Below are 65424 nucleotides of genomic sequence, written 5' to 3'. Positions count from 1 at the left end.
TTTGAAGCTTACGAGCCATAGGGCCTAAATTCACCACTTGGCTTATAAAATCTGCAAATTGGAACTTTTAATGTGAAGTTGGAACATCTTTATATTCCAGACTGCCTACAATGCTTTTCAGTCACAAAAGTAGAGGAATTTATTTGTTGAAATATACATAACTTCATTGGCGAATTTAGGCAGTATGGTTCTTATATGTAAATATAGACTAAATTTTTACGGAATTAGGTACGTTATGATGTCCGCCGGGCGTTATTCGACAATGAAGCTGGCAATTAACTGCGCAGATTTACTTCATGCACACAATTTGTTTCATAATTGCTATAATCGCAGACATGTTTAGTCAATTATATAGTTTTCTCAGGAACTTCTCACCCCCTTCGAAACTCACGTGTTGGTTTTGTGTTGTTGATATTGTTCGCAGCCATTTTGAAGCCCCATTACGTCACAGTCTGTGATTGGTCAATGTACGAGAGCGTTCTCTCTCATTGTTTATAATGCAATGATATCAACAGGAAGTAGCGCCACTCTAAAAGATGTTAAAACGACAAATAAATAGATGAATATTAAACTGTGTGATTTTATATAACCTTCTTAATTTTAACCGAAAAATATTTTTGTCCTTAAAATTGTTAACATAAATCATAATACATTCAGCCCATGAGTACTTTTCATTACAGTAATTGCATGAAGTTTTAAAATCGTTGTTAAAAACAAACAAACTCAAGTTAGTTTTAAAATCCTCATGTAATTCAGTGGCAAGGCCCGGCATGGCCAGGTGGGTTAAGGCGTAATCTGATGGTCGCGGGTTCGCATCCCCGTGGCGCCAAACATTCTCGCTCTTTTAGTCGTGGAGGGGTTATAATGTTACGGTCAATCCCACTATTCGTTGGTAAAAGAGTAGCCCAAGACGGTGGGTGGCAATGACAAGCTGCCTTCCCTTTAGTCTTACACTGCTAAATTAAGGACGGCTAGCGCAGACAGCCCTCAAATAGCTTTGCGCGAAATTAAAAAAACAAAAAAAAAACAATTCATTGGCACGAAACGAAGAAGTTTCGTAGTACAGCACACTGAACATATTTTTGTGCATAAGAGTTGTAGCTCTGATTTTCGTGTAGTGTTTTATAGTGACATATACGTAAAAAATAATGTCTGGGCGTCTTTCCAAAATTTTATTTTTAAAAAGGAGTTAAGCAATGTATTTCTGAGAATAATTTTGCAATCATAGTTAATAATAGGTAGATAAACAACGATTTATAAGTAAGTATAAAGAAGAATTTTATTGATCATGTAACATACTACATGAATCGAAAGATCATTGGTCAGTCTTTTTCGGGTATTAAACAATACACGGTTTATATTCAGTTACTAAGGCAAAAGTTAAAGAATTAAATGTGACGGAATTGACGTCAGGAGAGCCATTATCTCGGCTTTTAGTGAGAGATCATTTGCTTTAATGATTTCTATAGTTTTTTGGTTTTTTTTTGGAATTTCGCACAAAGCTACTCGAGGGCTATCTGTGCTAGCCGTTCCTAATGTAGCAGTGTAAGACTAGAGGGAAGGCAGCTAGTCATCACCACCCATCGCCAACTCTTGGGCTACTCTTTTACCAACGAATAGTGGGATTGACCGTCACATTATAACGCCCCCACGGCTGGGAGGGCGAGCATGTTTGGCGCGACTCAGGCGCGAACCCGCGACCCTCAGATTACGAAGCGCACGCCTTAACGCGATAGGCCATGCCGGGCCCGAACTATAGTTTTTAAAAACAATATCTTTCTTTTTAGTTTTGTGTTAGTATAGTAGAAGAATTCCATTCAAAAATATTTTGTGACCTGTTTGCAAATGACGATATGCCAAAACAACTATTTGAAATTCACCGATACATATGTGACCTTGATGCTCTTTGCACCTTAATTCGAATTTCACATGGTATGCTATGCATGTCATGGTTTTATTCCTTTATAGGAATATTCTCAGGTTAGATAGTAAAGTGTTAATCTTATGTGAAGGTTAAATTATTAAATTAAATTATTAGAGAGGCTAGTAATTTCATTAACAATTTCTAATTTAAAAAGAAATGAAACGAATTTGCTATATTTTATATTGTTAGAGATAAACAAATATATTTTTACGGTTTTGAACTTTAATAAAAAAACTCTCTGTGATGTTGGGTTAAAACTTATAAATAGTTGTATATTCTTTGTTTATTTGTAACTCAACACAAAGCGACACATTAGGCTATCTGTACTCTGCCCACCATGGGTTATGAAAACTGGTTTCTGGCGCTGTAAGTCTGTAGACATGTGGCTGTGCCACTGTGAGACTCTATATTTTTAAGTAGTTCAATTTAATTAGTAAGTCTTCTTTGTGGATGCAAAGTTGTATATTGCACGATTTACGTAGATGAAGTAGGAGGATATATATTTTCTGTGACAGAAGATGATTAAATCTTGTGTGGTGGAATAGGGTTTCTTATATACACTGGTGGCCATTTCACTAGTTTGCCTTTTAACATTAACATTTAAATATGGAAGACAACTGTTCCTTTGCACACTATGTGTGTGTGTGTTTAAAACGTGCACATTTTACAATTATACTGTGTATTTGGATTGTAGGCATTTCTCAAATGACTCATTATATAATTAGATAATATATAACGAAGGATTTTTTTATTTTTCATGTTGGCAGCAAAATCAAAGTTGTAACGCTATTTAAAGACCATTGTTTTCTCCTTGCTTCTTAATTTGAAAAAAAAAGTTGAATTGCACGTTTTCTGTCGATAATATTATGTGTATATAATTTATTACTAATATAAGTAGTCTCAAATAACTAGTGCTGCTTACATTATTCTTAAATAAAATGGACTCACCAAAGTGTAAATTGGTTTTACAATATGAAATCTTTACCCTGACGTCACGCGACTAATAAAATTTGGCAGGGTTCCGGCAGTACAGGGTTTAGTACTAAACTGATTGCTCCGCCAAACTACGTTATGGTATTTTATAAGAAGTTAAATACTTACACAATTCTGTCCAAACTTAGTATAAAATTTTAATGTAAACTTAAAGCCAACACACTGTGATGGCGGAACACTAATAAATTTTAAAAAGCTAGACCTGACAGTCTTTCTTGGCACGTTGTACTTCTTGCACGTATTTTAATTAATTAACTTAAGTCTAGGAAACGATCTCTTAGCAGCGACAACGGTAATAGAAGTGATTATATCAAAAGCAACAAAAAAGTTGTGCAAATGTTAGGGTAAGAAGACGCCAAGGTAATGTTTTCAGCAACGAGGAGGTGGGCTATTCTCTCTTCGACTGAACTAAATTTTTGAACGTCATTCCTAAGAAATGCTCGGAAACTAAGCATTTGATTTTTAAACGATGTGTATGCCATTGCGATATGCTTTCTGAAACTCTTCTGTTTGGATAAAAACCTCATCTGTGGCAGACACTAGAATCTCTGGCTGCAGTACTCCAAATCTTTGTATAATTGAGTCCATGTTATAGAACCGGTCTTACGAGCTGTTGCATTAAAATGCCAAAACATGAATAAAATGCTGTAATTTTTAAATTTTACCCGGCATCTGTTAGTCTGTGATTCTTTTTTAATCATCAAATTGCTGTGTAATTTTTTCAGGCCCTCTTTTTTTTTTTAATTTGCAATTACTGCCTCACGTTAATACAAGAGAAAGCGCAGTCTTCCTTGCATTTTCAAATTTATTTCGCTAGGCACATCCAGCGGCACGTTGAATTTGTTTTGGGGCTTTCATGAGATCAAACGATTTTTGCTGTAACATTTCAGACACATTATTCACAATTTCTAAACTTTTGCACAGAAGGACTACAAAAAACCCCTTAAAATTCAATCATTTTTGTCCATTTTTTTAATATAATCTAATGGTACGGCAGGTATTTAGGCATATTTCGTTAAATTTAATGAAACAGAAGCCAGGGGTGTTAGAGGATAAAGCAATCCTCTTTTACTCCACTCGTGAGATTGATTAACAGCAGTTTGAGGATAAAAGACTACCTATACTTGCATATGTGTATGTAACTGTGAGAAAAGGCAAAATAGGCCAGAAGTGAGACCAAGGCTATGGGTGTGATTTCAACAAATATTTCAACAAACGGCACATTTATAGAGCGGGGTGGGATCTATGGACCTAAAGCTCTAGATGGAATATCGATCCAATGCACACAATTTTGACGCGACAGGGATGGGATAAGCTGGGATTTGGTCATCCTATCTTGTACAGTGGGTAGAGATGATATTTGATTGATGTTATCAGGGAAGATGTGTGAGGGAAGTCGCAGGACCATATGTATTATTCGATTTTGCAGCACTTGTAACTTGTAGTATAAATGTTGTCCACATTGTGAGCGATTATAGCACTATAGTCTATTGTGTGTGATATAAGCTTGCAGATGCTGTACCAAGTATTGTGTGCGAGATGTATCCGAATCCGCGAATCTTATGTCTGATCTTGCTGAAATAACTCATTCCAGTTATTTTTCTAGGTATTATTTCACTGAAGTAGGGGAGTGGTGAGGTTATTTGAATTTATTGTTGAAGGTTATGCTGAAAAATTTCAATGGATATTTCTGCTAGTTTTAGAGTTATTTCCTTTAGCCAGGGTTATTTTGCTTACATTATTTGTGGAAAAGTATTGTTTGTTTGAAGTTGAGCACAAAGCAACACAATGGACGACCTGTGCACTTCCCATCTTGGGTATCGAAACCCGGATTCTACCGTTTTAAGCCTTCAGAAATATCGATGTGCCACTAGGGAATAGAAAATTATTAATTATTAATTCGATCTTTCACTTAGTTGTTTTGTTTAGCAGTCTTTGTACGTTATGAGCTGCATATGTTGGATATAATGGACGCAGTGTAATGTTCGAGATAGAGAGCCGAGTGGTTTTTGGTAGGTTATTTACATACATGATATAAAGTGAGGGACCAAACACGAAGCCTTACGGCACTCCACCGATGAATGTAAGTGGGTTAGAAGTGGTGCTGTTCAGCCGAACTTTGAACGGTTTCAGAGGAATCTAGATATCAGATTTAATAACGTGTTTGGGAGTTTATATTTTGCCAGTTTGTATTTTAGGTCGTTGTGCCACACTATGTCATAAGCTTTTTTTATATCTAAAAATAGTCCTATTGTTGGGTGATCTCTGTTGAAGCCTCTGAACACTGTGATTAACCTTACTAAGTGAAATGCAGTTTGTTAGTTCTTCCTACTTGTCTCGGCATGGCCAGGTGGTTAAGGCGCTCGACTTGTAATCTGACGATCGCGGGTTCAAATTTCTGTCACATCAACCATGCTCTTTCAGTCGTGGAAACGTTGTAATATGAGGTCAATTCCACTATTCGTTGGTAAAAGAGTAGCCCAAGAGTTGGCGGTGGGTGGTGATGACTAGCTGCTTTCCCTCTAATCTTACACTGCTAAATTGGGGATGGCTAGCGCAGATATCTCTCGTGAAGCTTTGCGCGAAATTCAAAACAAACCAAAACCAACCAATCGAGATTTAGTAGTTAAATAGTTTGAATGAGTGTAGATAATAAATTGAAGTTGCTAAAATTATTATTTATAATCGACATAAATTGTTCTGAAGACGAAATAATATTGCTAGAAGTTAACAGCGTCATAAATTTGTAGATTAAATTGTGAAACACAAATCGCTTTTAAAATAAAATGTAACAAAACTTTAACCAATTTTCTTTTCTAGCTAGACGCACTTAATGCCAACAGAAATGTTGCATTTTTATAGCAAATTCGTATCTGGTTATCTGCTGTGTCAACGGTGGGGAATAGGATCTCTGATTTTAGCGTTGTAAATCCGAAGACTTATTGCTGTTCTAATTAACCTTTATAAACTGAGATGTGTATGATGTATAACTACATATATCAAAATCATCAAACATTTGGGTGTATCGTGGAGACTCGTCAAAATACAAATAATTACGAAAGTCAACTTTTAATCGGTTAATGAAACTGATAAAATTGTCGTAAGTGTCGTTTAAATTTATTTGATTGTTGATTTTTAGAATTACAATTGAAAAGTCGTTCAAAATCCACAAACAAATCCTCTAATATATGTAACTTATTGAGTAGTTTCTCTCTTAAACACATCTTTAATATACAAAAATAGCTTAACATCCGAAAACTTGAGTCACTGAGCCTAACTATATGAATAATTTATCCATTAACCCAAGCCTTAAAGATTGCGAACATCACCAACCTAGACAATGTGTTCAATAACTCAGACTGTTAAATCCTTTGAGGTTCACTAATATAAACGCTTTCCTTATCCAAGGTTAGAAACTCTCAAAAGAACCTGTTCCCTCACTGGTACAGCGGTATGTCTCCGCATTTACAATGTTAAAAGCAGGGGTTCGATTCCCCTTGGTGGGCTCAGCAGATAGCCCTATGTGGCTTTGCTATAAGAAAACACACACATCAAAAGAACCTCCGTAGAATAAATAATTTATTCGAAAGTCTGTACCTTGGATTCCTTAGAGATCATCATAATAAATAATTTGTTCACTAACACAAGCCTAGAAGCCCGTGAAGCTTAGAAATCTTGGACTACCTAAGATTCATAGCAAAAAATTGCAGAGCAAGTAAACTGAGCATTTTTTTTAGACGATGCACGGCTCGTCACAGAAACTTCTATGGTATTAATAAATGATGACAAGACAGCTACTACATACATCACAAATGTATTAAGGTAGATTTCTTAAGTTGTTGTTGTTTTGAATTAAGCACAAGGCTATACAATGGGCTTTCTGTGCTCTGTCCACCACGGGTATAGAAACGTGGTTTTTAGCGTTGTAAGTCCGCAGACATACCGCTGAGCCACTTGAGGGCAGATTTCTTAAGATAAATATGTCGAAGATTAAAACTTCACTTAAAAATAAAGAGTTAAAGGATATCAATATTTATTTGTGTATTATTTACTCGCAATGATATTCTATACTCATTGATCCACGTGTCTTACTAAGGAATATTGTTAATTTATTTTCAAAGCAGGTCAGCGGTAGGTTTACAGATTTACGTCGCCAGAATTTGGGGTTCGATTCTCCATTGTAAAGAAACGCTGATAACCTATTCTGCAGTTTTGTGCTAAAATAAAACAAATTATTAATTTACATTTAGTAATGTGTAGGGATTTGTTTTCTATGTGTTATCCTTTATCCGTATCTCGACTGGTCTTCCTGTGGTAAGAAGTCAAAGACCATATCATCACCTTTGTAGAATTGCATTCAAAATTTTATTGAAGTACTATTTAAGGAAAGTATGTGAATAAGTTGGTATCAAATTGTAGATTATAATTCAAATTTAACATTACATATTAATTATTTTCTTAATTTCAAAGCAAGAACTTGAAATCCATAAATATAAATTTTTATGTGTCATGTGTTATGTTTAATGCAGCTTTGGTTCAAATTAGATGTTTGTAATGCCCAAATACAAAGTCTACAGTATCTCGCGAATTACAAACTCAAGATACCGAAATTGAAATCTAGAATATAAAATAAGATTCTGGTATCCTTTTTTTCCTCTGTGATAGTATTACATTCAGTGGCCTTCCATAGCTTCCATTTTTCTAAATACATGCTTACGTATGCCTACTTTACCCAATGACGTATTCATATCCAATCGAAAGCTCAGAATGTAATCCATATAGTTTTCTTCAGCCTCTACGACGTGTTAATGGAGAAAACTCTTTTGATCTCAGAATCAAAGCAGTATGGAAAGATATTATAGAGCTAGAAAAATCATATTTTTAGACCCAAATACAATTTAGTTAGTTACTAAGTCCGAAAAATCATTGTGGAATTATGTGGTAATTTGTTACTTTTTGTTATTTCAAAATGCATATATAAAAAACTTTAAAAATTATTTTGTTTTATATCCTCCATGTGGGAAATATGACAAGACTTAGTAAATTATGGCATGCAGCAAACGAAAACAAACTACAAAGCTCATAAGTGAAAGATATCTTTGTTTTCTATATTTCTTTGTTTACTGTTCCATGTTTTAAAAACAATAACTGGAAATTATTTGTAAACAGTAATAATAAATAAAAAATGTATATGTAATTATATGCAATGCCTGAGGGCATTTTACACAAAATACTGGTCCACTATAACAAAGCCAAGACAGGTAATTTAGAAAAGGCTAGTTTTATACCCAATATAATATACAAATAATATATAAGTGGCATTAGTGAAACTCTAGAAATGTACGTTTTATCCGCATAGTTGTTACAAGACTAGAATTTAGAAAGGTACATTTTGCTTATCTTGGCATAAAACACAAATAATGTTTGTCATCTGACATCCTCACAAATATACCTGCATCAAACTATAGTGATACTTTGAGAGGTTCGTATCACATTATTTAAAAGAACAAAAAAAAAACATATCTAGTTACTACCAAAACAGGAAACACGGGTAAAAGAAGTAAAAATACAGTTATGTTCGTAAGATTGATTTCCTATTTATAACGTTTTTCTTGGGGGGGGGGGGGTAGGAAAGGGAACTAAATTTTAAATTTTGCATATGTTTTGACATTCTTTTAAAACGTGAAAGCGGATAAACCAAGCTTGTGTTATGAGAACAACATTCATTCGTCCGTTAGAATTGTGTGTCTCCAGTATTACAGAAAAATAAAACAAGCAACTAGTATTTTTCGAAGAAACCAACAGCTAATAATATCCAAAAGTTGATTCCATTTCGTGCGTAGATTCAATAAAAATTGAAGTCAATTTTCAAACACACGGATAAAACTTTATTAAATTAAAACACGTTGAAAATGAAACCCAAAGAGTTAAAGTCCCAGAACGACCATCATAAGATTGTAAATTCAATATTTTTCTAATCTGCATTAGTATTTACAGTTCCAGAAGTTACATCATACAATTACACAAAACAAAATAAAATTATTTCCAACATTCATTTAATTCAAAACCCATAAATTTAAGTTGACTTCATGGTATTTCCTTCTTCGAAATAGTTTGGCTCCAGAGTAATTTTTTTTATTCTTCACAATTTATAGTGTGGCTTTATTTCAAGAATATGCAATAAACAACAAATTTTTCCTCCCTCATTTAAGAAAAAGGATAAAGTTATGAACATTGTTGCATTATTATTTGCAGGTGGATTTGATTATTCAATAATTTTAATGTAAATCCAGTCAGAAATTTCAGAACTTAAAGCCTCTAAAAATAACAGGCCGGGTATGACAAGGTGGTTAAGACACTCGACTCATAATCTGAAAGTAGCGGGCTCGAATCCCCATCGCACTAAACACGCTCGCCCTTTCAGCCGTGGAGGCGTTATGTTGTGACGTTCAATCCCACTATTCGTTGGTAAAAGAGTACCCGTAAAGTTGGCGGTGGGTGGTGGTGACTAGCTGCTTTCTCTCTAGTCTTACACTGCTTAATTAGGGACGGCTAGCGCAGATAGCCCTCATGTAGCTTTGTGCGAAATTTAAAACAAAGAAAAATAGAAATAACAAAATGTTTTAGGTAATTTTATTTTATTCAAATTTTTCTTTAGAAAAAAAAACCTATAAGTGTTTCTCCAGTATTTTTGACGTAATATCTGGTAAAGCACTGCCACTTTTTCGTTTTGGTAAACTTCAATACGAACAGTATTTCCAGGTATGCTTTGAATTAGAAAAAAAAAAGTGTAGGCTATTATCATTTTGAAATTCAAAAATAAACTGAGTGGTTCGAGGTTTGTTATTTTATTTAACACTAAACATTTCAGTAAAAAATTTTAATATCGATAAGAACAAAAAGCATCACCAATATTTTGCAAAATCTCTTCTTCAAAATAACTCAGGGAAATGTCATAAAGTTAAGGGAAAAGCAAACGACTATACTTTAACTATCATATTGTTTATAAAATTCTTCATAAAATGGAACAGGAACTTAGAAGCATAATTCATCTAATTCGGTAAACTCAGGTTGTTGCATAGGTGTTGTTATATATTTTCCTAACGTGGCGGGCCAGGTGGGTTAAGGCGTTCGACTCGTAATCTGAGGGTCGCGAGTTCGAATCCCCGTCGCACCAAACAAGCTCTCCCTTTCAGCCCTTTCGTTGGTAAAAGAGTAGCCCAAGAGTTGGCGGTGGGTAGTGATGACTAGCTGCCTTCCCTCTAGTCTTACACTGTTAAATTAGGGACGGCTAGTGCAGATAGCCCTCGTGTAGCTTTGCGCGAAATTAAAACAAATAAACAAACAAAACAAACTTAACGCGTCTAACTCTTCATTTAGAAAAGCGTTTGTGAAAATACTTTTTACATCGAAAAATTGGAGTTTTTTATATTACACACTTGGATTTTTTTAAACAAATGTTTTATAGCATTTGTATTGTAATCGCCCAAATTACTCATCCTATTGGCTAATTATTTAACTAGTGAAAAAAGTAGGACCATCAGTATATGTTACTACACACAACGATGTGTGTTTATGTATGTTTGTGTTTTCTTATGGCAAAGTCACATTGGGCTATTTGTTGAGCCTACCGCGGGGAATTGAACCACTGATTTTAGCGTACACTTACTGCTGTACTAGCGGGGGCACACACAACGATAAGTTATATCTTTATCATTGATGGCACGAACTTTGTTTAATTTAATTTAAACAGATTTGGAGATATTGTCTACTTATTTTTTTTAGTACCAAGTTTGCCCCCGCTAGTACAGCGGTATGTCTCTGGATTTATAACGCTAAAATCAGGGGTTCGATTCCCCTCGGTGGGCTGAGCAGATAGCCCTTTGTGGCTTTGCTATAAGAAAAAAAACACAGTAACAAGTAGTTTTATATTAAATTTTAGTTCTTTGAATTATTATTTTCGTATTGTTATAAGTTTAATTTAAATCTAAACTCTAACTCTAATTTTATTCTTTTCTGTATAATATAATTCAAACCTTGAAGATTTAATTCAACAGCATTTATATCATTATCAAACGGAAAATTACATGCACTGTAATAAAGTCCACATCAGTCAAACGAAACACTTACTTCCATTAAGTTAAAAGAATATTAAGACTACTGTTAGAGGAGGAGAGGTTATTCATATTTTTTAATGTTAGAACAAAACTTCTGTGTCTATCTTCTGCTGTTCCTAATTCTGAACTACTGACCAGAGGGAAGGGATTACAGTTAGCAGCACACTACACTCCCTGTTCTCAATCCGAGCTAAAGGAATGGCTTTCGTTCTTAATCCCTTCGGAAACCCAGAGCTCCTTCACAGGGTCCATTTCTATTAAATGGGAGGAATAAAAAGTATTGTAGGGACAAACTGGTTCAAAGAAAGAATAACGTTGAAATGTACAGAAAGAGACGTACTTTAGATAAAGAACCAGGTTTTGAATTGAATTAAAGTTGAAAGATTTCTTCTATCCTTTGCTCAAGTATATGACATCACTTAATTGTGTGCTGTAAATCTTAGAGCTATAATATCAACACACAATAATGAATTTTCACTTATTATAATGGCTCACTGGGCAGTCGAAACAAATAAGGTTTTACTTTGTTACCTGTTTTATCTAAATATAATTTTATCTTAATATTTGAATTTTCTGTAGCATTTCTATTGGAATGATTAATATATAGCACAAAACAGAGAAAAATAGTTTTATATAACTTTGTTGATAAGTACATAACATTTATAATTTTGGTTAGCTATTTATAAAAAGGCATAAGAAAGCTCAATTCGAGCTATTATATTTGAATAATAATTACATTTCGTTATCCAATACAATATAAACAAGGGCCTGCAAAGAAGGCTGGATATGCTAGAATGTTACGTGCTTTTATTAACACAACAAGAAGCTATGTTCAAGCACATATGTACAGTTGTCATGAAGAAGAAACTTAATTAAACATAAGAAAATGAAACTTTAAAAGTAATCTTTTCTAAATCATTCTCTAATTATATCTATTTTTCCTTTATTATAGTATATGAAACAAAACTTGTGAAGTAAAAGGGTTTGTATTTAAGATACAAGAAGAAAGCTCAATAAATTGTAGTTGTGAAAGATCGATACATCGTCTGCATTATTCCATACTTATATATTTTGTCTTTTTAAAGTGCAATGTTAGAAGCTGGTATACTAAGTGAACTATTTGCTGCAGTGTGCAGGCGCTTAAAGTACAAAGAGACCATAGGAAAAACACAATTTCAAGAGAGTAACGTGTTAAGTCAGTGGTTCTTAACCAGGGGTGCGAGATAACGTTCCAGGGGGTGCGAGATAACATTTGTTTAGGCCGCCATCACCTTTATTCTTAAATAACTAATTACTGTAAGGGGTGCGAGAACATATTAAATTTTTTTAGGGGTGTGGGGCATAAAAAAGGTTGGGAACCACAGTGTTAAGTTATGCCGTAATTATGCGTAATTTTCTGTTATATAATTTATTGCTACTATTGTTTGTAGGAGGCAGCACCGTCTGAGTAGGGTGGCTTGGATTGTTTGTTTTTGAATTTCGCGCAAAGCTACACGAGTGCTATTTGCGGCAGCCGTCTCTAATGTAGCCGTGGAAGACTAGAGGGAAGGCAGCTAGTCATTACCACACACCGCCAGCTCTTGGGCTACTCTTTTATCAACGAAGAGAAGGGTTGACTGTAAAATTATAACGCCCCCGCGGCTGAAAGGGCGAGCACGTTTGGGGTGATGGGGATTCGAACCCGCGATCCTTGAATTACAAGTCGAGTGCCTTAACCACGTGACCATAGTGGGCGACGCTTGTGGTGCTTATTGAAACTGTTTTTTGAATATATCCGCAATAAGTTATCGTAGCTTTACGATACTATACAGTATTTCCTTTTATAACAATATCTATTTAATGACTGAGTCACAAACTCTGGAAATGTCTGGAAAAAAAATGTCTGTAAATCGAGGGTCGCGGGTTCGCGCTAAACATGCTCGCCTCCAGCCGTGGGGCGTTATAATGTTACAATCAAACTTTGAATTTCTTGTTTTCTAAATTTAGCACAGATAGCCCTCGAGTAGCTTTTCTTCTTCTTTATTTATTACATGATAATTCATAAACCAAAACAATTACGTCAATACGTTTCACTAAAACGACAAAGTTTCAAACGGAATATCCGCTTTTATAAGTATTATTAATGACTATTAGTAATTTAAAAAATCATAATTTTAACGTAAACAATGGAATCATTATCATTGATGTCGAGAAAACCCACTTGTAGAGAAATATATATGTAAAAACGGCTCGTTTGGGTTCAGAAAATATTTTACGTAAAATATACGTTTTTACATATACAGTGGAATCATTACACGTTGAAGTTATTGTTATTATTACAGAAAGTTAGTGTTCCTTTCCATATCAATACAGACAAGAATCAACACATGACAATATACACAAATATTTAATCACAATTAAATCAGACTTTTCCTATTTTTGTTTGCTAACATTCTAATAGACTGTGCATCTGTTCTATTGTATAAGAATGATACAAAAGCCATTCTTAAAATTATGTTTGCTTTGTTTTTAAACGACTGATATCAGCTGTCCCTGCATTTACCTTATTTCTGAAAAGGGTTTCTTTATTTGCGTATTTAAAATACAAAATGAAAAAAAAACAAAAGCAGTTTTTAAACAAATAAAATGATATCTCTTACTTAATGGATATAGAGGTGACATGAAGTATACAGTTTCTAAATAAAAGTTTTGTATACTATTCCTTGATTATATAATCTTGTTGTAGTGAAATTGATGGATTAGACCAAATAAAATAAAAAAAGTATTGATTTCTATAGCTTTCACAGCTACAAGCGTAATAACACTACATAACAAAATTTTTACTTTTCTTGTTCCTGGGCAGAAAGTGTTATTTCCCAATTGCTTATGACTAAAGTAAATGGAAAAGATCTATTTTTCTCTTCAATTCAAACTTTGCTTTTGCGACTTGGGAGCGTATAACGAAAACATGATGGGAGACTATATTTGGAGGCTGATACATGAAGATGATTTACATTACAGTCGCAAATCTCAAAAAACTATTCACTTCTAAACATTTTTCATATGTTGTTTATTTTCAAACCTTATGTAAATGAAAATACGCAAATTGGCCCCTTTTTATATAGAAAATCGGTTATTTTCTAAATTAACCGGGTCACAAAAGGAAAGTTTGAAGAGAATAATGACCATTTTCTGTACTTTTATAACATAAACAATTAAGAAATAACATATATTATCCAGAAACAAATTTTGCGTGGCATATGTAATTGAAATAAAGAGTACGACTGGTAAATGTTGTTTGCATTAGGTAAAGTGAAGACTTATGCTGTGTGTTTAGTCGAAGATAACAGTATGTAGAACAAACTGAAGAATGCACATTTTGTCAAGACTTATGCTGTGTGTTTAGTCGAAGATAACAGTATGTAGAACAAACTGAAGAATGCACATTTTGTCAAGACTTATGCTGTGTGTTTAGTCGAAGATAACAGTATGTAGAACAAACTGAAGAATGCACATTTTGTCAAGACTTATGCTGTGTGTTTAGTCGAAGATAACAGTATGTAGAACAAACTGAAGAATGCACATTTTGTCAAGACTTATGCTGTGTGTTTAGTCGAAGATAACAGTATGTAGAACAAACTGAAGAATGCACATTTTGTCAAGACTTATGCTGTGTGTTTAGTCGAAGATAACAGTATGTAGAACAAACTGAAGAATGCACATTTTGTCAAGACTTATGCTGTGTGTTTAGTCGAAGATAACAGTATGTAGAACAAACTGAAGAATGCACATTTTGTCAAGACTTATGCTGTGTGTTTAGTCGAAGATAACAGTATGTAGAACAAACTGAAGAATGCACATTTTGTCAAGACTTATGCTGTGTGTTTAGTCGAAGATAACAGTATGTAGAACAAACTGAAGAATGCACATTTTGTCAAGACTTATGCTGTGTGTTTAGTTGAAGATAACAGTATGTAGAACAAACTGAAGAATGCACATTTTGTCAAGACTTATGCTGTGTGTTTAGTCGAAGATAACAGTGTGTAGAACAAACTGAAGAATGCACATTTTGTCAAGACTTATGCTGTGTGTTTAGTCGAAGATAACAGTATGTAGAACAAACTGAAGAATGCACATTTTGTCAAGACTTATGCTGTGTGTTTAGTTGAAGATAACAGTATGTAGAACAAACTGAAGAATGCACATTTTGTCAAGACTTATGCTGTGTGTTTAGTCGAAGATAACAGTATGTAGAACAAACTGAAAAATGCACATTTTGTCAAGACTTATGCTGTATGTTTAGTCGAAGATAACAGTATGTATAACAAACTGAAGAATGCACATTTTGTCAAGACTTATGCTGTGTGTTTAGTCGAAGATAACAGGATGTAGAACAAACTGAAGAATGCACATTTTGTCAAGACTTATGCCGTGTGTTTAGTCGAAGATAACAGTATGTAGAACAAACTGAAGAATGCACATTTTGTCAAGACTTATGCTGTGTGTTTAGTCGAAGATAACAGTATGTAGAACAAACTGAAGAATGCACATTTTGTCAAGACTTATGCTGTGTGTTTAGTCGAAGATAACAGTATGTAGAACAAACTGAAGAATGCACATTTTGTCTAAAGTCTATAATGGCACAACGAAGTTTTTTTGTGCAAAAGGTAAAGACGTACATATGTGAAAACAACACACAGATGATTTAAAACGTCTTTAAAACAAGACAACAAAGGAAAAGAGAAAAAATGAAGGAAATACTTTATTAAAATTAAATAAAATACACAGCAAAACTAAAGCAGAATATGAAAATCTGTTTACCGTGATTTTTAATAAATGTTTTAAAGAAGAGATTGTACGTGTCAAAGTTAAAGAAAGCTGAAAGAAAACAAATTTGATGGTAAAAAAATACATGTTGAGTATTAATGTGACAAGACGAAAGAAGAAATGGATGAAGTCCTTGATAGAAAGTGTAAGGAGTAGAAAGAAATAATAACACATATTGGGAATTGTTAAGTAAGGAAGGGAAAACCGCAAGTTAAATAGTTAAATAATTGAATTTTGACAGTGCCAAAGAAAAATATTTTTAAAGAAAATTATTAAAGATATGTAATTTCTTTTAATAAATATCTGAAAAAGAATTGAATAATATAAAGAAATTATAATAGTATATTTTACTGTAATTTGGAAAAAAAAAACTTCTTCAAAGGAAATGTAGAACACCTTATGGAACAAATAATTATATTTTTACCATAAAAGTTGCTACATAAAAGCATTATGTTCATCTGGTGTGTTATAAAATTATACATATAGATAACAATGTTACAATCCATTAGAATTATTATTATTTAAGTAAGATGCAGTGAGTTTGTTGTTGTTGTTACTTTTCAGGAAATAAATTAAAACCAACGTATTTAACACCTTCCTTTGTTGGTTTTTGCTTTTTTCTTTGAGAAATATAAAGCTCGTAGCGCGAATATGGGAATACAGAAAATCCATATGAAAGTTGCTAAGATGAATGGAGTACATTGACGTAAGGTTCTTTTGTTTTGTTTTTCAGTACATTTTACTTTAGTACTATTACAAGCATGAATACTTTAGTTTGTCCGATACTATACGATGCAAAGTGTCTCGTAGTTTATATAAAATAATATCAGATTACTTTGTTGGCACTTTCATAAAGTTAACATTTTATTAGGTAATATGCAGTGATGAAACAACTACTTATCTTTGAATAATAATTGTAAATTATGCAATAGTCTTAAGTCATACACCTCCAGAGTAAAATACAAGTAAATGCTGAGAAATTTTATCTAAATATTCTCTAAAATGTAGTCCCAAATTGGTATATAAACATATTTTAGTTTTACCATAAAATATAAAAAGCTTTTTAAAATAACATTTTTTACAAAACATTTTTAGAACAAATAGATCAAGTAATGTAGTTTCAAAGTTACATCTGTCACTAAACACGTTTTCTTTCCAACAGTCTAAAATGAAAAAAAACAATAAAGAAAGAACAAACAATTCATGTTTATTCAATAGAAATTGTTCTCCGCTGGTATAGCGGTAAGTCTACTGATTTACAACGCTAAAATCAGTGGTTCGATTCCATTTCTCCGTGGACTCAGCAGATAGCCTGATGTGGCTTTGCTATAAGGAAAAACACACACACTGAATATAAATTACTCAACGAACTATAAATTATTCCATTGTTTACTTGTTTTTAGGCGCTAATATATTTGAATTACCTATTTACACACGTATATAAAAAAATCTAGAAATTCTAGTCACAAACCTGCAATTTTACAAAACACGAAGTTTTTTCACACTAATACTGCACGCTTTCAACAACTACTCTATATTCTGTTATTAGGAAACAGATTCTATTCATCAATTTACAGGCAACAAGCTTTTATTAGTTTGATTCATCAATCCAAAGTACATTACCGGACAAAACACTTTACTTACCGGTCCTCACTCTTTTGTCAGGCAATCCACAAGCGAGTCATTAGTAAGATAATAGACGTACAACGTTAAAATTCGTCATGGGCAGAGCGTAGATAACCTACTGTGTGGAATTGCACCGATAAAAACAAAAATAAATTTATCACGCGACATGTTTTTCTCACTAATCCACATGTTCTTTATGAATCAACATATTATATTCACCAATCACCACAAAATCAATGTTTCTCTTTAATGAACCATTCTATAATATTATTTAAAAAGTTATAGTAATCAATCTCTACTCCAGTTTATCGGTCTATGCTTTCTGCTCTCTTTGCTATGGTCCGACAGGGCCAGGTGGTGAAGGCACTTGACTCGTAATTTGAGGGTTGAATCCCCGCCACACCAAACATGTTCGCCCTTTCAGCCGTGGGGGCGATATAATGTGACGGTCAATTCCACTATTCGTTGGTAAAAAAGTAGCCCAAAGTTGGTGGTGGGTGGTGATGAATAGCTGCCTTCCATCTTGTCTTGCACTGCAAAGTTAGGGATGGCTAGCGCAGTTAGCCCTCGTGTAGCTTTACGGGAAATTCAAAATAAACATCGCCCTTCACAAATGCATTTGCTATAATCGAAATCACAGAGAAATATTGTGGAAGGTACTATACAAGAGTGTTTCATTTCTTTCAGTTTAACAGACAATAGGAACTATAAAGAATGAACAAACTATGCTAATTAATTCCACTATTTATAATAATAATAATATAACAGAATAAAACGAGATGGGGTGATTTAGTTACTAAATAAAGAGGTATGTCGAGGACGTATATCGCTAGAAGCCGGGTTTTGATATTCGTGACGGGCAAATCACAGATCGCCCATTGTGTAGCTTTGTGTTTAATTACGAGCAAATACTGAGTAAATAGTTACAACGTTATTGCAGAAACCAACGTGGTTAAAATATATAAATTCTTCTCATTTATGTCAACCACTAAAAAACAAAAGTTTGGAGTAAAAACCCTTATAGTTAAAAAAATCTCACATTTTAATATTCAACTTTGTTACTAATTCTAGCACCCCATATCTTTCTTTCATAATAATGTCGCTTAAATCGATTTAGAAAGATTGTCCATTTTGTAAGCTAAAAGCCCCCTGGTGATTCAGCTGTAAGTTTACAGACTTACTAAGGAAAATTAGGAATTCGAGATCCTGTGATAGACAGAGCGTTGATTATATATATGTTTGTGCTGAAGAACCGTCAGAAAAACAGCAAGAAAGCTGAGGTTGCTTCTAGGAACATTTAAAGAGGTTCGTATTTCTCAGACAGCTCTCGTCAACATCATACTGGTGTCTATAGGAAATGGAAAGCTCATTCAAACTTACGTTCGTATTTAGTATGACTACAATCACTAATATCTAAACAAAACACCTATTGCTTTTATTTTCACAGAAATATTAGTGAAATCAGTTATCAGTTTGCGTTTGCTGCTATTTTCAATGAAATTGAGCTTGTACTTGCATGAAAGGTGTTCCCTTATAAAAAGGCTAGTTAAGTTACTACTATATACATAATGGTATATCAACTTAATTTTTGTGTGATAAAACCGAGAAACAACCCGATTTATTTATCAGGGAGTCTGTACACTGATCCAAAATTACACAGCTTGAATAAATTGGGACAACGTAGCTAATTATACAATCTAGTACATTATCATTAAGTAGCACAAAGCTGTTCGAAACCACCATGGAATCGACCCTTGGACTTAAGCTTTGTAAGTCATTAAACTTGCCGCTTACCCACTGAGGCACTAAAACCTGTTGAGCAAAAAACGATAAAGGTATCAGGTTTCAAAAAACGACACTTTGATATTTAACTTCATTCAGCATGATAGGCATAATCTGCCTATTAATATAATGAATTTCTATATAAGAATATTCTGCTATTACTGAACAAGATATGTGATCTAACCTCAGGGTTCTTTTCCATATAATATTTTATCGTGTTTAACTAATATGAGCAATCTGGTACAGCGGTTAGTCTACGGATTTACAACACTATAATCAGGGGGTTCAGTTCCCCTTTGTGGACTCAGCACATAGCCCGATGTGGCTTTGCTACCAGAAAAGCACAAACACATACCATCCGCTTCGAATATCGAAATCCGGTTTCTAGCATTGTAGGTCCGCAGACATACCGCTGTGTTACTGAGGGGCATTTCTTTAGGAAGTTTATCCTAAAGCTGACACACAACATTTCTAAAAGTAGAAACAAATATATGGACAACTTGAAAGTTAGTTTCACGAAAAACTGGCTCTGAAACTGCCTTTAGAATGCGGAGCTTCAACCTATATTGTCCTGTTTATAATCAGGATCTTATTTTATAGCGGAGAAACTGTGCATACATTTACTTACGTTGGCTTAGAATTTTCATTGTTTATTAATAGTGTTGATAACGTAATTACTTGACAACCTTTCATATAGAATAGAAATTGAACTCACATTATTTAAGAATATTAACAACTGACGATTTACGAGTTCCCTGATAACGTGTGTTTGTGTGTGTTTTTCGTATAGCAAAGCCACAAAGGGATATCTGCTCAGCCCACCGAGGGGAATCGAACCCCTGATTTTAGCGTTGTAAATCCGAAGACATACTGCTGTACTAGCGGGGGCCGCTGATAACGATGCTGAAACCAAAAATATCTATCTTGAAGACTTAGATTTGTAGTATCTGTTAGTTTTGAAACAACATATATTAATTCGAAAGACTTGAATACAACAGTAAAAAAATACACATACAACAGACTATTTAAAGTCTTTCTCTTCCTTGAAATTAAATATAAGAATTATGCTATTAATGTGAAAATATGACTAAGGTAACTCAACAAACGTATAATCAACTTATTTTTTCTTCTATTAATTGATCTATTTCAAAAGATATGATCTTTTTGTGTTTAGGAAAACTATTTTCATTGACGCCCCCAGTGCCACGGTATGTCTGTGGACTTGCAACACTGAAATCTGGGTTTTTATATTCGTGGTGGGCAAAGCACTGATAGCTCATCGTGTTCATTTGTGCTTAACTTCAAACAAACTATTTTTATTGACATAATGCACCACCTAATGACCTTTAAAGGCATAATTATTTTAAGAATTGTTTCATTTCAAGCACACTTAGATTAAGTATTGTTTCATTTCAAGTACACTTAGATTAAGAAATGTTTCATTTCAAGCACACTTAGATTAAGGATTGTTTTATTTCAAGCACACTTAGATTAAGGATTGTTTCATTTCAAGCACACTTTGATTAAGAAATGTTTCATTTCAAGCACACACATTTAGATTAAGGATTGTTTTTTCAAGCACACTTTGATTAAGAAATGTTTCATTTCAAACACATTTAGATTAAGGATTGTTTCACTTCAAATGTACTTGGGTTAAGGATTGTTTCACTTCAAGTGCACTTCTATTATGGAGTATTTTGTTTCATTCTCGCTGATTAAAACGTTTCAAGTTCCATTGGACTAAAATATTTCGTTTCAAGTTAACTTGGATTAAAAAGTGTTTCTTTAAAGTTAGCTTGAACTAAACTGTATTTCAGTTTTGACTGCGAGATCTATATCTTATCTAAGTACATATATTTTGTACTTTTTTTTCAGAACTTCACCCACAGTCGACCTAGCTATGACCAGGTCGGCAGAAACTTCTCGGTCATTTATACCATCAACACTACATTCAATAATCATTCCTCTTTAAAAGACTGAGCCCCTCACCTCGATGCCCTTTGACTTTAAGCCGCTAGCTTATGGCTGAAAGCATTTGAAAACGCATCCAAGGCATTTAAAATGTCGACACTAAAAAAATGTGATGGAAGTAGTGTAAACACAAATTTAATAAAAGCTAGATGCATATATAGTCTTCTGATCTACTGTTGATGGAATTGTAGACCTAAAAATAAGTCACATTTAATCTTGGAAAAAGCAATTCTGAGTCACATACCATCTTTGAAAGCTGCTTAATTTGATGAGCTCTACGCATCAGTGCACTGTTGAATTCACATGCAAAATCACTGGGGACAAACCCATTACTAGCTAGAAGTTTACTGTTGGAGTGCTTTTGCTAGTGATTATTTCTCCATCAAAAGCACTTTTTTCATGCACAAAACGTGCTGAAACTTTTTAATGCAGTATTTAACTCACCAATTCTAGTCAGAATGTTAAAACACTATGTTTGTTTCTTACATAAGCCCAGAGAAATGAATGCTATGAAAAAAAAAATACATTGAACTTTCTTCTGTGTAGAAAGCAAACGTTTCATTTGGAATATTTTAAAGCAAGCGTTCTGTAAAGAAAAAAAGGTTAAAACCCTGTATTGTGCACTGTTGTTCCCCAGATTAAATCAAGAATTCGATTCCCCTCGGTGGACACAACAGACAGCCGATGTGGCTGTGCTATACGAAAGTACACACACGCATACTGTTGTCTTGAGGCAACAAAGTGTAATTTTGTCAATATATCTCTTCTGAATGCTGTCATATAAAGAAAAATGCATTTTTTTAGGCTGAATAAAATGTAATCCAATTATATCTATGCCTGAAAATCGTGTAATAATCGATGGCGAAACATCTCTCAGGGTGAGTTACCACACGGCATGCCCAGGAGGTGATAAACTTCTTTCTTTTTTTTTTTCTATTAACTTTTATGATAGTTTGATGGTAAAAAAAGTTTTAATGCTTATTTGTGTTTTAAAAATAAAACATTTGAACTGGTAGTTTTTGTCGCTTTTTTTACTACCACAACTGAACGGTATTGTCTCAAAGTAACAAAATATAAAAACATGAGGGAATCCTCAATAGCCGCAGCATTTGAAATTTATTTTAAGCAGGATTAGATTAAATTAACCTATAAGATATTTCTTTTCCCTCTTTATAAGCGACATTTTTGTGCATCAGTTATACCAAGGGTGGGGTGCGCGTGTATCCGATTCGATTTTATTACTCATCAAGGCCCAGCATGGCCAGGTGGTTAGAGCACTCGGCCCGTAATTTTAGGGTCGCGGGTTCGAATCCTCACCCCACCACACATGCCCACCCTTTTATCTGTGAATACATTATAATTTTACAGTCAATCCCACTATTAGTTGATAAAAGAGTAGCCCAAGAGTTGGTGGTGAATGGTGATGACTAGCTGCCTTCCCTCTAGTCTTACACTGTTAAATTACGGACGGCTAGTGCAAGTAGCCCTCGTGTAGCTTTGCGCGAAAATTAAAACAAATGAACAAACAAATTACTCATTACGATTTCTCCCAGCTACCCTTAACCCGAAATTAGTTTAGGCGGGTTTAGAGTAAATTAATCTACAAGACCTTTGGCGTGGTCAAATACACCAGTCGAAAAGGTTTGACTTCCTGAATCCACAACTACAAGTAAGAAGTAGTGACAGCCGTCTTTTTGTTTACTCAAAACAACCCAAACCTTTTTGGAATGACTTTTATCGTTTAATACCTAGGAATATGCAAGGCTGGTTCAAAGATAAGTTTGCAAGGTTATGGCGGTAAAAATCTCGTTTCGATAACTGTGGTGGGCAGATTACAGATATCCCATTGTGTAGCTTTGCGATTAACAACAAACAAATTAAACTTTTTTTTAAACAACGTCGACTAAACAGATACATTGTATCCATTTCAGAATTCCATTAGGTACTTTGTTATATTTTCGGAACACTGTAAGAACTTCTAATACTCTAAAACTTGTTTGGTAAATTGTTTTCCTGTTTGAACGTGCATAAAGCTTTGTGTATTTAATGTCAGATATATGATTAATCTTACAATTTCTTTGTAGTAGTATCAAATTTCGTTCGACAGTGTTTTTCATGAAAACCATTTCAAAGACCAAAATCTTATGTTTGTTTAAAAACCTAATTTAAAGTATATACGGACACTGAGAAAATATCATGAAGCAGCGAAGTCACTTAAACAATTTAAAATGATATTTTAAAATAAATCGATCGCCGGGTAAACCATTCTATTTCAATAGCTCTATAGTTTCAAAAGCAGCTGCAAAAAGAAATAAAAAAATCGTTTCTTTTTTAAACATTCACTGGTGAACAAATCACTGTAACAGTTTGAAATAGTTAAGGAAAACTAAAGACTACTCTTCCAGAAATATTTATCCTCAGCTCAACCATATTATTACAATAGTCTAACATAATCAACCAAAGGAGTCGTTTAACCACAGCCAGATTTATTGATCAATAGTAGTGAAAAAAGCTACAACAACTAATTTGTTTTAAATAAGATGTTGAAAATTAGTTTTTAAATAAATAATTAACCAGTGTATTTACCTTAAGACTACTACCATACTGATAGTGTGTACTTTTTATTTATTCAGGCCTTTATATGACAGTGAATATAATGAAACACGTGATTTGTTTTAAAAAGTAGGTTAAGTTAAATGATTTTAGCGATGTAAATGATTTGGACAACAAATGACGTTTGGTGATAATTTTGGTAGCACTAACAGAAATTTGTACTCAAGTAGATTATTCCAAAGTACTCTAAGTTATATTGGCGGTGATTATTGTAATTTACAGGTAGATACTAAGTACATGTTTGTGCTATTAATAGTTTGCTCCTGAAAGGATTTTAAATATGGGTGACAATAAATCTAGCGGTAACACAAATGTAAGGTCGAATGGACGGAAAATCGTTTTGAATTAGATATAGAGGTTGTACACATTTCGACTCGCAGCTCTGACAACAGCAACTTTATTATCATAAGCAACGCGTTCTTACACGGTGTAATAAACTCTATTCAACAGTTTGCACGATTGTAAAATATACTAATAACTTCCGGTTTCATACGCTTCATCGAGTGTGTGTGTGTTTTCATTTAGCAAAATCACCTCGGCCTATCTGCTAAGTCCACTAAGGGAAATCGAACCCCCTGATTTTAGGGTTGTAAATCTGTAGACTTACCGCTGTACTAGCAGAGCAACGCTTTATTAAAATGAAGGTGACAAGTTAATTACGATTGTTTGTAAATGAAGTCCTTCAAAAAACGACACTTAAAAGTTGACATCGTCCTTGTTAACATTAGAACCAAGTCCGTTTTATTATTCAGTTGTTGGGAGAGTTGGCTGTTACCTGTGAAAATGTCGTTAACACTCAGACTGAATCCCACCCATTAAACGGAAATTTAAAACTTTGTAGTTAAGATAAAATAGTTAGCTAGTTCTATTCTGACTTGTGTAATAAAGTTTCCAATTTAACCAGTGTAATTTAATTCCTCCAGAACGTAATAAGAAAAATGTTCTGATAAAACACCAAAAGAACGTAATTTAATAACCCGTGCCAACAGCTACATCGAAAGATGGTCGTTCCAGGTATTAAAATTAGCTGAGGAAATCTTCAGCAAATATTCTAAAACTATTTGAAAATAAATTATGTTAATTTTTACAGTATGGTCAGTAATCTAGAGTTATTAACACACTAGCGAATCCGTTGGCATATGACTCACACTTAACAGGACCAATATAATGATTTTTTATCATCATAATAATAATCACCACTATAATCATTTTTAAACGAAATTACTAACGGTAATAAGTAGGCCTGTTTATTTGCTTACTCTAATGTAAATCAATGCCAAATTTGAAGGCTGCTTTCGGGGACGCCTCGTAAAAGTGTTTTCGTTAAATTCTCGGTTTCCCTAAGGTTGTTGGGTGAAAACCTTGAGAACGAGACTATTTGTTTGATGCCATTTAAAAGTTGGTGCGACAAGCGGTTTAAGAGGAGTTATGTGGCAGATACAAACATTCAATGTTATTATATAGATATAAAACACTTGATATTATCACGTATAAAAATGACATTGTTTTCTTTTAAGTGCGTCTCCCTGTGGCACAGCAAAAGGTCTGCGAACTCACACCACTAAAAACTGGGTTTTGATACCCGTGATGAGCAGAGCTAGTCCGTTGTGCTTAACAAACAAAACTCTCTTTAGAAAATGTTTATTAAGGGCTTGCGTTTCATTTAACATTAGTCCCAATTGAAGAAAAATAAAGTTTTCTATCAGAAGTATAGAAATTCCTGGAACTTACAGTTTTAACCTATAGTTTGCTAATTTATTTTAATTTGAACTTGAACTTGGATAACAAATCTCATCAAGAAAGACTACAAGTACCTTTATCCAAACCTGATGTGTATACCTTTAAAGTATAATCAAAGTATTGATATCTTTAATTATTTAGGTTTCTCTAGCGCTTGATTATCTGTTTAATATAAAAATATAAACTTTTGCCTTTCAAAGTATATTATTCTTCTGTTCTTCTATTGAATACTGTTTGAAAAGCTATGCTGGAAAGTGTATACTAAAATATTCATCAGATACGTTCGGTTTTTCCAACGTCGTTTGTTTGTTTGTTTAGTTTTTGAATTTCGCACAAAACTACACGAGGGCTATCTGCGCTAACCGTCCCTAATTTACCAGTGTAAGACTAGAGGGAAGGCAGCTAGTTCTCACCACCCACCGTCAACTCTTGGGCTACATTTTACTAACGAATAATGGAATTGACCGTAATATTATAACGCCCTCACAGCTGAAAGGGCGACCATATTTGGTGCGACGGGAATTCGAACCTGCGACCCTCAGAATACGAGTTGAACGCCTTAACCCACCAGACCATGCCGGTCCAACTCCAACATCGATACACATCATAGAACCCCAAACACATTACCATATAATTAATCAGTTAAATAAGTCAATAGCAATGTTGGAAGATACTTTACCTATTAACATTTATCAGTTTTTGTTTTAAAGCGGGAAGTATGACATGGATTCTCGTGGCTTTGATATACGTGCCAGTAATTATAACTTTTGTAATCAAGAAAAAAATATTTTTGGTGAATCAAAATTTCATGTTATTTATTTTCAAACGGAAATTAGTAAAGGATTACAGGATATCACTGATATGTATTGTTAAGCACTTCTGGTAAGGTGTTAAAACACAAACTATGATATTACTAGAAAACTCTATTTAAAAAAAAACTTTGTTTTGTACGCTTCGTTAGAAAATGTTCAATTTATTTCACTTTTACTGTCATTGAATACGCAATAGCTAAATTATTGAAACATGTTTCTTTGTTTGGTACCACTGAGGAGAAATATGTTTGTTTTATCAACTGCTTCGACGATTTGATTTATAATTTTAATTAACCAGATGGGCATGGAGACATTGCTTTGTACTAAACCTAATGAACTTTTGTTTCTATATTGAGTCACAAATGCGAAAGTTTATTAAGACCCTCGGTTGCGAAAAAGCGATCAAAATTTAGCGAAAAAACAGTTAAAGCCGAGAAGCGGATTGGAGACGCTACTTACCGCAATCCAATAATTCAGTCTAAAATATATACACTCATAAGTGAAAATGAAGTTGAATAATATTATACTAGAAGTTTACCCTGTAATTTACGATCTCTTTTGTGAACATACGTGGAAGGAATATGTAAAGGAACTAGAAAGCAAATGCATTTCAAATGGTATTTCATCTGTAGAAAACATTTTCTAAATACATCACAATGTTTAATATAAAACATTTTAAAACATATGTTCGAACATACGAAGTACAAAACTGTCAAAAATACCGACTTTGTTTTTATCAGGGCACAGGTTATATAGAGCGTCTAATAATCAAGGGTCTGGCCTGGCCAGATGGTTAAGGCACTTGACTCGCAATCAGAGGGTCGCGAGTTCGAATCCCCGTCGCAACAAACATGCTCGTCCTTTCAGCCGTGGGGCGTTATAATTTGTCGGTCAATCCCACTATTCATTGGTAAAAGAGTAACCCAAGAGTTGGCGGTTGGTGGTGATGACCAGCTGCCTTCTCTCTAGTCTTACATTGCTAAATTAGGGACAGTTAGCTCGGATAGCCCTCGTGTATCTTCGCACAAAATTCAAAACAAAACAAACTAAATTAATAATGAACAACCAAAATTTAAAACTATTAGCCAATACGCCCTTTATGTTGGTCAAAAGCGAATGGTAAGTTGGTTAAACGCATAGAATTTAAATTAACAGCATTCCGTACAACAACAGATTTTTCTTATTATTGTGGAAAATACAGACAACAAATAGGATTTAAATGTATTTATAACAGACTTGTAATTGATAGAAAATGACCTATAGTTCAGTTGGAGGAATAATAGAATGTAATTTACTTGTAGATGCTTTAAACTGCGTAACTGAATTTCATACATAGCGTGAGGTAAAGTTAGTGGTGCTTTGCTGTAAAGCAAACATTCTTAATCGCTACTGTTTGAGCAACCAATATAATCTTTTTTACATATCATACAAATATATACCTTCATATATATATATATATATTTATTCTATAATAAAGTCCATATTTTCATAGATCGTAGAGAGAAGAGTTACACTATTTATCCACTCAAATTAACATTATCAAATTATTTTAGTATCAGCAAAAATCTACAAAGGGATTAAACTTCTAATTCCAACGATTTTCTTACATAGATTCAATTTGCTCGTGTTAGAAAAATAAATGCTCATATGGACAGATATAATATCTAAATTTAAATATGAAGTTCACACGTATGTACACATCTTCACCGAAGTTTGACACTTTTTACACCAGCGTCACTGAAATGTTTCGCGTTAGGAACAGAGAAAAGACAAGAAAGTGTATTAACTCTTCTAAGTTTTTCATTCACTACTAAAACTATATATCTATAGTAGGCAGTTTAGTTTAATGAGAGGGTTCAGACGCCCTTCTTTTTGTTTCGACGTGTGAACAGTATGTGTGTTCTGCAGGTTATCAAACTGAATCGTCTTGTTAACTACAAGAAAGTAAGAAGTTCCATGAAACTAACCCATTATTTGTATTATAAGTTACTTACAATACCAAGAACTTTCTGTTAATATTACAGCTGAGCATAGGAACAACACATCGATATATTTTTACATCAAAACACAAATGAAACGCATTTACTTAATGTGTTAAACAGTATACAAAAAATAAGAAATACGCTATATCAAAGATTTTTCCTATTTTTCTTAAAGTAAGATGTTACTGAATTTTACTTTTTTATATCATGTGGTTAAACTGTAAATATTCAGCGAACTGTATTCAGACAAATAAAACACCAGTACAGTACAGTTTGGTCCGGCATGGCCAGGTGTGTTAAGGCGTTCGATTCGTAATCTGAGGGTCGCAGGTTCGAATCTCGAGCGCACCAAACATGCTCGCCCTTTCAGCCGTGGGGCGTTGTAATGTTACGATCAATCCCACTATTCCTTGGTAAAAGAGTAGTCCAAGAGTTGGCGATGGGTGGTGATGACTAGCTGCCTTTCTTCTAATCTTACACTGCTAAATTAGGAACGGCTAGCGCAGATAGCCCTCTGTAGCTTTGCGCGAAATTCAAAAACAAACAAACAATACAGTAGAGTTGTATCATGATGTACTCTACTTTTTTACAGTTAAATTCTAAAAACAAATAAATAAACCTTAAACTATTTATTCTTGATACAGCGTGAGTGCATTCACCTGAAAACAAATAGAAGAGCACTCACAATTTGTTATTAAAACTTTTTTCACAAATTTTAAAATATTTATATAGATTTTGTATTTTTACAATTATTGTATTTTTTGTATTATCATAATTTTAACCCTTATATTTTTAGGCTTATTGCTAAATGTTATTAAATATGTTAATCACTGAACCCAAAAAATCAAAACAGTAAATTTTAGGGCCAATTATTTTGTTTTCTTTCAGGTAAAACTTAACATGAAATCAACACTCTCGGTCATATTGCGTGAGCATCACGTGACGAATGACGTTAACTGGGTTGTCAAGGGCTCGTGTCACTCATGCCAGGACTGTTATTCTTCTCCTAGTTTGCAGTAGTGTTATTTCGAACTTCTCAACACTGTTGAAAGTATATGAGAAAAAATAACATTTAATTAATTTTCCATAAGTTGGGTCTTTATTCAGTTTTCATCTGAACGGATTTATTTTTTTAAATCGTACTCAGAAGCAGTCTCGGAAGCAAATGAAATTCTCAATTCGAGTTGTAAGAAATATTTTTTAAAACTATATTATACATATATATATATATATTTAAATTTTCTACAATTCTATAAAATTACTCTCAAGAGATGGAGGGGTATACTCTTTACGTATTTCAGGATGAAAACTTTACATTATCGATGGAAGAAGTCACTGAAACTATGATGCCATTTCTGGAAAACAACAGCACAAATGGTAAATCTGTAGATTACAATACTTATATGGGGCCTAAAAGAAAGACTCTGTTTTTCGTGGTACCCATGACCCTGGTCTACGTTTTGATTTTGGTTACTGGAACAGTAGGTAACATCTGCACTTGTGGTGTAATCGCTAAGAACAAACATATGCATACAGCCACAAATTACTACCTCTTTAGTTTGGCTATTTCGGATCTTTTACTACTGGTATTGGGACTTCCTCAGGAAATGTATCAACTTTGGGAGAACTATCCTTATATCTTTGGGGAGTTTTTTTGCTTCATCCGTGGCATAACATCAGAGACTTCAACAAACGCTTCCATATTAACCATCACCGCCTTCACGGTAGAGCGATATCTAGCCATCTGCCATCCTCTTCGAGCTCATACAATGTCCAAACTGTCACGGGCAGTTAAATTCATTATTGTCATCTGGATTCTTGGAGCATTGGCTGCAGTACCCATCGCTTTTCAGTTTGGTATTGTGAATGTATACAATATCTCCGAATATGCAGTCTGCACAGTAAAGAAACCTTTAAAACACGCGTTTGGATTTTCATCTTTGCTGTTTTTTATCCTCCCTATGAGTGTGATTTTGATCCTTTATGTGCTAATTGCTCTACAACTGCGAAGGTCCTTAGAACTATCTCGTAGGAAAACAATTCTCGGATCAAACAACGGACTGAACCAGCAAAGTGTTCATGGTCATTCTTTTAGACGATCTGCGAAGTCGTCCACCAGCCACTCGTCTCGAAGGGCAGTCATCAAAATGTTGCGTAAGTAAATAATTATTTTTCATGCACTACTTTTTCAAGACCAGTCTTTAAATATCAACTTAGAAGTGTCTTCAACTTCTTAGCCCATCAACGTAATAATTAGCATACAGAGTATTTCATAAACTATTCTTTGTTTAAGAGAGAATAAAATGCTAAGTGATGTAAGTTTTCTATCAGCTACTCCTTGTGAAAAGCTGTCAATAAAATGTTAGGGTAGTTAATTCTTCTATTAAATATTCCCAGTTTAAGGAAGTTGACAAAGTGTCAGGTGAGCTAAGCTTTTCCTTAGTTACCACTCAAGTAAGGCAGACAATAAAATGTCGAGCGATTTAAGATTTCCATTAGTTATTCCTCTTTTCAGAAAACAAGTAAGATTCCAGGTAAGTTAAGTCTTCAACTAGTTGCTCTTCGTGTAAGCCAGTTAATGATATGTCAAATGAATTAGTATTTCATAAGTTACTCCTCTTTTATAATGTCAAGCAAGTTGAGTCTTTCATGCCTACTACATTTTTAAGGCAGTCAGTACAATGCAAGCTGAGCTAAGCCTTTCATTATTTACCTTTCGTATAAGGCAGTCGATAAAATATCAAGCGAGTTGTCTTTTTATTAGTTACACTTTTCCTTAAGACAGTAATAAAATATTAAGCCTTCCATTAATAACCCTTTAGTTATGACAGTTGAAAACAAACAAGCGAGTTGAGTCTTTCATTAGCTACTCTTCTTTCAAGGCAGCCAATAAAATTTCGTAGGAGTTACGCCTTTCATGAATAATATCTCAACCGGTAAAAAAGTAAAGAACAAAATTTATAAACGTTCATGGTTATCAAGTGAGTTGCATTGTTACAAACTGTTTATAGTTCGAAAGATATTGAACATTAAGATGTCGTATATACCTATTTGAAATTTTGTTTGTTTTGGTTTTCGCGCAAAGCTATACGAGGGCTATCTGCGCTAACTGTGCCTAATTTAGCAGTGTAGGACTAGAGGGAAGGCAGCTATTCATCACCACCCACCGCTAACTGTTGGACTACTCTTTTACCAACGAATAGTGGAATTGACCGTAACATTATAATCTCCCACGGCTGAAAGAGCGAGCATGTTTGGAGTGACTGGGACTATTTAAAACACGTTTGTGTTTATTATTCTCAAAAACAACGTTTAATTTTTATAAATTCACATTTACAATCATAAAATCTATTATCAAAAACATTACCCGAAATTCAAGCAAAAGGAATGCAGTATAATTTATGTCACGGAACAGTGAGTGTGCTGAAGTTTTATTTTATTATTATTTTACATCTAGTGTCTTAACGTCACAATAACTAAATTGTTTAGAGCTTTAACGTGAGCTACATAAATGTTATTAAAAACGAAAAAAGTGAACTTAAAGTACTAATGTTAATCCGAGGGGTATGAATAAAATATGGCTATATCTATCACCTTTCTAATTTCCAGATTAAAGATAAATACACCAATTGAGAAAAGAAAGTTTTACGCTAGAAGCAAACTTTGGAAATCGTTCAAGGAGCTGATTTACACCAGGTCCGTTTTTACGAGGCCCGTCATGGCCAGGTGGTTAAGGCACTCAACTTATAATTTGAGGGTCGCCGATTTGAATCCGCGTCACACCAAACATGCACGCCCTTTCAGCTGTGAGGGTGTTATAAGTGATGGCCAATCCCACTATTCGTTGGCAAAAGAGTAGCCCAAGAGTTGGCGGTGGGTGGTGATGACTAGCTGCCTTCTCCCTAGTCTTACACTGCTAAATTAGGGACGGCTAGCGCAGATAGCCCTCGTGTAGTTTTACTTGAAATTCAAAACAAACCAAACCAAAACGTTTTTACGACGGCGCTTTTGTTTGTTGAGTCATTTGTTGTACGAAACAATATCCTTTAATTGTTTTAAAATTTCACGACTTTCCAGAACAAGTGGTGATAAAATAATTTAAGAATCGTTATTGATCTGCACCTTTATCATGGTTAATCATAACACGTGATTGATATTCTATTAGAGGATTTTATCACGTGGAATCTGATTTGCGAGAAATTAGTAATTTATGTCACTCATTGCCATATATGATAGTTAACTGATTCAAGAAGCTAATTCCGTTATAAAGTACTTACTTAGAAACAGTATTTTGAAATGTGACAAAACAGTTTCATGAAGAAAGATTTAGCTAGAATGAACTTTCCATTGTACTTTATACCCTGTTGATAACTCCGTTTAAATGAAATTGTATAACGTGGCTCTTATTGTTGACGTAATATAACGAGTTAACAGAAAACAAACGATAAGTTTAAATCAACAGTAATGTTTTTATTAAGTTTATCCTAAATATCGTTCGTCGATAACAGAAGGTGGAAAGTGAATCACAATGCTAAACAAATCTGCTCAACCCTTGTATAGACTTTCAATTTAATAGGAAATTTTCAATTCGATAAAGACCCACCATACAGCAGCATAAATTTCAAACTTCACACAAACAAAACGCCAACTTGTTGAAAATTTACTATACACTTACCATAAGGTTTAGACGCTTAAAAGACATAACGATAGTATATAGTTATCCTACAATCAGAATGAAATAACTGAACTCCTTTCAAAAACAATGACATTTTCTACAAATAGTGGACGGAGGTCATCCATTCTTCATTTGACGTCATCCTCTTACTTTCACCCTCACATTAGTATGAATGAAATAACATTCAGTTTAAAAGAGCAACATAAAAACATGAGAATGGATAGTATAGGTTCATCATTCAGTTGTGTAGGATTAACATTTCATTAAGAAAAGAAATGCACGAATATGAGAAAAGGTAAGTATTATATGATAGCTCAAGACTGAATCCCATATTCCAAGTGTGGCCTAAAAACAGTGAATAAGAGAAATTTAATTAAAGGTTCACTACAGAATGGAAAGAAATTAAGTCAAGAAAACATTTTATAATTCCTGGTATTTATAGCTCCCAAAAAACAGTGTTGTTAAGTTATTGGTGTTTAAATTTACCTGCATAATGGAAGTGAATAATTCAATAAAGAAGATCATAATGATTTAGAAATATTTTTAATCGTTACGTGTCACATAGCGCGGGGATTAGTTATGTGGTAGATTTACTTGTTTGTATTTCTTTTTTCATTTCGCAAGGATACACGAGATTTATCTGCGCTAGCCGTCACTAATTCAGCAGTGTCAGACTAGAGGGAAAGCAGCTAGTCATCACCACCCACCGCCAACTCATGGGCTATTATTTTATCAACGAATAATGGAATTGACCGTCACTTTATAAGGTCTCCACGGTTGAAAGGGCGAGCATGTTTGGTGTGACGGAAATTTGAACCCGCGACCCTCATATTATGAGTAGAGCGTCCTAACCACTTGGCTATAACAGCCTCCCTGTTAATGGCTCAACATTTTGGAAGTTGGGAGCCAGTTTTGAATCTGTGTGATTCCACAAAATACCCCACTTTAAGGTGTGTGTGCGTTATAAGAGTGTCAGCCAATCCATTAACTTGAATGATGGATGGTAGAGTACTATTGACTGGCTGTTTTTCCTGTTGTCATTAATCTAAATTAGGTAGTTTAGCAGATGATACCTTGATATTTTTGCCATAAAGTTAAAATACAAATAATTGTTTCACACATTTTTCTAACAAAAAAAAAGTTATATTCTGTTGCCTATCCTCTAGTGTAAAAATTATAATAGAATCACAATCGAGTTTGTTTTACAGTGCACTACCTTAATACATATATCTTTGCTTTAACCTTGGCAAGATGTGACCAAGCGGTTAATTTACTCGGATTCTGAATTCGAAGATTTATGGTTCACGGACTGCTGCTGCGAAAATACACTCCGCACTTAAAGGCCGTTGGTTCACTGTAAGAAACTGTCAAATTCTGCTATTAATTCTGATAATAGTTAGCTCTGGGTGCTGTTGAGGAAAAGCAGCTAATCATCACCATTGACCGCCAACTCATGGTCTATTTTTTTAACAGCGAATAATAGGACTGGCCGTCACTTTAAAACGCTCTTACGGCTGAAGGGACGAGAATGTTTGGTGTAACGGGAATTCGAATTCGTGACCCTCAAATTCTTCGTTTCAGATATTTAGGATATCTGCACATGGCCGTCCCTAATTTTAAATTAATAGACTAGAGAGAAGGTACCTTGTCAAAAGAAAACACTGCCATCTCTTGAAATAGTTTTATTTAACGAAAAATATGATTTGTTCTTCTCTCTTTTAAAGCCCCCACGATTCCAAAGTGCAATACGCGATTTTAAAGCAAGAAGCCGTAAATCATGAGCCCGCGAAAGCACAATTAGAGTTCGCTAATCACTACACTACATCTTCCCTCTCTTGTCTTTCAATACAAATTTACAGATGGCTATGAATCAATGATCTTATGTAACTTTATGTAAAAGTCCTTAAACAAACCCTTCGCCTTTGAAGTGAAATAATATTTCATTCTAACCACTGAATGTGTGTTTGTGTTTTTCATACAGCAAAGCCACATCGGGCTATCTGCTGAGCCAACCGAGGGGAATCGAACGCCTGATTTTAACGGTGTAAACCCGTAGACTTACCGCTGTACTAGCGGGTGCTCTAGTCACTGCAACGATAATTTAAGTGATTGAAGGAACTGGAATACAAAATATACTTTTGAAAAGTTCACAATTGCGTTTTTAGAAATGCTTAACATGGACACTAAATTCTTAAGACTTATTTTCTGACTCTATGTCACGCGTGCTTATGAATCAGGGTTTATTTTTATAACGATTTCAGTGACCTTGATCATCTGCGGTCTAAGCTTAGTGTTTAGTAATGATGAAATTGTTGACTGATGTTGCCAGTGGGAAGTTATGTCGATATGGTGAACTGATTGATTGTATCTAAGCACAGAGTTGCACAGTGGTCTATCTGTGCTCTACTCGCCACAAGTATCGAAACCTGGTTTCTAGCCTTGTAAGTCCGCAGCATAACGTTGTGTCACCGGGGGCCGAAATAGTGAAAATGCATAATCTGAATGAAAGGTCAAAAACTAAAAATACTTTTTGTTTTGAGTCTTTCACTATTATTTATATCTTCTAATATTCATAATTTATTTTCATTAAAATAAAATCAAACTTCATTTATCAGTTGTTTTTAAAAATATCAATTTCTTCATCACTTAAGTTTCAAGATGTTTTTAGTTCAATTAAATAGTATTTTTTTAAGTTACGTTGATATCAAGAAATACCATCACAATCAATTGTTTAAAAGTAACTGTCATTTTGCCTTTTCAGAACTACTTTCATGACCTGTAACCGAAGTTGCTCGCTTTTTCAGGGCTTGGAGCATTATAATAATAGGTCAATCTCATGATTTTTGTGGTAAAAGAGTTGGCGATGGGTGGTGTTGACTAGCTGCATTCCATTTAGTCTATGACTTCACAAACAAGGAAGTTAAGCGCAGGTAGCCTCCGTGTAGCTTTGTGTTAAATTCAACAAACAAACAATACTTTCTTACATTACAAGTCACATGTTACTAAAATATGCATAATAACATTGAAATCAATACCAAACACCAACGAGTGTTTCAAACACCTTTGAAAGAATAGTTTGTTTTTGAATTTCGCGCAAAGCTATACGAGGGTTATCTGCGCTAGCCGTCCCTAAGTTACCAGTGTAAGACTAGAGGGAAGGCAGCTAGTCATCACCACCCACCGCCAACTCTTGGACTACTCTTTTACCAAAGAAAGGTGGGATTGACCGTAACATTATGACGCCCCCACGACTGAAAGGGCGAGCATTTTGGTGCGACAGGGATTCGAACCTGCGACTCTCAAATTACTTGTCGAATGCCTTAAACCACCTGGCCAAGCCGGGCCTGAAACAATAGTAACTACAATATGTTAACATACTTGTTGATTAATTAGTTCTGTTCATTTTATCTGTACGAATATTTTATTTACTAAAAAACAGAAACATGATATATCACATACATACGAGAAAAGAGAACTGTTACATTAGGAGACATTGCCGTTTATTGAGCGAAACTGTGAAACAGGTGAATAAATTCAACTCTATGCTTTTTATATGAAGTGAAGCAGATTGGAACATTTGAACTGTAAAATAAGCAAAGTTCAAGAGACATTTTCAAGGTAACTTGATGCATTAGAAAGCTAAAATAGTTAACTCAAAACTAATTACAGTCATCTTCTTATCAAACTAAATTTGTTTCTACTTCGCTAAAAGTAAAAATGAAAGTTCTATTTATATCTTTAAAAGTACACCGTATGTAGTTGTTTTAAAGTTTATGAGCACCTGATGGTTCAGCTGTAAGTCTTACGGCATACATGGCTAAGAAATTGGGTTTCGATACTTGCCGTGGGCGGAGAACATATAGCTTAACAACAAATAAGTAAACAGTTTTCACAATGCATCAGCTAAGTGAACAGTTTTAAAAATTGAATGTTGGACTTAAATGAAGACGACGTATCTTACTTTTATTAGAAACGGCTATATTCTAAACTTTAGTTCTTATATTAAGTTAATTTGTTTCTTTGATTTTGAATTTCGCACAAAGCTACTCAAGGGCTATCTGTGCTAGCCGTCCCTAATTTACCAGTGTGAGACTAGAGGGAAGGCAGTTAGTCATCACCACCCACCGCCAACTCTTGGACTACTCTTTTACCAAAGAAAAGTGGGATTGACCGTAACATTATAACGCCCCAACGGCTGAAAGGGCGAGCATGTTTGGCGCGAATGGGATGCGAACCCGCGACCCTCAGATTACGAGTCGCACGCCTTAACACGCTTGGCCATGCCGGGCCCTATATTAAGTTAAACGTTGATTATTTCCACATCACGTAAATCATGCATGCCCAGTTTGCTGTCTCTATTTTTAATCCAGCTCATATTACACTACGAACAAAAAAATAGTAATACAGTATTAATACCGGATCAATACTGCTGTTTCTATCGCTAACTAACAGTTTAATAAAAATCTTAACTAAAACATAGATAAAACAAAAGAACTATCATATTTGGAATTTCTTTGGATAGTAAGCCTGTAAATACTGGGGTTTTTCGCGCTTTATTAGAGCAATATTCAACTCCGGTACCGTGCCATTCTTAGGACTTTTTTCTCTTTTGTTAACCATGCTTTGCCTGATGGCTATAAATTTTCATTATTGCCCAACATCAGACTTTATATTATAACGAGCTTATGCAAAACAGGGAGAGATCAAGGCTAGACTATAAATCGTGAGAAAATTTCACAGAGTCTCTTCTAAGCCCAAATTTAAGCAAGAGAAAGTCATGTATAGTTCATTGGACCTGCATCAGGAAAGTTAGCAGATATGTAATGAAATGTAATCGCTGAGATTTCAATTTCTATCGGTCATCTTTTTCATTGTAACGAGCAGTTAAATTCAAGATTTGATCAGAAGCTTGTGAGTTTTTGTCGTCATCAAATTGTTGTATATTACTTTGTGAACAAAATTAGATGTGTCCACTTAATTGCAATAGCTTTTCTTAAGGGGGCTGGAAAATTGTTCTTCCGCATTTAGCCTTTATTGTTACCAACAGGTGATCTACTGTGGAGCTCCTTGCTATCCTGAACGCTGTTATATGCGAGTATTTCTTTTCCAATGAAACTCTGAGAGCGCAGTATCCTCTTGTGTAGATATAACCTTGCAGTTAACCATAGTACCACAGTAACTCGAGGAATATAGAAAAGTGTTTTATAAAGTTGAATCTGTATTACCTGGCTTTTATTGAGCTATAAGAAAGAAAAACAATGAACACAACTGAACAAAAACAAAATGAAAAATTAGTATCTATTCAATGCTTAGAAGCAACCAAAGTAAATACGTGCACTGGACAGAAAGCATCGCTTCTACTGGAGGTTAATTGGCTCTAGACTTTAGTTATTTTCCAAAAGACGTGTTTCTGATAAAAATTGTTGTTGCAAACAAAAATACCTTAGAATTGTATGAAATATTTTATTATGGCATTCTTCACAGAGAATATAATCTACTAAATTCATTCTGGAAATCCCAGTGTGGAAATAAGGAAGGGCATGTCTTAAGATATCACTTGGCAACTCCCCCTAAAGGATTTGTTTGTTTGTTTTGAATTTCGCACAAAGCTACTCGAGGGCTATCTGTGCTAGCCATCCCTAATTTAGCAGTGTAAGACTAGAGGGAAGGCAGCTAGTCATCACCACCCACCGTCAACTCTTGGGCTACTCTTTTACCAACGAATAGTGGGATTGACCGTCACATTATAACGCCCCCACGGCTGAAAGGGCGAGCATGTTTGGCGCAACGGGGATGCGAACCCGCAACCCTCAGATTACGAGTCGCACGCCTTAACACGCTTGGCCATGCCAGCCCTCCCCTCCTAAAGGAGGAAAAGAAAACTATCTACCTTAAACTGTGTGTTTTACTTTACAGTATTTTTTTCCATGAGAAAGCAGGTGTGGTACCCATGGAGAACGACCGAAAACAATATGTAATTAAAGTAAAATAAGTTTAGTCTCGTTCATGGGCCAACATTCTGTTTTGGAAACTACATACATGTCTAGAAACGTATACGTAACAAAAGAAAACAGAAAATACTAATTATGTGTTTAAGTAGCAGAAAATGTATCTCTTAAAATATTTAATTTTGATGTACTTTTAGTTATATAAGTCTGCTCGTAGCCACATTGTTTAATAATTCACCATGAACCAAATATATACATTCTAAACAGTAGAGTGTAGTGGTAAATGTTATAATATTGGAGCCCTGTTTCAATTTGTGATAAGCAAGAGATGACATATTCAAGGGAATACCGCTGTGTAAAAATAAAGTAATTGTTTATAAAAAATGAGATCAACGTTTCGAAAGAGTGAAAGTGTAATATTTCTAGACCATTGATAAATTATTCGCTTATTCTATTCTCTGATAGTCATAGGATCTCACTTGGCCAAGGAATGTTTGTATAACGAACTAACAAACTAGAACTAAACTTAGAAATTAAAGTTTCGAACTTAAACTTTGTTTTATCTTTGAAAGAAGTGATGAACGCCACGAAAATCGTTACATAAAACGCATTGTAAACCTAGTCTGAGCACTTCCCTTTAATAAATAAGCTTAACACTACACTTACAACAACAACATTAATTTGTCAAGATTTCATCCAAAGACATCCGATGATTATGTATTCCTCCAGATGTGATTAATGATCGAGGTAATGATGAAATGCTTTAGGATTCCTGGAGCTTAGCTCAGTGCTCTAAATGTTCGATCCGGTAATACAACAAAAACAGTAAAGTTATTGTTTGCGTTCACCTTATTACCTAAAACCAAGTATATAATTTTATCCTATAATAAGAGGGGGAGTACTTTAATGTCGTCATATAGAAGTTTAGTTTGAAGCTCCTTTCTTCACATTTAATACTTGTTTGGTTGAAGTAATTAAACACAAAGCTACACATTGAGTTACATGACATGCTCTCTCCCCACCACTTGTATCGAAACTCGGTTTGTACCGTTGTTACTTCTCATGCGTACCGCTGTGCCGCTGGGGTGCCACATTTAATGACTTACTGTTTTTGAGCCTATCGTTATGTGTTATGTATGGAACAAGTTTCCATTTGCTGTTTGTTTTTACTTGAATAATTATTAGCAGTGCATAAATAACAAAGTAAATAATATGTATAGATCAACAGATATCTAAAATAGAAGCATGAAAATTACTTCATTCTGTGTGTGTGTGTGTGTGTGGAAGGGGGTTAAGGTAAGCAGAAATTTACGCATCGGAACACATAACGAAATTACACAATTTCACTTCTCATTGGACCTGGCATGGCCAGATGGTTAAGGCATTCAACTTGTAATCTGAAGGTAACGAACATACTTGCTCTTTTAGCCGTGGGGGCGTTATAATGTTAAGGTCAATCCCACAATGCGTTGGTGAAAGAGTAGCCCAAGAGTTGGTGGTGATGACTAGCTAGCTGCCTTCCCTCTAGTCTAACACTGCAAAATTAGGGACGGTTGGTGCAGATAGTCATCGTGTAGCTTTGCTCGAAATTCAAAACGAAAGAAACATATAATTCTCTTTAAAATTTTTTCCTTTTATGTTTGTACATACATAGAAGTATGTTAAGATTTGAGAAAAATCGCTTTGCTGAAGAAGTGTGAGCGGATTCTCTGTCACTTTGACACGGAACTTTTAAGTGTATACTAATTGTGGTATGGATGTAAGAAAGGCACGTGTATATAAAGTATCTGTAAAGTTTTCTAATACCTACTGGAGATAACCGTGAATCCAGAACTTTCTAACTGTCAAACGGTATTGTTTCCCCTCTTTTACGTGTAATTAAAACAAACAAACTTGTATTTTGTAATCAGTCACGCGATTATCTTTATTTTTAAAATATTTTTATAAAAATCTCTATTTCTGGCTGGCCAGTCGAGGACAAGACATGTTGTTCTCACAAATCTACTCAAGATTGTGTACAGTTGTATTACCGTAATAGCTACCAGTGTTTCTTGTATCAAATATCTGGTTTAGTTATCCCTAATTCGCATATGTTTAGAGTTGTTGTTTTTTTTCAGTTATTTTTGTGCCTACAAGTTGAACAATGGGTTAAACCTCATAGCCCTATATGAATTAATCTGTTTCTATAAAAAAAAACTGAAAAGGAACGACTAACACTATGGAAACCAAACTGTTTAATCCATTATTCATTAGTTTTAACAGCGTCTGGCTTAAGTTCCTGCACATGTCCGTCGAATTGCGCGTAATTAACATTGAATAAGATGTGTAACAAGCGAGAAACGAAACACAGTCCTATTACAGTGCCATCTCCTATCTAGAGATAGTTGATTTTTTTCTGCTATTTCTATTTATATCCCAGTGTAGTACTTATTTCTCGTTATATTCTAAGAGAGACAAACAGAACGAAAAATTCGAGGCTTAGATCGATATCTTTAAACACATAACATACTTTCAATAAGGAAATATAATCGTGATATTGAACTTCGTTGTGAGGTAAGAGCAGTCTTTTAGGCGGTGAACGCTTCTAATACTCTTCCTTCTAGTGTGGAGTTCAGAATTAAGAAATGCTAAGCTTAGGCACCGGAGTCTCTGATCAGTCCATTTGTCCAATGTTCGCAACGTTGGCATTTAGGGGTGAAAATACGAAAAGTTTGTTTGATTTTGAATTTCGCGCAAAGCTACAAGAGGGCTATCTGCACTAGCCGTCCCTAATTTTGCAGTTTAAGACTACAGCGAAAGTAGCTAGTCATCACCACCCACCGCAAACCCTTGGGTTACTCTTTTACCAACGAATAATGGGATTGGCCTTCACTTTATAACACCCTATCGACCGAAAGGGTGAGTATGTTTGATGTGATGGAGATTTGAATACACAACCCTGAGATTATGAGTTAAGTACCATAACCACCTGGTCATGCCGGGTCAATACGAAAAGAGCAAATATGAGTGTTAAATAAAGTAGGCGAAAGCTTCTAACGGCTAACTTGTAGGTACTATAAATCATTTTAATATGTCTTTTAATGTCCAGTATTTTCCCTTATAATTTAAGAAACAAATTTTAAGTTCCTAAAAAAAAAGTTAATACAGCGAAATAAATACACACCCACCACACTCTGTTTCTCGCTTGTATAGTATAAAAGTTAATGGCTTATAATGCTATGATCTGTGACTCAGCCTCCGCGGAGGAAATAACACAACTGTCAACTGTGTAGCTTTGCGCTTAAAAACAAATAACAACCTACGTGAGATAACTGAACAATTTTAGCAGGCAAACTATTCTTAAGAGAAAAGTACAGCAATCTTAACATTTAACAAACAAGTAAATATTGCAGAAAAACCCGAGAAATCAAGATGTATTTTGCACTTCTGTTTAATAATTCTTTTTCTTTCTGATATAAACATCAGTCAGTATTTCCTAATAATGTATTCATATTTAACCCTCTTATGCAAAACGTTAACTACTTGAACTTATTACTGAAATACAGAAAAACATTTTTTCTTGAAGAGATAAAACAAAAAGGGATTCACTTTTTCCTGGTGTAAGGCTGTTAGAGTTCCTAAAGAGCATGTTTGAAGGAGTGATGTATATTATAAATAAATTTTAACAATTCTTTGTTATAGTAACTAACCGTGAGATATGTGTAGTTCTCATCTCAAAGGCTTACTAAATTGTTTCACATAAACAGGATAAATATATTGTTTCATCAAACATTGTAACATTGAAAGCGCAATATTAATATTAGAGGGAAAAATATTTAATTTAGTCTATTAGAGACTTATTTATTGCTTTAAGTAGAAGTCGTATGGTGAAGAACAAAAATTGTCTTTACTTGCTCTAATTGCATTTGACATTTGTTTAGCCAAAATCAAAGCAAAGTGGAATGAAATACGAGTCTTCATCCACCAGTTTCATCCTTTAGGATTCGACTTCAATGATTTATATTTTGATCATTTTGTGGCCTCTAAAACCCACTCGAAAATTTAAACAAATAACAACAGAGGCATTCACAAGTGAGAATACCTCGGTGTTTAAAAAAGGAAAGGTAAAGTAGTGCTTAGCCAATCACGCAGCAACAACAAAAAAGTTAACATTCTCACAAACATATATCAATCATGAAAACTTAACATTTCCAAGCTGAAATTTTGTTTGGTCTTAACATTAACTTAGATCTCTGTTCGAAACAAGTAACCAAGATTCTCTTGAATGTTCTAAAATTTTACATTTTGTTTTGATAAAGCTACTTCCGAGTGTGTTAATGAGTGTCAACTCACATTCGATCACGTGTGCACGCGCAGCGAGCCGTATGATCGTAGAGGTGTTAATTGTAATTGATTCATCTCCAGTCTGGCGCGTAACCGTAGTCGACTCTTTTTTTTTTTTTTATTTCACACACGTAATTCTAACTTACTCGAGTTCTATCAGAAATATAATTGCAGTTGTTTCTTCTTTAATAAGACGTGTCGATTTAACAACCCTTCGCTATAACTGACACACTTTCTAAGTAACTTAGCGTCAGAATATTTGTTTGTTTGTTTTTTAATATCACGCAAAGTTGCTCAAGATGTATCTGCGTTAGCCCTTCCTAATTTAGAGGTAATAGACAAGGGAGAAAGCAACTAGTAAACACCATACACTGCTATCTCTTGGGCTACTTTGCTGTTTTACCAACGTAAAGTGAGAGTGATTGTCACGGCCCGCAGGACAAAAATATTCAATGATGTGATTCGAATGTTCATCACGCAGGTTGTGAGTCGAGTTCCAAGACCATCAAAATATTCTTACAAATAATAATACAGTATTATTAAATGGCGCTTCAAAGTGACTTGGAATACAAAAATATTAAAATCTAGAATACTAAAATAAATTTTATTGCGTTTGCCAGTTAATATTTAACTATCAAATACATATTAAAGGATATTAAAGGATGGTTTGCTTCTTCTATTTGTAAAAATTACATTTGAATACAGGCCAAATGTAGATGCACATAACTGTTGAATTACTATTAGAATCAGCTTTCCATTTTTCAGTCATTAGCGTTCACCAGTGGCACAGCGGTATGTCTGCAGAGTTACAACGCTAGAAACCAGTTTTCAATACTCGGTTGTTAATTACAAACAAACACACTTATGCAAACAAAATTGTTGTATATTCGATCAAAATTCCAAAATCTTACAACAGCACCCTATATTTGACCCATCACGAAAACTGATGAAATACAAATAGTATAAACAATTTTTTAAATAAAAGTATTTTTATTCAAAACTATAATAATCAATCTTAACCCTGTTATGTGAAGGAAGTTGGATGTGAATGAACAAAACCTGCGAAGAAAATATATAATGGAAATTTGTTGCTTGTGTAACTATTCAGCCCCCTTGTCAGTACTTGGTGGAAGCATCTCTGATAGCAATTACTTTTGTGAATCTTTTAGGACAGGTTTCTACTAGCTTCGCACTATCGGATGATGTAATGTTTGTTCATTCTTGTTGGTAAAATTTCTCCAATTCTAACGAGTTCGTTCGGGATTGTTGATTGATTACAATCTTAAAATCTCGTCATAAATTTTCTATTGGATTAGAGTCAGAACTTTGAATGGACTACTGCAGGACATTCACTTACTTCTCTTGAAACCACTCTAGTGTAACTTTGGCCTTGTGTTTTAATCACTATCCTTCTGGAATATGAATTTTTTGACCCAGTTTTAGATTCTTGGTTTCTAAAGAAGGTTTTCCTCAATTATTCACCTGTACTTCATACCAGTCATCTTCTCTTTATTCTGACAAATTTTCAAGTTCTTGCTGATGAGAAGCATTCCTATCATATGAGGCTGCCACCACAATGCTTGACAGTTGAGGTGTTGTTGACTGAGTGATTTGTTGTGTTGGGCTTGTACCAAACGTAACACTTTGAATTTAGACCAAAAAATCTCAATGTTTGTCTAGTCTGACCACAAAACCTTCTGCCACGTGTCACAGTATCATTTACATGCTTTGTTTGAAATTTCATAAGAGATTTAAGATGATTTTTTTTTTTCATTAATGGCTTCTTTCTTGCCACTTGCCCATACAGGTTATCTTTGTGTAGGGACTGGGTTATTGTCGTTATATGAATACTGACTTCCGTCTCAAACATGGGAATTTGCAAATCTAGTCTTTTAAAATCACCTTCGACTTTATAGTGGCATCCCTAACCACTTTCCTACTTGCTCGACTGTTTAGTAAAAAGGATGACCTGATCCGGGTAGTGACTGGGTTGTCTGAAGCACATTCCACTTCTTAATGATGGACTTCACCTTACTCAAAGAAATAACCAACTTTGAAATATTCTTCTAACCTTTCCCTGTTTGTGTTTTTCTGCCACCTTATTCCTGACTTGTTTAGAAAGATCCTTGGTTTTCATAGTTGATTTGTCGTATTACTATGTGGGTGGTGGCTTGAACAGGTATATTTATTCTGAAATTAAGGTAAACAAATTTGATTACACACAGACGGAGACCATTACACTAATTTTGTGAACTTTCAAATTAATCTTTTGCATCTGAACTGATTTAGAGTTGCCATAGCAAAGAGGTTGAATACTTCTGCAGTTGAGAATATCCAAGTTTTCTTTAAAATCTAACTTACTTACATAATATAAACGTCTGTGGTTTTCTTAGTTTGGAGTAGATTATGTAGTATTCTAACTACATGGTCCTATTTAAAAGTTTCGTGATAGCTAGCTCAGATGATAACAAAATGTGAAAACTTTGCAGGGAAGTGAATACTTTTGATATTAACTATTTTATTGTACCTCCATAATTTGCAATGGGTGCAATAGAAAAGTGGGTGTGGTTCGACGCAAAAATTTATACAGAATAATTAATCAGAGCCGTTTAGCAGTATACTGCCCTTAAACAGTTTTTTGGAGTACTTGGGTATCTTTGGATGAAATGTAATATTAAACAGATTTTTGTAACACAAAACCATTTCTAACGCGAAGTTTTTTAGAAAAGTGCACATGTATGATATATAATTATTATCTATCTTAGTTATTTTCTGGTCTATCACGTGTTAAATGTCCAGTTTTATGATGAAAATATGTTAATACCACCAGGGACACATTAACTTCATATTGTGTTCGGAATTTGCGTATACGTCCGTAACGTTTTGTGTCATACTGTCGTGGTGAAACTTCAAAGAACTTTAAACATCCTTGAATTAATGAAATATATTTCCTCTAGATAGCTTTGACTCTTTTATGTTAACTGTTAATATAAACGTTAGAGAAGTATTTAATAAAGGTTATTGTTATACGCTGGAAAAGTGTTTAACACCGGTTACAGTTACACGCTAGAGAAGTGTTTAACATCGGCCAGAGCATATTATCTCCTTAAATCTCCCTAATTATAATTTGTTTGTTTCGTTGAATTTCACTAAAAGCTACTTCAAGAATATTTGGTTATGTCTAATTTTCAATCACAGCCCAATTTTATATTAACAATTAATATTTAAATTGCAAATACAAGCAATGTGATCCAAGTTTACGATTTGATTTCCAAAATAAACTCAAAATTAATTAGCACGTTTGCAAGATATCAAGATGAACATTAACTGAACTTTAAATATAAAACAAAACTCTGAGAGATTAGCTTTCAAATGTCTTTATTCACCAGCGTTTTCCTGTCAACTTTCAGAAATTAATGTAAAAGTTTATTATTATAAACTCAAGGACGTATTTAATTACATCATTATGTCATGGAAACTTGTATGGATTTAAGTAGGCGAGTAACATAATAGAATGGTCCAGGATGGCGTACTGTTCCATTAATTTCATTTCCAAAGAAGATGTTAAACATATTAATGTATCCAACTACATCCAATTACTTAAGACAACATGGAGGTGAGGACGATCAAATTATCCAGGGATAAACAAAACTCGGGTGTAGCCAATTAGTTAGCATGCTGAGACTGTGAATCCGCGTTTTGAGTGATTGATGTAGTATTCGATCAAATAAAAGTAGCCCAAGAACTGATGGTGGGTGCTTTAACTAGCTGTCTCCTCTTTAACCTATCAACTTGAAATTATGATGGCTATGAACAGATAGCCAATGTGTAGTGTTACATATCATAATTTTTCTCAGACAAGTCTCCAATTTATTATATTACTTACTACGATTTTGGACTCAGCAGATAGCCCAATGTGACTGTGCTATAAGAAAACATACACACACACACATACGTACTACAATTACAAATAACTTGTAATTAAAACTTAGAAATTAATTAAATGTCGATTTGTATCAAATTTATGATATTTGCCAACAAAATTGATACACACAATTTTCTTTTTTAACACAAACATATTTTAATATACAAACAATAATAAAATTTATAATAACGGTTATTACAAATAATAATTTCTATATAGAAGTTTTGAAAAACTTACAAACAATACTAAGTTTTCTATCTGATCTAGAATTGAATGTTTGATCGACGATTCACGATGAGCGAATGAATTTCGAGTTGATATCAGTACGTTTATTTAACGACTAGCTAGCTAGCTGCTTAGCTGAGCACACGTAAGTTTTTTACGGAGTAAAATGTATATATCATGTTCTCGTAGAAATGTTAACGTCCGAAGTTAAACGGTTTTTTAATGTTTGAAATATATAAAGGTCCCCGGTTAAATATCTGTAGTTTTCAATCGATAAGTGTTTATCACTGTTATAGTATATATGTTATATATATACAGTATAGTTTATAGTATACGAGCTGCAACAAACCAACAATATAAAACTTTCGTTTGGCGCGTCGAGTTATAAACTTTAGGGCGAGGTTCTCGAAAGTTCACTTGGCAACAATATTCAAAGATACGCTTGTGCTTTCGTAAAACATATATTATTGATTCTTACACTCGAGAAATTTCTACAAATTTAGAGAATAGGCAGGACTTTCGCAATAAACATTTGGCAATATAAATTACACGCATTTCTAAATATATATTTAACTAAAACTAACATCGATACTGAAATAAGTATATAATAAAGTAAATCCTTTACAGTACCTTTGAGCGAAAATTCTGAAACTGGAAGGAAGAAATATGATTATATTTTCGATATGTCAGATACGTCAGCTCCAACAAGTGTACAACAATGGTGTAGCGGAAGTCCTCAACGGTATTTTATTTTTTTAATATTGTTCCCATTAATTACAATTCATTTCCTCTGTCGTTTCTGTTGTATTCGGTAGGTGTGGAGCTATGAACACATTTGCATACAAATCAGCTGTCTTGTTATGTAGATCATTTTTGACAGGAACAAAATAGTACAAGTTACAAACTGTTATAACTGGACTTTGTTTGGAAAGACTGTCCAATCCGTGTATCACAGTTGTAGCTGTTGCACAACAAAAACATGGAAAGTATGTTATCAAATTGCATGGAAATATCTCTTAGTAATGGACACTTACACGATCATTTGTTAATAAGTGATTCACGTTGAGTGTTATGAGAGAGAAACTCGTGTTTAATTGTTAACACTTTTCGTACAAGTATTCATTATATCTTGATATAAATAGGTATATAATGATATACTTTACCGATGAAGTTGAACCTTGAACCAGTAATATATTTGCGACATTTTCTTTAACTATTTATCCGGACCTCGGTCAGTCTAAGTGAAGTCACGCTCTGAAAAAACAACAACAACTAACAAACAAAAAACAGATCATGGTTAAATATGGGTAATTAAATGTGGTAAAAGCTGGTTGTAAGATTTAAAAATATGCACAAACTGTCATAGATAAGTTTGGTTTCGAAGTTGAAGAGCTTAGAAGTAAACAGTGGTGATTTCAGAGAGATAAAAGTAAATGAACGATCTTTCCTTCTCTAACATATGTACGCGTCTGAACCACGTGATAAAAGGTAAGTGAACAAACGGTTGGGATAAGCACATAAAGCAATTTTCAGAAGGGTGGACAGTAGCGGCTGTAACAAGTACGATTAAAACAAAAATTATTCTTGATAACTATTTACATAAAGCAAACCAAAGCTACTAAGCAAACGCAATTTCTGTGATATATGTTGTTTTTTTAAATATCTTTGATATTGTTGTAATTGGTTCTGAGTATAATTTCTAGCTCATCTTCTAAAGGTATAAGGGACCCGGCATGGCCAAGCGTGTTAAGGAGTTCGACTCGTAATCCGAGGGTTCGAATCCACGTTGCACCAAACATGCTCGCCCTCCCAGCCGTGGGGGCGTTATAATGTGACGGTCAATCCCACTATTCGTTAGTAAAAGAGTAGCCCAAGCGTTGGCCGTGGGTGGTGATAACTAGCTGCCTTCCCTTTCGTCTTATACCGCTAAATTAAAGACGGCTAGCGCAGATAGCCCTCGAGTAGCTTTGCGCGAATTTCTAACAATAAAACAACAAATGAAGTTATAAGCTATCGTGTTGAACGAGGCTTAATATAAGGATCTTTAAATGTATTTTATTGTCATAGTATTCGTTCTTGGTACATTCCGGAACTCTCATTGTTTGTGTTAAAACATTTAAAATTTAGGGAGAGCTTTTATTATTTTGGAAGAAAGAGAAGTTATAAGTTGTATAGATAGATTTAACGATAACTTTTGATTGAGTTATGCAAATATACATTTTACGTAATTTGTAATGGTTTAAGTATAAAATATTAAATGCGTAACTATAGATAATATTGTTGTAACAAACTACTTTGAGGTTTCAGTGAAACTTTAGACAGAGTATACATAATACATTGCAGATTGGAATACTTTATTGGACTACAACTGCCTGTTAATGAAAAGTGAAAAAAACGTTTCAACTATTATACTGATGCATTTTTCAGTATAAAAGCCGAAACAGTTGCTGTCATTTAAAATTTTCATTCTACCCACTCTGTTATACTGTATATCAAATTAGCTATACAATAGACAATAAAACTGTTTATTTAAATAATCTAGTTTTTATTGGTTCCTTGTGCATCGCACTATTTTACAGTTGGACGACTTGACATTTTCACAGCTTATATCTAATTAAGTGAAAAGTGTTTGTTTTCAACCAGTATCGTCTCTGTTAAGCCTTAATATCTTGGAACAAAAACAAGTAGTCGTTTGCAGTCTCTTTCTAGCTATGGACACAAAATTTTGATACAGATCTATCTTTAAAACAAAGGTGGGTTCAGTAATATATGATATTCCAATTGTTCCCTTCCCCTCCAGTGGGTCTGTGGTTCGTCTGAAGACTTATAATGTTATAAATCAGGTTTCGACATTCATGATGGGTACAGCATAGAGAGCCAATTGTGTTGCTTTGTACTTAATAAACACATTTCATCCGTATTGTTAAAGTGTTACAGTTCGTGTTTGAAAAGTGAAACATTGTGCCCAAGACAGTTTTGATTTCTACTCATTCTATTTAACACGAAATCAAAAGTTTAACGGAAGTGTCAAATATATAGACATACTGAAATAATAGCAAACGATTCTTCTCTCTATGTACATATATATAATAAGTGAAATAAAGTAGTAAAAGGAAAAGTTTTCACTTACCTGTAAAATAATGTTTTTCAATCTCAAACATATTTTCAAACTAATAGCTGGGGTTTAATGTTATATATGGTAAGACTGCTACCAATCCCGAGAAACCCCTATTTTATTATCTGAAATTAATGAGCGTTTTGACATAAGAACTTATAAAAAACATCCAAAGATTGCATGAAGCAGATTACGTGAATAATATGAAGGATTACAAAAAGTCGAAAGAGATCATAGACGTACGTGTATATGTTACGCAAGGGTTTTACTAATGTACAGATGATCACAAATTTTGCACGTGTTGTCCCCAGTAGCATCACGGCATGCGGACGCACACCGCTAAAAACCGGGTTTCGATACCCGTGGTGAGCAGAGAGCGGATAGCTCATTGTGTGGCTTTGTGCGTAATTCTAAATAACTTGCACCTGTAAAAATATTTGTACATTTGAAAATTTACCTGTATAAAAAAGCTCAAATGAATAAATGTTAAAAAACAGAGATTCAAGATTATAAAATTTATTCTAGAGTTCATAAACAATCGTATTTAGTAGAATATTCTTTAATTTTTAGATCACGTATTACTAGGTGATCTAGTAACCTATATGTGAGGTGCAATAAGGTGTCATGCAGTAAAATGATGAAGTAATATAATTGTGCAGTTGAAAAAAATCCTTAAGAAAATCTCTATTTATTTCAGTCTTTGATGGTTCCGATATACTCATTTTTAATGTAATTGATCAATATTACTGCAAGAATGAAGATAAGGTAGGTTAAACTTGACTACTGAATGAGACCTGTAATGTCACGTGTTTACGCTCCACCTACTAGCGTACTTTATTTATGCTTTTATTGCGGGCTTAATGGTTTGGTTTGTTTTGAATTTCATGCAAAGCTACTCGAGGGCTTTCTGCGCTAGCCGTCCCTAATGTAGCAGTGTAAGGCTGCTAGTCATCACCACCCACCGCCAACCCTAGGGCTACTTTTGTACAAACGAATAGTAGGATTGATCGTCACATTATAACGCCCCCAAGGTTGAAAGTTGAAAGGGCGATCATATTTGGTGCGACGGGGATTCGAACCCGTGACCCTCAGATTACGAGTCGAGTGCCTTAACCACCTGAACATTACTCTGGCCGAAGCTGATCAGTATATTGCAAATTATACTCTGAAGCATATATCAGTCGTCTTTTTTTCTCTTTTTTAATATAACCATGACAACAGCTATAAAACTGCAACTATTACTAACATATGAGGTCTATTCAACTGAGAATATATATATATATACTAGACAAGGTTGTAAAATATGATTATCAGCACGAAAATAACATTTCGTTTCTTAGTAATATATTGAGCTGTTATTTCATAAATAAATATATATCACAGTGATATATCCTAATGTCAAGTACTCTTTAGAATGTGGTATTTTCATATGAATGTGAATTTACATTTTGCATTATTGGCGCGAACAACAGTTTTTATTCACTTAACGGACACTTCACACCAAAGAATAAAATTTGCAATAAATATATACGTATATATGAATGCATTAACGAAGACATTGCATGTAAAAAAAAATCACATTTTATTTTACTTTATTACGGAACAGAATCATTCTTAAAAATATGAATATTTAATGAATATTGAATTATGCTTGTTGTCCACTTCTGTGTAGTAATTACATCGTTGGGTACAACTTGATATAGCTGCTTGTTAATCCTACCAAGTTAACTGTATAGAACTAACACATTAGGCTTAACTCAGGTAGTCGAGTTTAACCTTAATTGATAAAGTATTTAACTAAACTTAATTGTTTAGTAGTTTTATTCAATGATCTAGATGCATGTAATTACCAAAGTCACAATTGTAGTATTTTCAGATAAAACTGATTTCCCTGGAAGTATTAGAAGACAAAAACAAAATCTACCAAGAAATAAGAAGAGTATGTTATAGGTAATACTTTCGCTGAATTTTAAGTTAAGGAGGAAATAAACAGGTATCGAAACATTTAAATGGTAGTGAAAACAATCTTTATTTAGACATAGCGTATAAAACTATGAGTGACTGAGGAAACAAGTAAACGATCGTGTCTTCTGGATCAGTATATATGAATGTTCACCAACCTTTGGTATCTCAAGATTAATGTCTGTCGAACTAGACACAAACAAAACCAAGTAGAAGTGAATCAAGAAAGTGTGTCTGGATTTAAAATATCACCTTGCTTTTTGTTATCCAGTAAACGGTGTTATCTCGTGCTGTCTCTTACCAGTAAGTATTGGTTAGCTATCTTTAATTGACGTCGTCGTTCGACCAGCTAAAGATATTGCAGTTTTATTCAGTTCTAGTGCAGGCTCAAAATGTACTGCAATATCCTTGCGAGCAAAATATATCACCTAACGATAAGAACAAAGGGATGCGAGGACTAAAAGGAGAAAATATTAGACACCTTGGCCCACGTGTCGCCTCCATGACAGTAAGGAAACTAAGTTATCAATAATTCTGAGTTGTGATGGATTAGTAAATAAGGTAGAAAATCCATAATATGACATCATATTACACAATTTCATCACTAAAGAAACACATCAGTCATAACTGAAAGGGACCGAAGATTTATCATCAGAACATTATAACCTTTAAAATACAGCATTGCCAAGAGGTCAAGCAGTGTTAAGAATAATTATTTCTCATTTTAGTACTGAATAAAATCTAGAATTATTTAAGGATAATTTTAATGATTTCTGACATTCAGAACCAGCAACATTCAACGAGACGTCTTGCTAATATAAAGTTAATAGAAGCCTAAATTTCAAAAGAAGAATCTCCGTCATACGTAACTTTTAAATCAATGTATTTACAGATCAACTACGTGTTAACGCTTCATCTGCGCAAGTACGAGGAATAAAGAATAATAGCCGCTCAAATACGAGAGTAAATATTTATCTATATTTAGTACATTTAATTACGTCATTCAACAATGAAAAAATTATCTATATTTAGTACATTTAATTACGTCATTCAACAATGAAAAAAAAATGGTCGGCAGGAATTTTCCGACTCTCATTTCCTTAGGTACAATACTTCCATTCATAAGTTCCAACTGCCTTTCCACTTATCTTTAATATGCTTCTTTTTTTAAAAATTTAACTTATATTGCTAGGTTAATCGCCAGCATCAAGTACACAGTTTATTAGCACAAAGAGCTTCTCACATTAGACGCCAGCAGATCTGTTTAGTATCTGATCCGTTTTTCATAGAACCAATAGTTAATCACTGATACAGTAAAGTAGGCCTTGACTGAAAATCAACAATGTGGTAGGAGGTAAAATTATTTAAACAGTTTCTTTCAGCCAGTTCGTTAAATCCTCTGTATATGACTGACCTGATTAAACATACCCTGATAAAAAGTTCGTGTCCGTTTATCAAACTTTCAATACATAAAAAGAAAGGTGTCTGAGAAAGAATATTGGTTAAAAGAAAGAGGGCAGCTACATTACGAAATGAGGAACAGGAAAATCGCTCCATATCCATAATATTTTTGCGCCCTTGTCTGGCTCAGGGTTCTCACCAATCATTTTCATACTACCCCACCTCGCTTGATTGCCTCAAACAAGCCAAATTAAAATACAGGAAAATTCCCACGTGCAGATAAATACACTTTCACGATCGGGGACAAAGAGGAACTACAGTCTGTTGAGGAGAGAATTCTTCAGACTTCTCTCTCTCTCTACTAAACCCCTGACAAGGTGTCGTTTCGTTATCCAAAATAATAAAAGCCGAATGGTTTCTCGTTTATAATTATGTAAAACAATATACATACATGTAACAAGCATGAATATGGAAACATCACTCTTTTTTATAAACTCCTAGGTTCTATACTGGGCTGGAGGTCACCATCTATCCTCAATGGCATTTCTTAAAAATAGTTACCATATTTTCAACCTTAGAATTACTAATTAAGATTGTTTCTGTTTTCATATAGCAGAGCCAAATCGGGCTATCTGCTGAATCCACCGAGGGGAATTGAGCCCTTGCTTTTAGCGTTGTAAATCCTTAGACTTACCACTGTACCAGCAGGGGACTACTAAATAAGAACCGTATGAGTTCCATCGGTTTTTTAAGCTGATATTTATAAACTATTTATACACCAAAGAAGAGAATCTTTTAGCTAAAAGTAGGGTTTCAAAGGGACGTGCAAATTTTGAGGTAAACAAATTCGATAAACTTGAACGTTTTTGTAGATGGTAAGTCTTTACGGTTCGTAAAAGTAGCTGTTACGTTCAAGAAGAGAAGTTAATATTACTTAATTGCAATATATAAATTAATAACTGCTCCGTTTAACATTTAACTCCTTTACTGCAAGGGCCAATGACGTGACCTTCTGGTTAGCATGCTTAGATTATGAATTTGAGAATTCGTGATTCGCGTCTCGTTGACGAAAGGAAACGCTTCACACTTTGGGTTCGTAGTTGCGTTAGAAGAGTAGTGGCCAAACACCACAATATAGTCAGATACGAGTATCTCAGAGGTGGAAGTTAGCACTGATGACTCGCTGCTTTTCCGGTAGTCTGTTATTTCAGTTAAGGACAGCTATGAATAGATGGCCTCAATGTAGCCTACACATAATCTGTGAAAGAAGATTCCTCTCGGTAATCGTGTTAAAGTAGGAAATCGTGTTAAAAAATAAACTTCAACTGGTGAGTCCATCGGTAAGTTAGTTTTGTATCTTATTATTGTTTTAATAGTTGAAGAATCTTCACTGAATCTTGGTTACAGAAAACGTGAAATGTTTATAATCGATCTGTTAGTTACAGTTTGTTTGGTTGTAATTAAGCACAACGCTACACAATGAGGTGTCTGTGCTCTGCCCGCCATGAGTATCAAAACTCAGTTTTTAGAGTTGTAAGCCCACATACATATTGCTGTGCCACTGGAAGTGGGATAGGCATTAGTTACAGACAAGGCAAAAATGAAAACAAAGGGTCAAAGAAACGCATATTAAAGTAATCCATAAACAGCTACAAATCCTTTATGTTCATATATGTTAGCGGACTTTTAACAATGTACCGGTAGCTAATTATACATTATGTTATATTTTTTTTGCAAAATTAGCGATTTTTTTATAATGAGAATGTCTGGAACCTAAGCAATTGTATAATCCATATAGTCAAGGGTCAAATAACAATTTTTCTCTCTCAGTAAACTACGGCATTACTTCGAAAGAGATTTTCATTACGTAAACTGCATGACCTTTCTGTACCTTAATTTTATAAAATATCAGTGACATCTGCTTGTAGAAAATCATGGATCTAAGATGTTCCAGTAAATATTCTTCATATACAAGTTCTTAATTTGTAGTAATTACGATTTTGATAATGCAACTTAAGGCTGAAAACAAAGACAATAGAAAAACAGTTTGCGTTTACCTAAACGAGTTTTTGCTGCTTCGACGTTCTTTAACTAATCATTTCTCCTTACGATTTTTGAGTCATATTTTGAAGCACATCGGGTACTGCTGAGCATGCGTAAACCAAACTTTCCAGTCGTATCACGTGTTGTTTTTCATCATCGACACGGTATTTCTACACAATAAAAGAAACCGTTTCACTTTTGTAGTATATTTGTGTGATTGTGTTTGGAGCTTCAGGCATACGAAACTGTCAAAACTGTATTTTTACGGTCGTTGTTCAGTGGTTTTATAACGTTCACTAAAATTTCAATGTATTTGTGTCTTGGTTTTTTTTTTATCTTGTTCTATTGCTACTATAAGTAGTTTTATGCCAACATAAAATATATGATAGCTTTTAATACCTGTGAGTTGAGCTTCAACTTTACAGGAACTGATCAAGCACTATTATGTGGATGGGTTCTCAGTTCTTCCACTGACGTTTTTCTACCTGAATCCCTCATATCAATCATTTCGTCCATCACAGTATGTCAGTTTGATATAAAGAAAAACGACCTATTCGTTCTTTTCTCTAGCTTTCTCTACCATTATATTCCTCAGTTTTTTTATCCTGTCACTTTCTTACTGATGTTCTGGTCGTCAGGTTGATAACACTGCTCATAAACGTACTTAAATGGTTACTGAACATTTCGGAAAGCCTTCTAACAAACGATTGGCCTCAAGGAAGAAGCACTCAGCGGACGTCTCGTCCAATTAAGCCTTTCTCTACAGATCGAAAGAGTCTTACTCTATTTTATTTCTATCTTTTCCACAGAGCATTACTCCGTAACTCTGTGAGAGTTTCATTTATCATCTGATTGTGGTAACATTTACCATGTGGTTGTTTCTCGATAAGATCTATGACAAATGTGATGAACAATCGGATTGTAACGCTCTTAGGGCTTTATTTATTAAATATAAAATATTCTTTTATGCGTGTGATTTTTACAAGTATGTTTTTCAGATTTTTCTGCTTTTTATAATTTAAGCTATATGGATCAATAAATGTGTAAAGTCAACTCATGAAATATAACCTGGAATTTCAGCTTCTGATTGACTGAACTTCACACTGTTTTTCTTGTTTTATTTCTTCTTCCGTTCTTTTATTAAAGTTTATATAACGAGACTTTTGTTTACAAATATACTTTTAATCAGGACTATTTATTCCCCGCTCTCGGAGATTTAGCGGGAACTTTGAGGGCTTATGACGGTAAATATCGGGACTCAATACTCCTTGTGGGAACAGCGCAGATAGCTCATAGTGTAACTTCCGGATCTAATGAGGTTTTATTCTTTTATCACGTGATATGAATAATCGCTGTTTGGTACGTGCTGTTTTTACAAGTTAACAATAATGCGTCACGTGGTTTTATAATATCTTTTATAAGTTTTAAAGAAGTCATGAACTATAAATAATGGTCTGTCCATAAACAGTCTAAATGTATTAATCATTATATATAGATTTCGTCTAAACATACACACACATGCACACAATGTATGTCTATTAAGTAGGCCTGATGTGCCAAATACATTTTTAAACAGGTGACTTTATAAAAAAAATTATGTTATTTTCCAACATAAAAGCTACTAACTGTAAGGCACGCTTAATTAGGAGGCAGATGACGTGCTTGATAGAGTGTAATAGAATAAGAGAGAACAAGTTAGAATGATATATTTCCGTACTTTTCTTTCGTAGTGAAAGCCATATGCAGTGGTTTTATAACTTATTCTTCAAGTTTAAAATATCATACCGCGGCTTTCTTACTGCTTAATTAGTGGTGCCCAACATGTGCGTAGTAATAAGTTGCTAAGGGTGTCACGAGAGTTTCCGAAAAATAATGATAATTAAAGATATAACAAAAACTCTACAATATACATATATATATATATTGTAGAGTTTTAATGTTTTATATATGTATATTTGGTTGCCACGCAAACCAAAATAAGTAACTTATTGTGTTGTCAGAAGAAAAGGTAGGAAATCATTGGTTTAATTCCTAACATATGTATGTACCTACATTAACATGGTGTGATTTTAAATCATCTGGATTTTTAGTCTATTTGAATTCTGTCGTAAAGTAATTTATAATAGCACGATCACGACAGAGCCCAAACGTATCTTTGCGTTCGAAACCATAAATATACTCGAGATAATGTACTTTAATTGACTCGACGTGAACAAATATGCTTTCCTTCTAAACAAAATATAGTTGAAATAAATCGCAGAATAGTTAAATGGTTTTAAACTTATTGAACCATTTCCACCAAATTGATATCTGATTCAATCACGTTTGCTGTACGACAATAAAATACTTTAAACGGCTTGTGAAAATCTTTGATATCTAGACACAATATTTTATCTAAGATAAACGTTTTTTATAAAGCTACTAACATTTATTTAGGGTGACAACTAACACCTTAATAATATATTTTTAATTTTTTCTATTTCCAGTTGCTGTTGTAGTGGCCTTTTTCGTTTGTTACGCTCCGTTTCATGCTCAACGACTGATGGCAACTTACGTCACAGATCCTACGCCGACAGAGACTGTTATTTACGACGTACTAACGTATTTGTCGGGCGTGTTGTACTACGTCAGCACCACTATTAATCCTATCCTCTACAGTATTATGTCGTTCAAGTTTCGACAGGCTTTTAAGGAGACTTTAGCAAGTTGTTGCGGAAGACAAATTACCAGATCGCGGGACTTCAAGGCCACGTCTCGATACACTGCACACCATTCTACTGCCATCGAAATAGTAGATCTAACAGTGCTCTGCGAGTCGTCGCATCCCCACCAACGCGGTGTATCCGCAGTTCCCCGCTATCACTCTGTACCTGAGAACGTAAAGAATATTCCCTCTGCATATCAACAGACCAAAGAAAGGAGAACGTCAGGTATATATAATGTGGAAAGAGAACCGATCTCTGTCAGCAACAACAGTCTCCAGAGGATAGACGATGATGCATCTGAGGAGTCGAACTGCATTGTTTAATTAGAACAGACGCATAAGCTTTGATAATGACTGATGGCGGTTCTTTCAAGTAAAAGGATGAAGAAACTTGATTGATTGAAGCTTATAGAAGATGAGAAACAAAATTTTGGGCAAAATCTTCATGTGTAACACTTATTACGGAAAGGACTGTTGAATAAAGCATCTTTCGTTCGTATTTAAGGTAGTTTGTTAGAAAAACACGAGTATTATTGGAGAATAAGGTTTGTTTTGATTGTCACTGTTATAAAAACTAGAAATAAAATCGTCCCTTAGATAGACTTTCATCTTTAGTTTAACCGATCTCAGTCAGGAACTAATTTGTTGAAAAATATTATTTAAGAACTACAAGCTTACTCACGGTTAAACTATTCTGCTTCTGTTTTAAGTCACACTTCTTTCAATTATTGCTCTTGCAAAAAACTAGATTTTATGTACGTTTCTGTGTGCAAGTTTTTTATGTATGATACTAATTACAAATAAACAATCAACTTCTAAACAACAAACTACAAGACCACAACAGAATACAATTTCTAGTGAAGTTATATTTTTATGTTAGTTTACACTTCCCTGAAGAAGAAAATTGGAATACACTAATATTTATCGGTGTTACTTATCGTCTTAATAACTGTCTTTGCATGATAACCTAAAATAAATAACTTGGCATTTTTCTTTCTTCAAAAAGTAATCTTAATTATTGTGGTATTTAAACTACAACGAAGAAGGTTTTATTAACATTTGGTGCTTTGAAAAATACTTGACAATAATATATTAGTGTAATGTGTCTAATTGTTGAACAATACCTGACAATAATACATTAGTGTAATGTGTCTAACTGTTAAACAATACTTGAAAATAATATATTAGTGTAATGTGTCTAACTATTGAACAATATTTCACAACAATACATTAGTGTAATGTGTCTAACTGTTAAACAATACTTGAAAATAATATATTAGTGTAATGTGTCTAACTATTGATCAATATTTCACAACAATACATTAGTGTAATATCCAACAGTTGAAAAATACTTCACAACAATACATTAGTGTAATGTGTCTAACTTAAAACGTAATCTTATTTAGTATTATAAACACGATAAACACAATGTTTATAAAGATTTATTGAAGCTTTCAACAATATTTATTTACTGTTTTAAAATATTTAATACAAAATTATATGTATATTATTTGCTGGTAACAGAAGCGTCTCTTGGCACTAGTAACTGGAACCCGTGGCCCGAATCTTCAGTTGGTCTGCTTAAAATATTTGGGGCTCAGATCCATAGGATATTGATCACGGTTTCCTATTCTGATTTTTCAGGAGTTTTCTCTTTCAATTTTAACCTAATCTTTATGGAGCTGAAAAATAAACAAATTGAAAAATTGATTTCTTAGATAGCATGTTTGTATCTCATCTATCAAAATGAAAAAGAAAACCTTGACCTTTTATATAAATGCTTTACCTGACTTGACAAGTGAAAAACATATATATAATGTGTATGAATGAGTATGGTAGAATTAATTTTAATGTGCAAATATTGGTTTGTTTGTTTGTTTGCTTTTGATTTTCGCCCAAAGCTACACGAGGACTATCTGCGCTAGCCGTTCCTAATTTACCAGTAAGAGTAAAGGGAAGGCAGCTTGTCGTCATCACCCACCGCCAACTCTTGGGCTACTCTTTTACCAACGAATAGTGGGATTGACCGTCATATTATAACGCCCTCACAGCAGAAAGAGTGAGTATGATTGATGTGACGTGGATTCAAACCCGAGACCCTCGGATTACGAGTCGAGCGCGTTAACTATCTGGCTATGCCAGGCCAGAAAATATTGGAATTACGAGCGTAAAACGATTTGATTCTGATGAAATTGTGTTTATGGCAAAGCCACTAAGACTATTTGATGCTATCCGCAATTTTAAATTGTCAACTACAGAAAGGCATCCAGTCAGCAATACCCTCGTCAACTTTTGCGCTACTCTTTACCAAAGAATAATAGGATTGACCGTTACGTTATAACGTCTCCATAACACACATGCTGCGAGTCGAGAGCCTTTACCATCAACCAATATTTTGTAAGGCCTTATGATGGAAGAGCTGGCCAACTAACGCATTTTTGAATGAAAATATTATTTTTTTATTTAGTAAACTGTATATATTTTACCGGGTGATTTAACCCTGTCGCAAAATAACCATACTACTTACTGCTGGTTTGTGGGAGTTTTGAGTTGTTGACAGAGAAAATCTAGTGATCCTTCACTCAAAAACGGACTTGACCAAGGGATATTGAATAATTGCATCGTGATACTTTGTAAATTAATCATGAAGTATTGTTCTAGAAATATTGTGAGACAAAATTAAATACACCAACATTAGAACATGCATCCAATCAATCTGAAACTTCATATGACCTTTGATTTCTTTACACGCCGAGTATGCCTTTATAGGACCCGTAGATTTAGCAGGACAACTACTGCAAGCTTCAAAGTATGTGAACTCTGTACCATTTGTGATCATGGTAATAAAAGAGGTAGTAAATTGCAGTCACTAATCACTCCCGAGCATTAGCACAGTTGATGTAGGCTGATAACAGCTATACCTTATTTTACAAACAATCAATATGGAGTAACATTTCATTATTAATTAACAGAAATTTGCGACCGAAAGCGAACTTTAATCAGAGAATTGCCCAAGTGCTTCTATTTTCAATACAAAAGAAAACTGATAAAAGAGTGACACATCAAATAGAAATAAGGAGAAAAATAAAGATGCAATAGCAAGAAATATTATATTTAATTGTTTTATTCATCAGAAATATAATGAAATTATGTATCCACTTTCTTTATACAGGGTATAATGTAAGTCATGCTTTCGTTGTCTTCATCCAGTATTTGACAGGGATTGCGTTTTCGCTACTTTCAGCAAGAAACTTACTGCTTATTATACTTGCATTGTCTATGCCTAGGATATGATGTAGAAAGGTTTTTTTTTTCTCTGTCTCCATCAGGGATGTTATAGAGATTATATTTTCGTTATCTCTATCAAAGGTATGATGGAAATTATGTTTCCAATGTCTTCATTAAAGATGTGATAATGATTTTTTTTTGTTGAAACGGGTATTTTCGAAGAATATGACATTCATCTAACATCTTTAAATAAATAGGCCAAACACACCCTAACAAGGGTGGATGGTTTTCCAATGTCTAAACGATAATACTATGAAATAAAGTGTTGTGACATTGTGATTGGATGAAACTTTATATTCATTATTTATAAGATAGTTAGTCAACTATTCATAAGAATATGCTGTCTTGTTTAAAATAAAATATATTTTAAGGCGTGATTTCATTTGCAACGTTAGTAACTTAGCAGAAGTTTTTTCAGTTCTCAAGTAGCAATAACTGTCAAGTGACTTATTTAATTCTAAAGCCAAGTTCTACAACTGTTTCATACGAGATCAAAAATAAATGCAGTTTACTAATAAGTTCGCGTTCATTACATTGAACTATAGTTTATCATGAGAATATTTCGTTAAGATTTTTGATTTAGTCGAAAAACATGTATTAACATATGTAAAAAAACAAACAAAAAAACCGGCCTTCCTCAAGACCAGTTGTCAATAGAGACAGACGTTAGACCTATTTATCTATAGATTTTGAAATATTTATTTTATACCAAAGTTACAGTGGGCTATGTGCTATGTACGCAGCGGATAATCGAATTCCGAATTTTATTATTGTAAGTTCGTAAGCTTACTGCTATTCCACCAGGGAACTTTTCGGTCTAATACACATGCAAAGTAAACAAAATTATATTGTGTTGGTTTTTTAAGTTTGATCAGATTTTATAAGAATCTTGGATCTTATGAATTGTTTAAACATTTAAAGTTGTTCACGCATAAAAAGAAGCTAAAATAGAGTTTGATGTCGTGCAGTCGAAACAAGTGTGCACCTACAACCCGTAAAAGCATGTACAACACAAAGTACACGAAACAGTAAGTGATGTACCATGTTCTTCTTATAAACCTACGAAATGTTTCATCAAACCAGACAGCTCACAAGGTTGAGAAAAAGTGCCATACATGATCTGCTTTCTTTGTAAAATAAAAGGCTAAGTTATTCTAACAAAAACTATAAAAATATGGAATTATTATCCATTAAATTGTAGACAAAATAAAACAAAAATATGTAAAACATTTTCGTAAAAAAATGTCAAAGCTCGAGAAACGTTAGAATAATAACTAAAATCTGTAAAAGCATGAACCTCGGTTTTTATTTTCAAGTCAAGAGAAATGAGTGTCATTTTTAATAACTTATCATATCTAACGACACTGGCGTGTATGATTTGTTTATTTTTATTGAATTTCGCACAAAGCTATACAAGAGCTATCTGCTCTAGCTGTCCCTAATTTAGCAGTATAAGACTAGAGGGAAGGCAGCTAGTTATCGCTAACCACCGCCGACTCTTGGGTTATTCTTTTACCAACGAATAGTGGGATTGACCGTCACCTTATAATGCTCCCACGGCTATAAGGGTGAGCATGTTTGGTGCGACGGGGATTCAAATCTGCGACCCTCGGATTACGAGTCGAGTGCCATAACCATCTGGCCATGCCGGGCCTGTTGGCGCGTAGTCAAATATAGTCAAGCTATTTGTTTAACACATTTTTATGTACGATCAGTATAATTTAAAAATAGCTAACTTATGCAGATATTATTTATCTTCACAGTATCAAAAATAAATATGAATATAATATTGTGTTATGTCTTGGGTTATGTTAAGTAAGGGATTTTTCTTGGAGTGCAGGTTTATTTCTTATGTGATTTAACCTGAATTTGTTTATTCCTTTCTGTCTTCCAGTGGAACAGCGGGATGTTTGCGGACTCACACCACTAGAAACCTGCTTTCGATACCTGTGACGGGCAGAGCACAGATAGCCCATTGTCTAGCTTTTCCAATCAAACACATAGTTGTTCCTCATCAACACTAACACAATGATACAAACAAAATAAATCTCCCAGTAGCCCCATAAGGCTTTGTTATAAGACCATGTGTTATTAAGTCTTTTCCATTTTTATTTTCGTAGGGGATTTGATATAAAAAATTCCCCACTGGTGCAGCTGTAAGTCTACGGACCTACAACGCTAAAATCAGGCGTTCAATTCCCCTCGGTGGATAACCCGATGTGAGTTTGCTATATGAAAAACACTTGATATAAATAATATTTGTACTGTTTTCGTCAGGTGTTTGACGTAAATTATCTTTCTGTCGTTGCGTTTGGGGACTTAATGTAATAATTATTTTACTTTCTTATCATGTAATTGTTGGATATTTTTTTCCTGTTGTCTTTTCCGAGAATAGGATAAAAATTGTGATTTGATTTTGATTGTTTTCGTGCGATTATGATCATTTTTCACTTTCTTTTTCTCTATTTTAAGGGTATGATGAAAATTATATCTCTAACGACACTTTAGTTATTTGTATTATTAAAGTATTTCACTTAAAAAAAGCTAACAAATAATCCATCGAAAGCCATTCACCACGATTTATTTTATTGTACTTAAAGAAGTGAAAAAAGACTTGAAGCTCTTCTATCCATGTTGTTAGCAATGATGGCTTTTAATACGTTATTAAAGCTTAATGTAGTGTGAACTAATCACGAGAATACTCTTACTGAAACTAGCTCATTTTCACGGTTAAAGGCGCTCATAAACATGAGGTTAAATAAAATAATAGAAACAGTTCGGCCAAGATAGCGTTTGATATCTTAATAATGTGTTCTGTCAAAGTTTTGAATGAGGATTCGTTAATCTGTCTGAACGGTCGCTTTCCTCGCTATCGAATATAATTAATTAATAGCTTGCTTCATCATTTAGAATATATCATTTTTAGAAAGTACAGAATGCTACAATTAGAAAGTTATTTACGATGTTTTGAATAGCTGGTTACGTTAATTGGGCACTTTGACAGAAGTTATGTTCAGTAAAAAATACCTTTATTTAACAACTCCTTAACTCAGTTAGTGTATAAAAAATAGTGCAAGCAAAGCGTTTGTTAACAGTGTATACTCACAAAACTTTAAATGATTTAACGGTTGATGGTCGCGTTATCGGTTAGTTTCACAACTGGTTGACCTATGTTTCACGTCACTTTCACAGATGGTTAACCTTTGTTTTCAGTCAGTTTAACCTTGTTATTTCCTTGTCCATATGATGCTGTTGGTTACTTTGAATTATGACATTTTGTAACTGAATCTGTCTGTTGGGTTTCTTCTTCGCACAAAAAATAACTCTGTCACACTGAAATGTACGTTCTCGTAACTGTTTCTTTCAAAATGCTAACCATGCTTTCACATTGTGTGATGACCACAAGTTCTACAGTACCAACAGTCGTGTCTTTACCGTGAACATCCATG

The 65424-nt window shown here is 34.1% G+C and overlaps 1 protein-coding gene and 1 long non-coding RNA gene across 2 annotated transcripts; one reads left to right on the top strand and one right to left on the bottom strand.

Moving 5' to 3' along the window:
* The first annotated feature begins 29387 nt into the window (after window positions 1-29387).
* Window positions 29388-59810, top strand: LOC143248373 (pyrokinin-1 receptor-like). The gene is made up of 2 exons (XM_076496734.1): window positions 29388-30520; window positions 58470-59810. Exons 1-2 carry the CDS (start codon window positions 29638-29640, stop codon window positions 59009-59011), a joined length of 1425 nt encoding a protein of 474 aa, XP_076352849.1. The 5' UTR covers window positions 29388-29637; the 3' UTR covers window positions 59012-59810.
* Window positions 44371-48868, bottom strand: LOC143248375 (uncharacterized). The gene is made up of 3 exons (XR_013026950.1): window positions 48626-48868; window positions 48093-48423; window positions 44371-45502 (listed from the first exon to the last, which is right to left on the bottom strand). It is a non-coding gene; the product is annotated as an uncharacterized LOC143248375 (long non-coding RNA).
* Window positions 59811-65424: the final 5614 nt, after the last annotated feature.

Source organism: Tachypleus tridentatus, chromosome 4 (genome assembly GCF_004210375.1).
Source record: "Tachypleus tridentatus isolate NWPU-2018 chromosome 4, ASM421037v1, whole genome shotgun sequence".
Taxonomy (NCBI): Eukaryota; Metazoa; Arthropoda; class Merostomata; order Xiphosura; family Limulidae; genus Tachypleus; species Tachypleus tridentatus.
This window is presented reverse-complemented; position numbering and strand designations above follow the sequence as displayed.

Bases quoted from the DNA above. Each gene is read 5' to 3' on its own strand.
- LOC143248373 (XM_076496734.1), top strand. From the start codon at position 29,638: ATGGAGGGGTATACTCTTTACGTATTTCAGGATGAAAACTTTACATTA. The intron at 30,521-58,469 runs GTAAGTAAATAA...TTCTATTTCCAG, and splicing joins GGCAGTCATCAAAATGTTGC to TTGCTGTTGTAGTGGCCTTT.